Genomic DNA, 72,089 nt, shown 5'->3' with positions numbered 1-72,089 from the left:
GAGCTCGTGTCATTGGTCCAATCCTAACTTCATTGGACTTGAGCTTCACAGCTTCATCTTCATCTTGCAATGACGGAGGTAGTAGTGAGGTAGGGATGTCCTCATCAATCTCCTAATTGCATACGAATCTGGTGGTAACCACTACGCAAATCAACTTTAGAGAACATAATAGAACCACTCAATTCATCAAGCATATCATCTAGACGAGGTATAGGATGACGGTATCGAATGGTAATATTATTAATAGCTCTACAATCAGTACACATGCGTGAAGAACCATCCTTCTTAGGTACCAAGATATTAGGGACAACACATGGACTAAGAGACTCACGAATGTAACCTTTATCTTGGAGAACCTGAATTTGTCGCTGAATCTCTTTGGTCTCTTCAGGATTGGTACGATATGGTGCACGGTCGGGCAGTGAAGCTCCTGGAATCAAGTCAATTTGGTGTTCTTTCCCACGAATAGGTGGTAATCCAGGTGGAACATCTTGTGGAAACACATCAATGAATTCCTGCAAAAGGTTAGCAACCGCAGGTGGCGAGGAAGGAGGCATATCCTCAAAAGAAAACAGAACTTCTTTGCAAATGATAGCATAGCATTGAGTAGTGTTCACATCAACTTTAGCATTATCAGATTTGCTAGCAAGTAAACAAGGATTCTTCAAACGAATTTCAGTAGCATGGTTTGAATCAGATTTAGTATTAGTCTTATGTGGCACAAAATCTGCAGCAACAATCTGATTTTCACTCTCATGTTTCTCCTCATTTTTTACTCTACTAGCTCTAGCAAGATCGTCTTTTACTAGTTGTTCAGGGTCATAGGTTTGAGACCAATTTTCTTTCCATCATGCATAAGAGAATACTGATTAGTTCTACCATTATGAACAGATTCTCTATCAAATTGCCAAGACCAAGTAACAAAGAACAAGCTTGCATAGGTACAACATCACAATCAACAAAATCAGAATATGTACCAATAGTAAAATGCACACGTGTAGTTCTTGTTACCTTGAGCTTCCGAGAGCTCTCAAACCATTGAATGTAGTATGGATGTGTGCGCTTTCTTGTAGAGAGAGAAAGCTTCTCCACCATGTCAACGCTAGCCATATTATTGCAGCTCCCTCCATCAATGATGATTCTTATAGCTCGCTCTTTTACAACGCCTCTTGTTTGAAACAGGTTGTGGCGTTGATCATGCTCAGCTTTTCTCAATTGCACGCTCAAACCACGCTGTGCAACTAAGCTCCTGTACTGATTAGCAGTGTCAGCATCCATTACCTCTATCTCTCTCTCAGAATCAGAATTGGCACCATCATGTGCAGCAATAAGGGCCAATGTATCTTCATCAAATTCACTTGCAGAATCATATTCTCCATCTTCACGCACCAACATCACACGCTTTGTTCTGCATTCTCTCTCTATGTGACCAAATCCCAAGCATTTGCGACATTGAATGTCGCGCGCCTTCCCTGTGTAGGCCATGGAAGATGAACTCCGAGGAGGACCAGCAGATGGTGGTGGAGTAGCAGCAGGTAGTGCTCGTGATGCAGGCGCGGTGTACTTGGAGGTAGTAGGTGCTGGTGCAGTCCCACGAGATGGTGGCGCTGATTGTCGCGGAGACCACGACGATGTACGACCTGCAGAAACATTAGCTCTTCTCCATGGTGGTTGACGATCCTGCACTTCACGTTCAGCTTTGCAAGCAAGATGAAACAAGCGAGTAATAGTGTTGTACTCCTTATAATCTAAAATATGCTGAATCTCTTTATTCAAACCACCAAAGAAACGTGCAAGCATAGCCTCATTATCCTCTACAACACCACAACGAATCATACCAGTTTGCAATTCTTGATAATAGTCTTCTACAGAATTTTCCCTTGTTCTAAGCGAGACATTTTCTTAAGTAAATCACGCTGATAATGTGGAGGAACAAAACGAGTACGCATAGAAAGTTTTAAACCAACCCAAGTAGTAGGAATATTAGAAGGACGTGCTCTACAATGTTCAGACCACCAAATAGAAGCAAAATCTTTGAACTCACAAGTAGCAGCACTAACACACAAGTGATCAGGGTATTTTGAACATGCAAAGCGTTGTTCTACTTCCAATTCCCATGTAAGATATGCATCATGATTATATCTACCCTCAAATGGCGGAATATTCAATTTAAGTTTAGCAACATGATCATCATCACGTACCAGTCGTGGAGGTGGGCGAGCGTTGCGGTTCAGTTGTCGTGGACGACCAGGTGCAGGTTGTTCGACTTCCTCGCCGTCCAGCATGTTCTCATCTACCAGCTCATCCTCATCCCCTTCATAGTCTTCGTATCCTTCATCAGAAGGCGCGTCAGGTGCGGCTGCTACAGCCGGAGCGGTACCCGCAGGCACATCCGCACGAGGAACGCGGCGTGCGCGTCGTCGCATGTTGTCGCCAGGTGGCGGCAACCGAGTCAAGAGCTCCTGGAACTTGGCATCGAGCTTGGAGTTGAAAGCTGTCTCGAGGCCATCCAGCTTGTCCAACGCGTCAGTGAGTTTGGCGTCAACATCACTAATGCGCGCATCGACGTCGCGTCCATGCCCGCCCAAAAGGTGGGTGAAGTGAGCATGCAACTGCTCAGACGTCATCTTGGTTGGGTCAACAGCGGCCGGTGTAGGTCCTGACATGGTTAGTACAGAAAAAAGCACAAATGTATATGCCTACAAACTACAGAATATGGTGGTTCATGCGCAGTTCGTCAAGCAAAATACAAAGCTCTTACAAGTTCTTATTAAACAGGAGGAAGGTGATACGGCAACCAACAAGGATCAGTGTCTCCAAAGATTGCCAAAGCGATTACCAGGTGTCGACACGGTGCACGTGGAGACAATATGTAGAGCTGTAGGAAGGCTAATATGGTAGCAAAACAGTAATTGTCAAAACAACAATGCAATATTGAAAGTATGCTCAACAACGGTACTGTGCTGGTCCTAGGCTAGACCGTACTAGAGACGCGAGCCTACAACACTAGCGAGGTCACGGCACGACACACAAGCAACTAGCAGCGATGAGGTGGCGATGATGTGGCGATGCGAGGTGCGAAAAATCACTATGATTGCAAGTGTCTCAAACTGATCCCCGAGGTCTAAAAACAGTATAGCCTCAGAAAAAAATTGGTCAAAATTTCGGAATTGCTCGGGAAAGCGCGCAGGCGCCAAAAAAATGTCGCTATAATGGCCAGTGGCGAAAAGTGATCGCCAAGATGAAAAACCAATGTAGCCAGAAAAAAATTTCAGAAGCGTTTTGATGAGGTGGCGATTTTTTTTTGCTCTCCTTTCAAATTTCTATTGGCGGCCGAAACTTATCTCACGGAAATTTTTCTACAGCGCAGGATGAAATTAGAAATAGCAACAACTATTAAGGAAAACAGGAAAACCTTAGTCTACACGGACTCTGTCGCAGCAGAGAAACAACACAAATCTGTGTCGCGGTAGGAAACAGGGTATATGGCAGATGTATATGTCTGTGGCGGAAACGATCTGGTGGGTGTATATGGTGAGTGTATATGGAAGTGGCGGAAGTATATGGTGGGTGTATCTGGCAGTGGCGGAAGTATATGGTGGGTGTATCTGGCTGTGATCTGCGTATGGTGCGAGTGGGCGGCGGCGGCGTGACTAATATGACAAGAACTCGAAACTCTAAAGGAACTAGACGCTAAGACCAGCAACTCGACACGAAGATGCAGACACAAATTCAACTATGCAAAACTGAAAAGACAATGCAAGGCGTGGCAGGGGGTTTATGGGATGATATGATATAAACCCTAACTGTATTTTTTTGGCTTTTTCATGGTTTATGGGATGATGGCAGATGCAATCTATACTAGGAAAACAGTAAAATCTCACCGAGCAACCAGAAATCTGATACCACTTGATAGGGCAAAGCTGGCCGATCTTTCGATGAGAGGTAGATAGATCGATTTGTTGGTGGAGTTCGTGCTTGACGATCCGACTACACGTGCAAAGCTCGTGCGCCAATGCAATCGCTAGGACAATCTCCGGGAGTTCCGGATCTTGCGGATGCGCGATTAGCCTGACCAGTGAGGGTCTTAATTCCTACCTGAAATCGAGAACAAGTAAGAACTAATATTGCAATCAGAATATTGCGGATATAGATGAAAGCTTTATTGAAAAAGGTGGGATTCCGAATAGTCGGTCTTGTTCTGGCCGTTGGCCTCAAAAGAAGTACATGAGAGTTACATCAATGGCTAACTTTTAGTCTAATCAAAATTCGAGTCTAAACGTGACGGCTATGGGGGTATTTAAAGGAGGAAAAGGTGGGGCTTCGGCCAGCCATACATATGGTGGCCGAACCAAACCCTAGAAGGCCTTTCCCCCTTCAATACGGACTCTAAAAAGTGGCTGACTTAATTCCTGCGAAAATAACATGGGCCTGGCCCAAAACTAAAGGTGATGCAGCACCATATTATGCTATGGACGAAATTATGAAGTGGGAAACTCTATATTTCATCCATGTCTTCATCTCTTCTTATGGTGGCTTCAAAGTTCTGAAATCTCCACTTGCGGCGTCATCTTCAATCCTCAAATGCTTGCTTCCATCTCCTCCATGCGTGATCATGCTCCAATGCTTGTCCTCCTCATCCATGCTTGGTCCATCATTCCTAAGAGTAACAAACATATCTGATTTAGGCAGCATCATATTCTCATGTATGTGAGGAATAGTTCCAAGAAACGAAAGTACCTGATAGTTAAGTTGTTTGGCACGAGCTCGAGTGATTGGTCCTTGTATTTGTGTGGCTGTAGGTACAGCGGCTGTATCAAGAGATGGAATGTCCTCATCAATGAGCCAGCACCTTACTAAACATTTCAGAGGCGGCATGAGATCGAAAGAAAAAGGAAAGTGACCAAATATCAGGAGCAAAAAATAATCCAAGAAAGGAAACTTTTATTGTACATAGAGGTTGACATATGGGTCCCACTAATACAAGCTATTTCGCTCCAAGATCTTGCAAGTTGATTGTACATAGAGGATGACATGCGGGCCCCATGTGTCAGCAGCTTACTCAACGTGTCCAAGGCGGCAGTGGATCAAAAGAAAAAGGAAACAGCCAAAAATCAGAGGGTGAAAAATAAATCCAACAAAGGAAAGGTTTATTGTTCATGGAGGCTCACATCTGGGACCCATGAGCCAGTAGCGTCCACTACGTTTCGAAGGCGACTGGGGATCGAAAGAAAAAAGGCAAATAGCCAGAAATCAGGGGGTCAAAAATAACTCCAAGAAAGGAAATGTTTATTGTTCATAGAGGCTGACATGTGGGACCCATGAGCCAGCAAAGTCTTCAACGTTTCAAAGGCGGCAGGGGATCAAAAGAAAAATGAAGTAGCCAGAAATCAGGGGGTCAAAAAATCCTAGAAAAGATATATTTCAATTGGGCTGCATCTGGCCATCTGGGCCTTCGAACTATCGTGCTGGACGCCTTTTGACTCGTACAATTTCAGCCCACTCCAAAACATGAAAGTCCTATGTTTCGCAAAAACAAAAAAACAAGGAGATTCATCATATAAGTTTGTTTATGTAAAAATAAAGATTTAATTTATCTGTTTGCAAAGCTCAGAGCGAAATACACTGTTTATTGTCTGCAAAATAATCAAGATATCACATGTTTCTTGTACGGGGAGGCTGACATCAGGGACCCATGAGCCAACAGCGTCGTCAACGTTTTAAAGGCGGTAGGGGATGGAAAGAAAAAATAAACCAAAAATCAGTTGGTAAAACAATCCAAGAAAATAAACATTTATCGTTCTAAGAGGATAACATGCGGGACCCATGAGGCAGCAGCATCCTCAGCGTTTATTGTTCATAGAGGCTGACATGTGGGACCCGTGAGCCAGCAGCGTCCTCAACGTTTTAAAGGCGGCAGGAGATCGAAAGAAAAAATAAGCCAAAAATCATTTGGTAAACAAAATCCAAGAAAAGAAACATTTACCGTTCTGAGAGGATGACATGCGGGACCCATGAGGCAGCAGCATCCTCAACGATTCCAAGGCGGCAGGGGATCAAAAAAAAAGGAAATATCCAGAAATTAATTATGGGTTCAAAATAAATCCATCAAAGGAAACTTTTATTGTTCATAGAGGATGACATGTGGGACCGACCTGCCAACTGCGTCCTCATCGTTTCAAAGGGGGCAGGAGATCAAAAGAAAAAAGGAAAATAGCCAGAAATTAGGGGTGAAAAGTAACTCCAAGAAAGGAAACTTTTATTGTTCGTAGAGGATGACATGCGGGACCCATGAGCCCGCAGCTTACTCAACGTTTCAAAGGCGGCATGAGATCGAAAGAAAAAGGCAAATGACAAAATATCAGGAGACAAAGATAATCCAAGAAAAGAAACTTTATTGTACATAGAGGATGACATGCGGGTCCCATTTTGCAGCAGCGGTATCACCGTTTGAGAGGCGGCAGGGGATCGAAAGAAAAAGACAAGTGACCAAATATGAGGAGCCAAAAAAATCCAAGAAAAGAAGGTTTTATAGTACATAGAGGATGACATGCGGGTCCCATGAGCCTGCATGTTCCTCAACGTTTTAAAGGCGGCAGGGGATCGAAAGAAAAAATAAGCCAAAAATCGTTTGGTAAACAAAATCCAAGAAAAGAAAAATTTACCGTTCTGAGAGGATGACATGCGGGACCCATGAGGCAGCAGCATCCTCAACAATTCCAAGGCGGCAGGGGATCAAAGGAAAAAAAGGAAATATCCAGAAACTAATTAGGGGTTCAAAAGAAATCCATCAAAGGAAACTTTTATTGTTCATAGAGGATGACATGTGGGACCGACCTGCCAACAACGTCCTCATCGTTTCAAAGGGGGCAGGAGGTCAAAAGAAAACGGCAAATAGCCAGAAATTAGGGGTCAAAAATAACTCCAAGAAAGAAAACATTTATTTTTCGTAGAGGATGACATGCGGGACCCATGAGCAAGCAGCTTACTCAATTTGTTTCAAAGGCGGCATGAGATCGAAAGAAAAAGGCAAGTGACAAAATATCAGGAACCAAAGATAATCCAAGAAAAGAAACTTTATTGTACATAGAGGATGACATGCGGGTCCCATTTAGCAGCAGCGGTCTCAACGTTTCAAATGCGGCTTGAGATCAAAAGAAAAAGAAAGTTGATTGGATATAGAGGATGACATGCGGGTCCCATGAGTCAGCAGCTTACTCAACATTTCCAAGGCGGCAGGGGATCAAAAGAAAAAGGAAATAGCCAAAAATCGGAGGGTGAAAAAAATCCAAGAAAATAAACTTTTATAGCACATAGAGGATGACATGCGGGTCCCATGAGCCAGCAGGTTCCTCAACGTTTCAAACGCGGCATGAGATCGAAAGAAAAAAAGCAAGTGATCAAATATCAGGATCCAAAAATAATTCAAGAAATGACACTTGATTGTACATAGAGGATGACATGCGGGTCCCATTAGTCAGCAGCTTACTCAACGTTTCCAAGGCGGCAGGGGATCAAAAGAAAAAGGAAATAGCCAAAAATCAGAGGGTGAAAAAAATCCAAGAAAATAAACTTTTATAGCACATAGAGGATGACATGCGGGTCCCATGAGCCAGCAGGTTCCTCAACGTTTCAAACGTGGCATGAGATCGAAAGAAAAAGGCAAGTGACCAGATATCAGGATCCAAAAATAATTCAAGAAAAGAAACTTGATTATACATAGAGGATGACATGCGGGTCCCATTTAGCAGCAGCAGTATCACCGTTTGAGAGGCTGCACGGGATCGAAAGAAAAAGGAAAAAGACCAAATATCAGGAGCCAAAAATAATTCAAGAAAAGAAAGTTTTATAGTACATAGAGGATGACATGCGGGTCCCATTTAGCAGCAGCGGTCTCACCGTTTGAGAGGCGGCAGGGGATCGAAAGAAAAAGGTAAGTGACCAAATATGACGTGGCATGAGATCGAAAGAAAAAGGAAAATAGCCAGAAATTAGGGGTAAAAAATAACTCCAAGAAACAAAACTTTTATTGTTCGTAGAGGATGACATGCGGGACCCATGAGCCAGCAGCTTACTCAACGTTTCAAAGGCGGCATGAGATCGAAAGAAAAAGGCAAGTGACAAAATATCAGGAGCCAAAGGTAATCCAATAAAAGAAACTTTATTGTACATAGAGGATGACATGCGGGTCCCATTTAGCAGCAGCGGTCTCAACGTTTCAAATGCGGCTTGAGATCAAAAGAAAAAGAAAGTAGATTGTACATAGAGGATGACATGCAGGTCCCATGAGTCAGCAGCTTACTCAACGTTTCCAAGGTGGCAGGGTATCAAAAGAAAAAGGAAATAGCCAAAAATCAGAGGGTGAAAAAAATCCAAGAAAATAAACTTTTATAGCACATAGAGGATGACATGCGGGTCCCATGAGCCAGCATGTTCCTCAACGTTTCAAACGTGGCATGAGATCGAAAGAAAAAGGCAAGTGACCAAATATCAGGATCCAAAAATAATTCAAGAAAAGAAACTTGATTGTACATAGAGGATGACATGCGGGTCCAACTTAGCAGCAGCGGTATCACCGTTTGAGAGGCGGCAGGGGATCGAAAGAAAAAGGCAAGTGACCAAATATGAGGTGCCAAAAAAATCCAAGAAAAGAAAGTTTTATAGTACATAGAGGATGACATGCGGGTCCCATGAGCCTGCAGGTTCCTCAACGTTTCAAACGTGGCATGAGATCAAAAGAAAAAGGCAAGTGACCAAATATCAGGAGCCAAAATAATTCAAGAAAAGAAACTTGATTGTACATAGAGGATGACATGCGGGTCTCATTTAGCAGTAGCGGTATCACCGTTTGAGAGGCTGCACGGGATCGAAAGAAAAAAGCAAGTGACCAAATATCAGGAGCCAAAAATAATTCAAGAAAAGAAAGTTTTATAGTACATAGAGGATGACATACGGGTCCCATTTTGTAGCAGCGGTCTCACCATTTCCAAGGCGGCACATGACCAAAAGAAAAAGGCAATTGACCAAATATGAGGTGCAAAAAAAATCCTAGAAAAGAAAGTTTTATAGTACATAGAGGATGACATGCGGGTCCCATTTAGCAGCAGCGGTATCACCGTTTGAGAGGCGGCAGGGGATCGAAAGAAAAAGGCAAGTGACCAAATATGAGGTGCCAAAAAAAACTCCAAGAAAAGAAAGTTGATTGCTCATAGAGGAAGACATGTGAGTCCCATTTAGCAGTAGCGGTCTCAACGTTTCCAAGGCGGCACGGGATCAAAAGAAAAAGGAAGTAGCCAGAAATCAGGGGGTCAAAAAAATCCAAAAAATGAAAGAATTTTGGTTCATAGAGGATGACATGCGGGACCCATGATCCTGCATCGTAAACGGCTCGATCGGAGAGCGTTGAACGAGATGGCGCGATCGAGAAAAAAACAATGCTAGAGAGGCTGCCATCTGGGCCCTACATCCCTGGGCGGTGCGGATTTGCGTTGACTCGACCGGAGAACCCGAGAATTCGAGATGCACCACGTCCCGGGCCACCATACGCGACGTTTTGGCAGTTTTCGTCAGGCTAGGTGGCCTCAAAAACGAGAAAAAAAAGTTTTGACATGCACAACGGAGAGACCAAAAATCGTCGGCCATGGTGCACCAGCAACCACGGCGCGACTTCAACTTCGTCGGCCATGGCAACTTTTCTTGTAGTGGATAACAATGACTCGACCATCCACTTCTCCACCTTTAGGTAGTGGGGGAAGAGTGGAGAGAATTTGGTGGTCCTGCAAGGTACAGAACAAAGAGAAGGCAAGACAATGAGCACACAAGGGAAATCAACAACATTCGAAAAATAGGAAACACAACCCGAAAAGTGTGGTTGCCACTATATGGCTCCACGCGATAGGACGACGAAACTTCGTGGTTTTTGTTCAAGGAGGTAAACGGCGGACGGTCCTCTCCAAGTCCTTCACAGAAAGGTCCTTGGAAAAACGGTCGACATCCTTAACACCTGAGTACATCCAAAGAGGATTTTTGCGAGCCTGTAGAGGCTGCACTCGGATCCGAAGGAAGTAGGTAATTATTTGTTGACCCGAAAGTTCTTCCCCTTCCGTATTTTGAAGCTCATGGATGCGGGTCATCAGGGCGTCAGTGGCCGCTTTTTCTTCGGCAGTGCTTTCTGTGTCCCAAGACCTGCGCCTTTGGATTAATTCGGTAGGATCAAACGGTGTGAGACCATACTCTTGCGTGAGGGAGGACTCGTCCTGGATGTACAGCCACTTCTTGCGTCAACATTGTACGGAGTCGTGGAACTTCACGTCGAAATAATCGACATCGGGACGGACGCAGATACAAACGCCACCTACATTGTAGAGGACGTTCCTCGAGTTGTTGCGCCAGAGGTAGAAGATGTGTTTCCAAAGGCCACAATGAGGATGGATGCCCAGGAAACACTCACAAAGAGTGATAAAAATAGAAATGTGGAGGAGAGAAATTGACAGCACGATCCCATAGATGAATAGCAAGTCATGAAGGAACCCGTGGACAGGAACGACAAGGTGGAGAAAAAAAGGGGAAAGAGAGCATGCGCGTGAGGAGCTCGAGGAGCAGCAATGGCGGAGAGAGAGAGAGAGAGAGAGAGAGAGAGAGAGAGAGCAGATGCGCAGCGCAGCGAAGGGGATGAATGAGGAGACACAAGGTGAATTTATAGAGAGAAGATGATACGTCCAGCCGTTGGATGAAAAAGGGGAGTGTTCCGAGCCCTACGCGTGGCCAAAGGGTAAAAGAGTCTTATCACTCTGAATTTACTGAACGGAAGTTACTTCGCGCGTGCCGAAAATTAAGGAGGACGTGTGTCCCGCAATCGCGCGACGTGTCGATGGTGCAGAGTTTTGGACCCACGACCCAGTGAGGTGACATGAGTCGTGGCTTTCCAAGGTGGGCATCATGGTCATCGTCAGCAGCGACGTCATTCAAGAAAGCTTCGAGTGGTTCAACAAAAATATAGCGACATGGAAAACTTTGAGAGCCTATGATCAAATGTAAACATCTGTTCATATGCTGGGGGCTACTCTTATCAGAAGTATTGTCTATACTTATGATAAGAGGATGAGGTAAAAGAAAAAATACAGAGTTGACAAAAAATAGCAAAAGTTGAGCCTACGACCAAGTGCAAACACTTGGCTGTAGCCTCGGGGGCTACTGCCATCGGGAGCACTGGTCGCGCACACGATGAAATATGAGGAAGAAAAAACAAGAGAATGACAAGACAATAGAGAAATGCAGATGAAGAATTATCATCGTACATCTTCGAGTTACACATAACTTGTCATGTACTCCCGTCGGGAGATCAAGATATTGTCATCAGACAACTCGAAGGAATTTGCAATTCCAGCAGTCGGAAAAGGCACCCGACAATATATTCCCAGAGCGCGTCCACAGCGGTAAAAACTGTGAATGCCGTTACATTTTACGAAGGTAAGTCCCCAGGATCCGTCCGACGTGGCGTGGTATCGCACCCGAATGCGCTCTACCACTTCATCTGTATCGAAAGATGCGAAGAAAAATCCTAGCGGACACGTTAGGTACTCGATAAAACATAATTGGGATTCGATTCACGATAAGTCCTTAAGCGGCGTGTGTCGAATTGCGCCAACATCCCGAGTTCAAGTCCAGGGAATTGAGCTTGAAGTAGGTTTATGCGAGTTTCCCACAAGAGCAGTTAACTGGTACCTGATCCGTCAGATGAACCATTGATACGTCTCCGACGTATCGATAATTTCTTATGTTCCATGCCACATTATTGATGATATCTACATGTTTTATGCATACTTTATGTCATATTTATGCATTTTCCGGAACTAACCTATTGACGAGATGCCGAAGGGCCGCTTGTCGTCTGCTGTTTTTGGTTTCAGAAATCCTAGTAAGGAAATATTCTCGGAATCGTACGAAATCAACGCCCAGCATCTTAGGATTGCATGAAGCTTCCAGAACACCCGAGAGCCGCCAGAGAGGGGCCACAGGCCCACCAGATGGTAGGCCGGCGCGGCCAAGGGGGGGGGGGCGCCCCCCTAGTGTGTCACCGCCTCGTCGCCCCTCCGACTCCGCCTCTTCGCCTATTTAAAGGTCCCTGACCTAAATCTTCGATACGGAAAAGCCACGGTACGAGAAACCTTCCAGAGCCGCCGCCATCGCGAAGCCAAGATCTGGGGGACAGGAGTCTCTGTTCCGGCACGCCGCCGGGACGGGGAAGTGCCCCCGGAAGGCTTCTCCATCGACACCGCTGCCATCTCCACCGCCATCTTCATCACCGCTGCTGTCTCCCATGAGGAGGGAGTAGTTCTCCATCGAGGCTAAGGGCTGTACCGGTAGCTATGTGGTTAATCTCTCTCCTATGTACTTCAATACAATAATCTCATGAGCTGGCTTACATGATTGAGATTCATATGATGATGCTTGTAATCTAGATGTCGTTATGCTAGTCAAGTGAATTTTACTTATGTGATCTCCGGAGACTCCTTGTCCCACGTGTGTAAAGGTGACAGTGTGTGCACCGTGTGGGTCTCTTAGGCTATATTTCACAGAATACTTATTCACTGTTATGAATGGCATAGTGAAGTGCTTATTTATATCTCTTTATGATTGCAATGTGTTTTGTATCACAATTTATCTGTGTGCTACTCTAGTGATGTTATTAAAGCAGTTTATTCCTCCTGCACGGTGTAATGGTGACAGTGTGTGCATCGTGTAGTACTTGGCGTAGGCTATGATTGTGATCTCTTGTAGATTATGAAGTTAACTATTGCTATGATAGTATTGATGTGATCTATGCCTCCTTTCGTAGCGTGAAGGTGACAGTGTGCATGCTATGTTAGTACTTGGTTTAGTTGTGTTGATCTGTCGTGCACTCTAAGGTTATTTAAATATGAATATCGAATATTGTGGAGCTTGTTAACTCCGGCATTGAGGGTTCGTGTAATCCTACACAGTTAGTGGTGTTCATCATCCAACAAGAGAGTGTAGAGTCTAGCATCTATCTATTTATTCTGTTATGTGATCAATGTTGAGAGTGTCCACTAGTGAAAGTATGATCCCTAGGCCTTGTTTCCAATACTGCTATCGCTGCTTGTTTACTGTTCTACTGCATCTGTACTGTCCGCAATATTACCACCATCAACCACACGCCAGTCCTGGGCAAAGCACTTTTTTGGTGCCGTTACTACTACTCATATCTATTCATACCACCTGTACTTCACTATCTCTTCGCCGAACTAGTGCTCCTATTAGGTGTGTTGGGGACACAAGAGACTTCTTGCTTTGTGGTTGCAGGGTTGCATGAGAGGGATATCTTTGACCTCTTCCTCCCTGAGTTCGATAAACCTTGGGTGATCCACTTAAGGGAAACTTGCTGCTGTTCTACAAACCTCTGCTCTTGGAGGCCCAACACTGTCTACAGGAAAAGAAGCGTGAGTAGACATCAAGCACTTTTCTGGCGCCGTTGCCGGGGAGGAAAGGTAAAAGGTACTCACACTCCGGATCTCGGCTACTAAGCTATTTTCCGCCGTTGTAAGTACTCGAAGCTATTTCCTTTAGATCCTGCAATTGCATCTTTTTGTTTCTTGTTTACACTAGTAAGGCATAATGGAAAACAACAAAAATGTGAGAGATCTTTATGAACTTTATCTTGAATTAGGACATGATGTGTTTGTAGAGAGAATTAAAAAACCCATGGAACTTTATATGCATGCTAATGGGAATGTTATTAATGTGAATGCTTTGAACACTATTGTTGCTAATGCTATGGAAAATTCTAAGCTTGGGGAAGCTGGTTTTGATGAGCATGATCTTTTTAGTCCCCCAAGCATTGAGGAGGATATTTTCTTTGATGATACTTTGCCTCCTATTTATGATGATTATAATGATAGTGATCTTTTGGTGCCACCTGTTATGGAGGATAAATTTGATTATGATATGCCTCCTATGTTTGATGATGAGAATAATAATGATAGCTACTTTGTTGAATTTGCTCCCACTATTACTAATAAAATTGATTATGCTTATGTGGAGAGTAATAATTTTATGCATGAGACTCATGATAAGAATGCTTTATGTGATAGTTATATTATTGAGTTTGCTCATGGTACTACTGAAAGTTATTATGAGAGAGGGAAACATGGTTATATGCATCTTTACAATATTAAGTTTCCCCTCTTTATGTTGAGAATATTGAAGCTACACTTGTTCTATCTTCCTATGCTTGTTACTTTGCTCTTCATGAACTTGTTTATTTACAAGATTCCTTTTCATAGGAAGCATGTTAGACTTAAATGTGTTTTGAATTTGCCTCTTGATGCTCTCTTTTGCTTAAAATACTATTTCTTGCGAGTGCATCATTAAAACTGTTGAGCCCATCTTAATGGCTATAAAGAAAGAACTTCTTGGGAGATAACCCATGTGTTTATTTTGCTACAGTACCTTTTTTTCATATTTGTGTCTTGGAAGTTTTTACTACTGTAGCAACCTCTCCTTATCTTAGTTTTATTGCATTGTTGTGCCAAGTAAAGTCTTTGATAGTAAGGTTCATACTAGATTTGGATTACTGCGCAGAAACAGATTTTTGCTGTCACGAATCTGGGCCTAATTATCTGTAGGTAACTCAGAAAATTATGCCAATTTACGTGAGTGATCCTCATATATGTACGCAACTTTTATTCAATTTGAGCATTAACATTTGAGCAAGTCTGGTGCCTCTTTAAAATTCATCTTTACGAACTGTTCTGTTTTGACAGATTCTGCCTTTTATTTCGCATTGCCTCTTTTGCTATGTGGGATGGATTTCTTTGTTCCATTGACTTCCAGTAGCTTTGTGCAATGTCCAGAAGTGTTAAGAATGATTGTGTCACCTCTGAACATGTGAATTTTTATCATGCACTAACCCTCTAATGAGTTTGTTTCGAGTTTGGTGTGAAGGAAGTTTTCAAGGGTCAAGAGAGGAGGATGATATACTACGATCAAGAAGAGTGAAAAGTCTAAGCTTGGGGATGCCCCGGTGGTTGACCCCTGCATATTTCAAGAAGACTCAAGCGTCTAAGCTTGGGGATGCCCAAGGCATCCCCTTCTTCATCGACAAATTATCAGGTCACCTCTAGTGAAACTATATTTTTATTCGGTCACATCCTATGTACTTTACTTGGAGCGTCTGTTTGTTTTTGTTTTTGTTTTTGTTTGAATAAATGATTGTGTGGGAGAGAGACACGCTCCGCTGGTTCGTATGAACACATGTGTTCTTAGCTTTTAATGTTCATGGCGAAGGTTGAAACTGCTTCGTTAATTGTTATATGGTTGGAAACGGGAAATGCTACATGTAGTAATTGGTATGATGTCTTGAATAACTTGATACTTGGCAATTGTTGTGCTCATGATTAAGCTCTTGCATCATATACTTTGCACCTATTAGTGAAGAAATACATAGAGCTTGTTAAAATTTGGTTTGCATGAGTGGTTTCTCTAGAGTCTAGATATTTTCTAGTGAGGTGTTTGAACAACAAGGAAGACAATGTATAATCTTATAATGCTTGCAATATGTTCTTATGTGAGTCTTGATGTACTAGTTCATACTTGTGTTTGCTTCAAACAACCTTGCTAGCCTAAGCCTAGTATTGAGAGGGAATACTTCTCGTGCATCCAAATCCTTGAGCCAAACACTATGCCATTTGTGTCCACCATACCTACCTACTACATGGTATTTCTCTGCCATTCCAAAGTAAATTGCTTGAGTGCTACCTTTAAAATTTCTATTCTTCATCTTTACAATATATAGCTCATGGGACAAATAGCCTAAAAACTATTGTGGTATTGAATATGTACTTATGCACTTTATCTCTTATTAAGTTGCTTGTTGTGCGATAACCATGTTCCTGGGGACGCCATCAACTACACTTTGTTGAATATCATGTGAGTTGCTATGCATGTCCGTCTTGTCTGAAGTAAGGGAGATTTACCACTAGTTGAATGGTTAGAGCATGCATACTGTTAGAGAAGAACATTGGGCCGCTTACTAAAGCCATGATTCATGGTGGAAGTTTCAGTTTTGGACAAATATCCTCAATCTCATATGAGAATATTAATTGTTGCTAAATGCTTATGCATTAAAGAGGAGTCCATTATCTGTTGTCTATGTTGTCCCGGTATGGATGTCTAAGTTGAGAATAATCAAAAGCGAGAAATCCAATGCGAGCTTTCTCCTTAGACCTTTGTACAGGCGGCATAGAGGTACCCCTTTGTGACACTTGGTTAAAACATATGTATTGCAATGATAATCCAGGTAATCCGAGCTAATTAGGACAAGGTGCGGGCACTATTAGTATACTATGCATGAGGCTTGCAACTTGTAGGATATAATTTACATAATGCATATGCTTTATTACTACCGTTGACAAAATTGTTTCTTGTTTTCAAAATCAAAGCTCTAGCACAAATATAGCAATCGATGCTTCCCTCTTCGAAGGGCCATTCTTCTACTTTTATGTTGAGTCAGTTTACCCACTTCTCTCCATCTTAAGAAGCAAACACTTGTGTTAACTGTGCATTGATTCCTACATACTTGCTTATTGCACTTATTATATTACTTTATGTTGACAATATCCATGAGATATACATGTTACAAGTTGAAAGCAACCGCTGAAACTTCATCTTCCTTTGTGTTGCTTCAATACCTTTACTTTGATTTATTGCTTTATGAGTTAACTCTTATGCAAGACTTATTGATGCTTGTCTTGAAAGTACTATTCATGAAAAGTCTTTGCTTTATGATTCATTTGTTTACTCTTGTCATTTACCATTGCTTTGATCGCTGCATTCATTACATGTGCTTACAATAGTATGATCAAGGTTATGATGGCATGTCACTCCAGAAATTATCTTTGTTATCGTTTACCTGCTCGGGACGAGCAGAAACTAAGCTTGGGGATGCTGATACGTCTCCGACGTATCGATAATTTCTTATGTTCCATGCCACATTATTGATGATATCTACATGTTTTATGCATACTTTATGTCATATTTATGCATTTTCCAGAACTAACCTATTGACGAGATGCCGAAGGGCCAGTTGCTGTTTTCTGCTGTTTTTGGTTTCAGAAATCCTAGTAAGGAAATATTCTCGGAATTGGACGAAATCAACGCCCAGCATCTTAGGATTGCATGAAGCTTCCAGAACACCCGAGAGCCGCCAGAGAGGGGCCACAGGCCCACCAGATGGTAGGCCAGCGAGGCCAAGGGGGGGGGGGCGCGCCCCCCTAGTGTGTCACCGCCTCGTCGCCCCTCCGACTCCGCCTCTTCGCCTATTTAAAGGTCCCTGACCTAAATCTTCGATACAGAAAAGCCACGGTACGAGAAACCTTCCAGAGCCGCCGCCATCGCGAAGCCAAGATCTGGGGGATAGGAGTCTCTGTTCCGGCACGCCGCCGGGACGGGGAAGTGCCCCCGGAAGGCTTCTCCATCGACACCGCTGCCATCTCCATCGCCATCTTCATCACCGCTGCTGTCTCCCATGAGGAGGGAGTAGTTCTACATCGAGGCTAAGGGCTGTACTGGTAGCTATGTGGTTAATCTCTCTCCTATGTACTTCAATACAATAATCTCATGAGCTGCCTTACATGATTGAGATTCATATGATGATGCTTGTAATCTAGATGTCGTTATGCTAGTCAAGTGAATTTTACTTATGTGATCTCTGGAGACTCCTTGTCCCACGTGTGTAAAGGTGACAGTGTGTGCACCGTGTGGGTCTCTTAGGCTATATTTCACAGAATACTTATTCACTGCTATGAATGGCATAGTGAAGTGCTTATTTATATCTCTTTATGATTGCAATGTGTTTTGTACAAGGAAAAAATAGCGCGCTATAACAAAATAGCGTGGGTCTAAAAATACGCTATTAGCATGCTATAGCGTGCTATTAACGCGAATAGCGCGCTATAGCGCCGAAATAGCGTAGCGTCGGCTCTCCAGATATGCTATAGCGTGCTATTAGCGTTGGAATAGCGCGCTATTTTTTTCCATGGTTTTGTATCACAATTTATCTGTGTGCTACTCTAGTGATGTTATTAAAGTAGTTTGTTCCTCCTGCACGGTGTAATGGTGACAGTGTGTGCATCGTGTAGTACTTGGCGTAGGCTATGATTGTGATCTCTTGTAGATTATGAAGTTAACTATTTCTGTGATAGTATTGATGTGATCTATGCCTCCTTTCGTAGCGTGAAGGTGACAGTGTGCATGCTATGTTAGTACTTGGTTTAGTTGTGTTGATCTGTCGTGCACTCTAAGGTTATTTAAATATGAATATCGAATATTGTGGAGCTTGTTAACTTCAGCATTGAGGGTTCGTGTAATCCTACACAGTTAGTGGTATTCATCATCCAACAAGAGAGTGTAGAGTCTAGCATCTATCTATTTATTCTGTTATGTGATCAATGTTGAGAGTGTCCACTAGTGAAAGTATGATCCCTAGGTCTTGTTTCCAATACTGCTATCGCTGCTTGTTTACTGTTCTACTGCATCTGTACTGTCCGCAATATTACCACCATCAACCACACGCCAGTCCTGGGCAAAGCACTTTTCTGGTGCCCTTACTACTGCTCATATCTATTCATACCACCTGTATTTCACTATCTCTTCGCCGAACTAGTGCACCTATTAGGTGTGTTGGGGACACAAGAGACTTCTTGCTTTGTGGTTGCAGGGTTGCATGAGAGGGATATCTTTGACCTCTTCCTCCCTGAGTTCGATAAACCTTGGGTGATCCACTTAAGGGAAACTTGCTGCTGTTCTACAAACCTCTGCTCTTGGAGGCCCAACACTGTCTACAGGAAAAGAAGCGTGAGTAGACATCAACCATCCCCATCTACCAATATCTCTGCACAAAATATATGTTAAGTGAAAATATTCCGTTCAGCGATATGTAAAGATGTGACTCAATTCTACGATGGATATTTTGCTTGGTTCTACGATTCAAACAAAATCTCGGGGTCTACTGACATAGGCATCCCGAATGGGCCTGCCGAATAAAGTAACCGAGGATACCTGGAGGCCCACGACTCGAAGCTTTCAAGAACCAGAAGCCCGACGAACATCGATAAGGAATCTATAGTTATATTAGGAATCACGAATCATGTAATCATACGGGAAAGACTCGGATAGCTTGCCAGAGTTTGTAACTTATACGGCACGAAATCCCTCGGCTCTCCCTCCTATATAAGGGGGATCTGAGGGGAGAGAATCCAACGAGTCTATTGTCAACATACACCCTAGTTTTCTTAGTCGAGCACCTTTTTCGGCTGAACCTTGAGATCTACTTGCCCTCTACTTTCGACGAAACCCTAAGTCTACAATACGTAGGCATTGACAAGTTAATCCCTTGTCAATGCCATCTTGGCGATGAAGCACATGATGCGGTGAAGACCGAAAGTCGCCCGTATCAGATGTCATGATAGTCGTCAAATGAAGATGATTATCACTTATCATCGATGGCTAAGACGATTTCCTCCTAGCACGCGCTAGATCAACATTTTCAAGGAGTGGCGTTTGCAAACACTGGTTCAAGCATCACACACCTTTTATTTGGTGATGGCAATATAGTTTTCTGGAGGCGAATGAGTCGAATCTTGCCACGCTCCGCAGTTGTATTACAGATTTATGAGGCGAGTTCGGGGCAGCGGGTGAATCTCCAAAAATCCTGGATCTTTTTTGGACAAGGGTGTGATGAGAATAAGAGGAACGAGCTCAGGAATGTGATCAATATTCCATGTGAAGCTCGTTCCGAAAAATATATGAGCCTTCCAACTGTGGTCGGTCGCGCGAAGGATGGGACTTTTAAACATATTACTGACCGGTCCCGGGGTAAGGTGCATGGTTTGAAGGGCCAGGGTTTATCCATGGAAGGGAAGGAGACACTGGATAAATCAGTCCTCCGGGAGGTACCAACATATCCGATGGGCTACTATAAACTGTCTAAGAAAATGTGCAAGAACCTGAAGTCCATATGATCAAGGTTCTGGTGGGGCACAACAGATGGGAAGCAAAAAGTTCATTGGATTGGGTGGGATCAGATGTATGCCACAAAGAGGAGAGGAGAGGAGGCATGGGGTTTAGAAAATTTGAGGTTTTCAATCAATCTCTTCTCGCCAAATAGGCGTGGAGTGTTCTCACTAACCCAACATCCCCATGTTCTAGAGTGTTGAGTGCAAGATATATTACAGAGGGGAATTTGCTAACAGCAGTGTGCCCCAAGCGGCCTCCTTTACTTTACGTAGCATCTTGCACGGTAGAGATTTGCAAAATGAAGGTTTAATCTGGCGTATCATTGATGGAAGTTTAGTCAATGTTTGGAGCGGAAATTGGATTCCCAGTTCCAATTTGAAATGACCACTAGGTCATAAGCCAGACAAGGAGGTGTCATTTGTCAAGGAGCTACTGCTACTAGATGGCGGAGGCTGGGATAAAGTGAAACTAAATGAGTTGTTTTTCGAAGGAGATGTCACTGACATTCTGAATTTTCCCGTAGGTCGTGGTGCATGGAACTACACCAAAAATTGGATGTTCACTGTCAAGTCAGCTTATCATTTCAAAATGCAGCTTAGGGGGCAGAACACACATCAGGTGTGCTGCTCGTTGTCCTCTGATGAGAATCGGGGGTGTCTGGCACTTTAGTTGGCTTGCGTTCCAGTCAAGCCAAGATTCATGTGTGTCGACTCATTAAGAATGGGCTGGCGGTGGGCAAGAAATTATAGAGGCGTCAGATAAAAGAGGGGGTCCACTGCGTCGCTTGCGACCGGGAGGAGTCCCTGATACATCGCTTCTGGCGTTGCCCTCACTCGCTCGGCACCTGGGCATGTGAAAGGGAGTTGACTAGCTTGCAGTTTCGAGGTCCAAACTCGAAGATACAACACCCGAGCGATCTCCATAATTGGACCCTCGACTGATTTGGAGGCCTGGAGGAGAAGGAATTGGAGTTAGGGATTATGGTTATTTACCAAATCTGGTTGGCCAGATATGAAGCTAGGGAGGAGGCCAAGATCAAGGATCCGCATTCTATCGCGAGGCGGTATATTCATCTTGTGGAGGAATAACTAGCGATAAGACATCAAGTAGTATCTAAGGCGCATAGGTAGACTGAGCACTGGCTCCCGCCTAATGCAGGTTAGTGTTAGATATTGTATAGGGTTACATATTTTCTCTATACCATATGTGTATTGGATACATATCCATGTACTATGTCTACCCCTATATAAACAAGCAACCCGTACGAGTCCAAGCACGGTTCCCTCAAACAATTTTGTCATGGTATCAGAGCCAAGAGGTCTCAAGTTCAAGACCCTGCTCACGCAGTTTTAAAAACAAAAGAAAAAAGATTCTGCGGCCCACACCGAAACCACGCTAAGGAAAAAATAGCCTAGACGTGAGGAGGAGTGTTGAATATAAATACACTGCCTAGTCTCTTTCCACCAGTTCGGACTTTCGGTTCAATTGGCTAGTGCAGCAATCTGTCATGGTATCAGAGTCTACTCTTCTGTGACCTAGTTGCTCCTACGATCGCGCCGTCGCCGCTGGAAACAGCCGCCACCGCCACCAGAAAAACAAGTCCCGCCGCCGCCGCACGTCTCTGTGCCGCCTCCTACAAGCCCTACACCCACGATCCAAAACACAAGCCAAAAAATCGCCGCAGCCGCTCCTTAGTTGCTGTCGCCCAAAACCCTACCAAACAAAACAAATCTAAGCCTAAAACAAAATCGCCGCCGCCGCACCCCTTGTGTCGCCGCCGCCTCCAAGTTCTACAGATACAACGCCGCCGCTGTATGTGTTTGTGCCGCCGCCACCTCAAGACCCCTCAGGTTGCTGATCATGGCCTCGTCGTCATCCTTCTCTATAACTTCCCTAGCTGCTGCGCTTGGTGCCCCTCCAACCCAGCTGCTCACGCGGGAAAACGCCATGGTGTGGAAGGCGTTGGTTGTTCCCGCGCTCCGTGGTGCTTTCATGCTTGAGCTGGTCGAAGGCACTGAAAAGGCTCCCGCAAAACTGGTCGAGATTGAAGATAGCAATGGAAAAGCATCGACCATCCCAAACTCCAATTACACCACCTGGGTTGCTCGTGATCAACAAGTTCTTCGCTGGCTCGTGAACGCTCTTTCTCCGGATGTCTTGGCCCATGTTATTGGCCTCGAATCTTCTGCTGAAGTCTGGGCGGCTATCAACACGCACGTCTCCGCCTCATCCAAGTCTCGTGTGCAACACCTGTGGGCCGCGCTCATTGAGACCAAGAAAGGTGACATGTCGGCTGACAAATACTTTACCAAGATGAAGACAATTGCCCAAGAACTTGTTGCTGCTGGAAAACCACTTGATGATGATGAACTCGTGTGGCATGTCCTGAAAAATCTTGGCGACACGTACAAGTACCTGGTCACTGCAGTCCGTGCCAATCCAAACACAACCCTGTCTGATTTATTCAGTCAAGTGTAGTCCTTTGATCGCATGAACAAAACCGATGAAGATACTAGCTTCACCTCCTCTGCTCATCTTTCTCGCCGTGGTGGTGGAGCTCCCTCACGTGGCCAGGATCGGGATGATCGCTGGCGTGATGATCTTCCGTGCCGTGATGATGGGCGTGGGCGTGGTGGTGGTGGTCACCGTGGTGGCTACCAAGGTCGTGATGGTGGTGGAAACCAAGACCGCCGTGATGGTGGTGGATACCAGGACCGATGTCGTGATGATGATTGCCGTCGTGATGGAGATAGGCGTGATAATGGTGGGCGCCATCGTGATCGACAACCCACCCTCTATGTTGACACCACATGTCAAATCTGCGACATTCATGGCCACCCTGCTAAAGATTGTTGGTGGCACTATGGTGATGATCGTCGTGACAATGGAGATCGTGGACACAAGGATGCAAATTTTGCCTCTCATGGGGTTGACACAAATTGGTACTATGATATTGGCGCTACTGATCACATCACTGGTGAGCTGAACAAGCTCTCCACTCATGAGGACTACAATGGTCGTGACCAAGTCCGCACCGCTGAAGGAGCAGGTATGCATATTAGTCACACTGGTTATGCAACTTTACGCACCCCTCATGCTTCCTTTGATCTCAATGACATTCTTCATGTTCCTAGTGCCTCAAAAAGTCTTTTATCTGTTCATAAGTTCACCCTTGATAATCACGTTTTCATTGAGTTTCACCCTTTCTTTTTTGTCATCAAGGACCAGACAACACGAAGCGTCCTGTTTAGAGGTCCTTGGTATGGAAGCCTATATCCCTTGATGCCCATCTCTGTTGCGTCCTCCAAGCATGCATACATCACAATAAAGTCGTCGTCTTCTACATGGCATCGTCGCTTAGGACATCCATCTTCATTTGTGGTTCAACAAGTTCTTAGGAGAAATAAAATAGCTTACACACCATAGAGTACCCCATATGTTTGTGATTCTCGTCAATGGCAAAGAGTCATCAGTTGCCATATCCTACATCTAGTAGCAGATCTACTGTTTCTTTAGAACAAATTTTCTCTGATGTATGGGGTCCTGTGATGACGCGTGAAGCACACGTTCGTTGGGAAACCCAAGTGGAAGGTGTGATGCGTACAGCAGCAAATTTCCCTCAGTAAGAAACCAAGGTTATCGAACCAGTAGGAGATGAAGGCCACGTGAAGGTTGTGGGTGAAGGAGTGTAGTGCGGCGCAACACCAGGGATTCCGGCGCCAACGTGGAACCTGCACAACACAATCAAAATACTTTGCCCCAACTTAACAGTGAGGTTGTCAATCTCACCGGCTTGCTGTAAACAAAGGACTAAACGTATGGTGTGGAGAATGATGTTTGTTTGCAAAGAACAGTAGAGAACAATGATTGCAGTAGATTGTATTCAGATCTAAAGAATGGACCGGGGTCCACAGTTCACTAGTGGTGTCTCTCCAATATGAAATAGCATGTTGGGTGAACATATTACAGTTGGGCAATTGACAAATAGAGAGGGCATAACAATGCACATACATATCATGATGACTAATATGAGATTTACTTAGGGCATTACGACAAATAACATAGACCGTTATCCAGCATGCATCTATGCCTAAAAAGTCCACCTTTGGGTTAGCATCCGCACCCCTTCCAGTATTAAGTTGCAAACAACAGACAATTGCATTAAGTATGGTGTGTAATGTAATCAACATAAATATCCTTAGACAAAGCATTGATGTTTTATCCCTAGTGGCAACAGCACATCCACAACCTTAGAACTTTCTGTCACTATCCCAGATTCAATGGAGGCATGAACCCACTATCGAGCATAAATACTCCCTCTTGGAGTCACAAGTATCAACTTGGCCAGAGCCTCTACTAGCAACGGAGAGCATGCAAGATCATAAACAACACATATATGATAGATTGATAATCAACTTGACATAGTATTCCATATTCATCGGATCCCAACAAACTCAACATGTAGCATTACAAATAGATGATCTTGATCATGATAGGCGCTCCCAAGATCTAACATGATATCACAAGAGGAGAAGACAGCCATCTAGCTACTGCTATGGACCCATAGTCCAAGGATGAACTACTCACACATCAGTCCGGAGGAGATCATGGTGATGTAGAGTCCTCCGGGTGATGATTCCCCTCTCCGGCAGGGTGCCGGAGGCGATCTCCTGAATGCCCCGAGATGGGATTGGCGGCGGTGGCGTCTCAGTATGTTTTATCGTATCGTGGCTCTCGGTAATAGGGTTTTCACGACCGAGGGAATAAATAGGCGGAAGGGCAGATTCGGGAGAGGCACGAGGGCCCCACCCCATAGGCCGGCGCGGGCCCCTCCTTGGCCACGCCACCCTATGGTGTGGGCGCCTCGTGGCCCCACTTCGTATCTCCTTCGGTCTTCTAGAAAGCTCCGTGGAAAATAAGACCCTGGGATTTTGTTTCGTCCAATTCCGAGAATATTTCCTGTGTAGGATTTCTGAAACCAAAAACAGCAGAAAACAGGAACTGGCGCTTCGGCATCTTGTTAATAGGTTAGTGCCGGAAAATGCGTATAAATGATATAAAGTGTATATAAAACATGTGAGTATTGTCATAAAACTAGCATGGAACATAAGAAAGTATAGATACATTTGAGACGTATCAAGCATCCCCAATCTTAGTTCCTACTCACCCTCGAGTAGGTAAACGGTAACAAGGATAATTTCTGAAGTGACATGCTACTATCATAATCTTGAGCAATACTATTGTAAAGCATATGAGATGAATGAAGTGATTCAAAGCAATGGTAAAGACAATGACTAAACAACTGAATCATATAGCAAAGACTTTTCATGAATAGTACTTTCAAGACAAGCATCAATAAGTCTTGCATACTAGTTAACTCATAAAGCAATAAATTCTTAGTAGAAGGTTTTGAAGCAATTCAAAGGAAGATATAAGTTTCAGCGGTTGCTTTCAACTTCAACATGTATATCTCATGGATGATTGTCAACACAAAGTAATATGATGAATGCAAATAAGCAAGTATATTTCCTGTGTAGGATTTCTGAAACCAAAAACAGCAGAAAACGGGAACTGGCACTTCGGCATCTTGTTAATAGGTTAGTTCCGAAAAATGCATCAAAACGATATAAAGTGTGAACAAAACATGTAGGTATTGTCATAAAACTAGCATGGAACATCAGAAATTATAGATACGTTGGAGACGTATCAGCATCGCCAAGCTTAGTTCCTACTCGCCCTCGAGTAGGTAAACGATAACAAGGATAATTTCTGAAGTGACATGCTATCATAATCTTGATCATACTATTGCAAAGCATATGAGATGAATGAAGTGATTCAAAGCAATGGTAAAGACAATGAATAAACATTTGAATCATATAGCAAAGACTTTTCATGAAAAGTACTTTCAAGACAAGCATCAATAAGTCTTGCATAAGAGTTAACTCATAAAGTAATAGATACTTAGTAAAGGAATTGAAGCAAAACAAAGGAAGATTTAAGTTTCATCAATTGCTTTCAACTTTCAACATGCATATCTCATGGATAATTGTCAACACAAAGTAATATGATGAATGCAAATAAGCAAGTATGTAGGAATCAATGCACACGGTTGACACAAGTGTTTGCTTCTAAGATAGAAAGAAGTAGGTAAACTGACTCAACATAAAGTAAAAGAAAGGCCCTTCGCAGAGGGAAGCATGGATTGCTATTTTTGTGCTAGAGCTTTTTATTTTGAAAACATAGAAACAATTTTGTCAATGGTAGTAATAATTCATATGTGTTATGCATAAGACATCCTATAAGTTGCAAGCCTCATGCATAGAATACCAATAGTGCTCGCACCTTGTCCTAATTAGCTTGGATTTCCATGGATTATCATTGCATAACATATGTTTCAACCAAGTGTCACAAAGGGGTACCTCTATGCCGCCTGTACAAAGGTCCAAGGAGATAGATCGCATTTGATTTCTCGTTTTTGATAGATCTCAACTAAGGACATCCATACCGGGACAACATAGAAAACAGATAATGGACTCCTCTTTAAAGCATAAGCATTCAACAACAGATAATATTCTATTAAGAGATTGAGGATTAATGTCCAAACTGAAACTTCCACCATGATGCATGGCTTTGGTTAGCGGCCCAATGTTCTTCTCTAACAATATGCATACTCAAACCATTTGATCATGATAAATCACCCGACAAGACGAACATGCATAGCAACTCACATGATATTCAACAAAGGTGTAATAGTTGATGGCGTCCCCAGAAACATGGTTACCGCTCAACAAGCAACTTATAAGAAATAAGATACATAAGCTACATATTCTTTACCACAATAGTTTTTAAGGCTATTTTCTCATGAGCTATGTATTGCAAAGACAAGGAATGAAATTTTAAAGGTAGCACGCAAGCAATTTACTTTGGAATGGCAGAGAAATACCACATAGTAGGTAGGTATGGTGGACACAAATGGCATAGTTTTGGCTCAAGGTTTTGGATGCACGAGAAGTATTCCCTCTCAGTACAAGGCTTTGGCTAGCAAGGTTGTTTGAAGCAAACACAAGTATGAACCGGTACAGCAAAACTTACATAAGAACATATTGCAAGCATTATAAGACTCTAGACTGTCTTCCTTGTTGTTCAAACACTTCACCAGAAAATATCTAGACTTTTAGAGAGACCAATCATGCAAACCAAATTTCAACAAGCTCTACAGTAGTTCTCCACTAATAGGTGCAATCTACATGATGCAAGAGCTTAAACATGATCTATTTGAGAGCTCAAAACAATTGCCAAGTATCAAGACAATATACCAATTACCACATGAAGCATTTTCTGTTTCCAACCAAATAACAATGAACGAAGCAGTTTTCAACCTTCGCCATGAACATTAAAAGTAAAGCTAAGAACACCAGTGTTCATATGAAACAATGGAGCGTGTCTCTCTCCCACACAAGGAATGCTAGGATCCGAATTTATTCAAACAAAAACAAAAATAAAAACATACAGACGCTCCAAGTAAAGCACATAACATGTGACGGAATAAAAATATAGTTTCAGTAGAGGTGACCTGATAAGTTGTTGATGAAGAAGGGGATGCCTTGGGCATCCCCAAGCTTAGATGCTTGAGTCTTCTTGAAATATGCAGGGATGAACCACGGGGGCATCCCCAAGCTTAGACTTTTCACTCTTCTTGATCATATTGTATCATCCTCCTCACTTGACGCTTGAAAACTTCCTCCACACCAAACTCAAAACAAACTCATTAGAGGGTTAGTGCATAATTAAAAATTCGCATGTTCAGAGGTAACACAATCATTCTTAACACTTCTGGACATTGCCCAAAGCTACTGAAAGTTAATGGAACAAAGAAATCCATTCAACATATCAAAAGAGGCAATGTGAAATAAAAGGAAGAATCTGTCAAAACAGAACAGTTCGTAAAGACGAATTTTTTAGAGGCACTTAACATGCTCAGATGAAGAAGCTCAAATTGAATGAAAGTTGCGTACATATCTGAGGATTACTCATGATGTTTCGCTGATTTTTCTGAGTTACCTACAGAGAAATCTACTCAAATTCGTGACAGCAAGAAATCTATTTCTGCGCAGAAATCCAAATCTAGTATCAACCTTACTATCAAAGACTTTACTTGGCACAACAATGCAATAAAATAAATATAAGGAGAGGTTGCTGCAGTAGTAACAACTTCCAAGACACAAATATAAAACAAAAATTGCTGTAGTAAAATAATGGGTTGTCTCCCATAAGCGCTTTTCTTTAACGCCTTTCAGCTAGGCGCAGAAAGTGTAAATCAAGTATTATCAAGAGATGAAGCATCAACATCATAATTTGTTCTAATAATAGAATCAAAAGGTAACTTCATTCTCTTTCTAGGGAAGTGTTCCATACCTTTCTTATGAGGAAATTGATACTTAATATTCCCTTCCTTCATATCAATAATAGCACCAACAGTTCGAAGAAAAGGTCTTCCCAAAATAATAGAACAAGATGCATTGCATTCAATATCCAAGACAACAAAATCAACGGGGACAAGGTTATTGTTAATCGTAATGCGAACATTATCAATCCTCCCCAAAGGTTTCTTTATAGAATTATCAGCAAGATTAACATCCAAATAACAATTTTTCAATGGTGGCAAGTCAAGCATATCATAGAGTTTCTTAGGCATAACAGAAATACTTGCACCAAGATCACATAAAGCATTACAATCAAAATCATTGACCTTCATCTTAATGATGGGCTCCCAACCATCTTCTAACTTCCTAGGAATAGAAGTTTCAAGTTTTAATTTCTCTTCTCTAGCTTTAATGAGAGCATTTGTAATATGTTTTGTAAAGGCCAAATTTATAGCACTGGCATTAGGACTTCTAGCAAGTTTTTGTAAGAACTTAATAACTTCAGAGATATGACAATCATTAAAATCTAAACCATTATGATCTAAAGCAATGGGATCATTGTCCCTAATATTCTGAAAAATTTCAGCAGTTTTATCACAAACAGTTTCAGCAGTTTTAGCAGTTTCAGGCAGTTTTGCACGCTTTGCATTAGGAGTAGAAACATTGCTAACACCAATTATTTTACCATTGATAGTAGGTGGTTTAGCAACATGTGAAGCATCAACATTACTAGTGGTGGTAATAGTCCAAACTTTAGCTACATTATTATCGTTAACAAGTTTTTCTTCTCTTTCCCACCTAGCATGCAATTCAGCCATCAATCTAATATTTTCATTAATTCGAACTTGGATTGCGTTTGCTGTAGCAAATGACTTAATATTTTTAGTTTCATTAGGCATAATTTTCAATTTTAAAAGATCAACATCAGCAGCAAGACTATCAACCTTAGAAGCAAGAACATCAATTTTACCAAGCTTTTCTTCAACAGATTTGTTAAAAGCAGTTTGTGTACTAATAAATTTTTTAAGCATGACTTCAAGACCAGAGGGTACACTCCTATTATTGTTGTAAGAATTACCATAACCGTTACTATTATTAGAAGGATATGGCCTATAGTTGTTACCAAAATTATTCCTATAAGCATTGTTGTTGAAATTATTATTTTTAATGAAGTTCACATCAACATGCTCTTCTTGAGCAACCAATGAAGCTAAAGGAACATTATTAGGATCAACATTAGATCTACCATTAACAAGCATAGACATAATAACATCAATCTTATCACTCAAGGAGGAGGTTTCTTCAACATAATTTACCTTCTTACCTTGTGGAGCCCTTTCAATATGCCATTCAGAGTAATTGATCATCATATTATCAAGAAGCTTTATTGCGGCGCCCAAAGTGATGGACATAAAAGTACCTCCAGCAGCTGAATCCAATAGGTTCCGCGAAGAAAAATTCAATCCTGCATAAAAGGTTTGGATGATCATCCAAGTAGTCAGTCCATGGGTAGGGCAGTTCTTCACCAAAGATTTCATTCTTTCCCATGCTTGGGCAACATGTTCATTATCCAATTGCTTAAAATTCGTTATGCTACTTCTCAAAGATATAATTTTAGCGGGAGGATAATATCTACCAATGAAAGCATCCTTACCTTTAGTCCATGAATCAATACTATTATTAGGCAAAGATAGCAACCAATATTTAGCTCTTCCTCTTAAGGAGAAAGGAAACAATTTCAGTTTTATAATGTCCCCATCTACATCCTTATACTTTTGCATTTCACAAAGTTCATCAAAATTATTAAGATGGGCAGCATCATCATCAGAACTACCACCAGAAAATTGCTCTCTCATAACAAGATTTAGTAAAGCAGGTTTAATTTCATAGAATTCTGCTGTAGCAGCTGGTGGAGCAATATGTGTGCATAAGAAATCATTATTATTTGTGCTAGTGAAGTCACACAACTTAGTATTCTCAGGAGTACCCATTTTAGCAGTAGTAAATAAAGCAAACTAAATAAAATAAAGTAAATGCAAGTAACTAATTTTTTTGTGTTTTTAATATAGAGAACGCAAACAAGACAGTAAATAAAGTAAAGCAAGTAACTATTTTTTTTATATTTTTGATATAGAGAAAGCAAACAAAACATAAAATAAAATAAAGTAAAGCAAGACAATAACAAAGTAAAGAGATTGGATGTGGGAGACTCCCCTTGCAACGTGTCTTGATCTCCCCGGCAACGGCGCCAGAAATTTAGCTTGATGACGCGTGAAGCACACGTTCGTTGGGAACCCCAAGTGGAAGGTGTGATGCGTATAGCAGCAAGTTTCCCTCAGTAAGAAACCAAGGTTATCGAACCAGTAGGAGATGAAGGCCACCTGAAGGTTGTTGGTGAAGGAGTGTAGTGCGGCGCAACACCAAGGATTCCGGCGCCAACGTGGAACATGCACAACACAATCAAAATACTTTGCCCCAACTTAACAGTGAGGTTGTCAATCTCACAGGCTTGCTGTAAACAAAGGATTAAACGTATGGTGTGGAGAATGATGTTTGTTTGCAAAGAACAGTAGAGAACAATGATTGCAGTAGATTGTATTCAGATGTAAAAGAATGGACCGGGGTCCACAGTTCACTAGTGGTGTCTCTCCAATATGAAATAGCATGTTGGGTGAACAAATTACAGTTGGGAAATTGACAAATAGAGATGGCATAACAATGCACATACATATCATGATGTCACATCCCGAAATATTCTAAATTTTGGAATGTGAAATAAAAATAAATTTAATGCTTGATTGTTTGAACTTGATTGAAAATTCACAAAGAATTAAAACTTTTATATTTATTTACATGTTAATCCCAAAAATAGTATTTTCAAAGACTTTTGGTTTCAAAGTATTTTCAAAATCAAACATATATGCCAAATGTATATAATTATTATTTTAATTTCACAAAGGGATATTAAAAGGGTTTTTGCAAAATATAGGGTTTTCATAAAACTTGGTTTTCAAAAGATTTTTCAACAATTCTCTATTTTGTTTCGAGGTTTAAAACTTATTTGAGAAAAAACATTAAACCCTAAAAAGACACTATAGCCACATAAACATATATGTCAAATTTTGGTTTTATAAACTTTGTATTTTTGTCCCAAATTTAATCTCATATTAAAGTATTTTTCATAACGAATCCAACGGTACCTTATTTGTATTTTTCCGATTTTATTTGAAGCCCCAAAGTGTATTTCCAATTTCAGTCAAAAAAAAAAAGAAAACAAAAAAAAAGTGAATCGGGCCTGCCAGCCGCCGCTCGGCCCAACACGCGCGAGCGGCAGCCAGCAAGCCACCGCCTCGCCCAGCTCGCCCCTGCCTTGGCCCAGCCCACGCCGCACCACCCCGCAGGCCCGCACCCAGGCCGCCCCGCGCCAGCTTCCACGCGCGCCGCCACATCTGATTCTTTTCCTTTTTGTCCCACCTCGCCTCCTTAGGAGAAATTGCTCCAACTTGTAGCCTATATAAAGAACCCAAGGGCAGATCCCAAGCACATCAGGCCGGCCCCGTGCGCAGCACACACGGCGCAACACAGCTGTTTTCGCGACCCACACACGCGACGCAATATTCGCAACGCTACTTCGCGAAACGCCGCGAATCCGTAGATCTCTTGCCCGGTAATAATTCTTTTCCCGCTCTTTTTACGTAGACTGTCGTTCACAACTTTGCAATTTTATTTCCTTAGATCTACACCTCCGTTTAGAATAGTGGGTTAAGTTTGTAATTAGATCCTCTACAACTTTCATATAGGAAGTTTTTCCATCCAAGCAACTTGTTCGGACAACTTTTCGTACACTATTAGAACTGGAACCACTTAGGTCTAGTTTTGTAAAATCCATATCTTGAGTTCTACACGTCGGTTTCCGACAAACCATATACCGTTGGAATCAGCAAATCACGTAGATCATGTTCGACATTTTGCATGTCAGTTTCGCCCACTCTATTCTCGCGGTATCCCCTTGATCCGCAACATCGTCTATGAAATAAATCCTACCAACTTTTTTTCGAGAGACTCTTCTGGCGATACGCTTGTAATGGAATTCTCTACAACTTCCGTGTAGAAAGTTCTTCCATCCGAAAAACTTCTTCTAATAACTTTCGCGAAAAGTGTAGTCCTATAACTGGTTTCGATATAGTTTCTTTAGTCAAAATGATCTTTATGATCATATCCATCTTCCAGACCAGTTATTATTCTCTATCATGTTCACAGATAATGCATAGCTTACTCCTGGTTGTCTAGTTCATGTTATTCAAATAACAATTGAGTTGTTTGAGTAAAGTGTGACATGTCCTAGCTTAGATTTTTACCTGGTTTTAGTATGGTGGAGATACTCTACCCCATATCACATGTGATGAACCTTTGTTATCCATTAGGCTCCGCGAACCAAATCCCGATATCATTCATGCCATTCAACCCTTCCACTTAGTTCGAACTATTCGAATTTCAAATGAGTTATTTGAATAGTTCACCATATCATTAGTTCATATCCAATGCTATGTGTGACCTTGTGCTACTCTGACAAGTGTTGTCACACTATGTCAATTGCATAAGCGTTGCTTTACAGTACTTCATCCTTATTCAGTAGTATTGTTGTTGCACTATTTGTCACTTATGTGATTCAATTCACATAAGCCTTTCCGAATTCTTTTTCATGCTTTTGTAAAGCATAAATATTCTTCATTTATATCTTAGATTATCCAATTCTTTCTAAACGTGTGACTTTCCGTCCAAACTCTCACCTCCATATCTTGCAAGCCATACCTCATGCCATATCTTCTTTACCCGATGACTAAAACACAATGAATATTGAATGGCGTGTTTATGTTGTGCTATATTCTATGTTATAGTTTGTACGGATAGGCACGTATTTTGATTAAGAGAAGTGAACGCGCTTCAACTACCAAAAGGCAAGTGACACTCAAATCCTACTTATTTTAATTATGCATTAGTGTTTTGAAACTAGCATGCATGGTAGGATTTTGTTTTCAAAAGTAAATTGTTATGCTATGCTTAGATCCTAGTAGTGTGTAGCCATCCTTGAACCATTGCTAGTAATTTGAGTATGCCTAGCAATAACAAAATGCTACTGCTGTTTTGAATACTCTGGATTGTGAGTGTTGGGAATTAAAATTAACAACCTTAATGAAACACCTGGGTGGATTGGTTGAATGGTGGGCGGCTACTCAGGGCCACGGTGTGGTTGTCGTCGCCTGAGGGTACGTGGCTACTCAGGGCCACTTTGTGGTTGTCGTCGCCTGAGGGTACGTGGCTACTCAGGGCCATATCGTGGTTGTCTTCGCCTGAGGGTGCGCATAAGTTGAGTGGCTACTCAGGGCCACTTTGTGGTTGTCGTCGCCTGAGAGTGCACTTGTGGATGGCCACTCAGGATTAAAGAGATTAATATGTCGTCCATGTTTAGATAGCTTCCAGTGCAGCCTTATGGTATTATGGGCTCTGCCGGGATTAAGTAAGTTGTGAGGTCAAACTTGTTGCTAGACATGATGATGTGGCTTGCAACCAAACGGGAACGGGTCTAGCTGGTTATGGTTGAAGCCTCCTTCTGAAAGATCTTGTCTCATTTCTTCTCTTGGGAAGGGTGGGTCGTAAGGTGAAAGTGCACAACCTCTCGAGAGTTAAACCTAAGATCTTAGCCGTGTCCCCGGTTATGGACAATTTGAGCTTCTAGGAAGGGAATGTACGGAGGAATCTCATCACCTTTTCTGAATGTATTTAAAATTTGATCAACCTTCGAAAACTCATGGGAGATGTAACCATGTGATTATTGTAAAACCCATGAAGGATTTAACCATGGTGTGATTTCATAATGTCATTCAAAGATTTTCCAAAATGTTTTGTTTTGAAATAAAATGTAGGATAAAATTGGCTTTATGCAAATTTGCCTAAACTCCACTTGCCAAATATCATGTAGATAGTCATGCCCAAAACTGCCACCATATAAGTGCCATTTGCCAGTACATCATTGTACTGACCTCCATTTGTGGGGCTGCATATTCAAACGTGCAGGATTTTCTGAAGAGAAGTACGTGGTAGGATCTCGAGTCTACATTCCAACATGACTGCCTGTGGCACATGAAGATGATGAAGTCTCATTGCTGATTTACTTTCCGCTGAGTTTATTCTGAGCTAGTCCATGTGACTATGCAATTTGTAAGGTTTTATTGTACCCTTTGGATCAACGATGTAGTAATTTGATACTATTGCAATGATTACTATATTTTGTAATGTGTGTGCTATCAGTGATCCCGGGAATAGCACTATACACAGGTATCTTGCCTTTATTAAAAGGTAGGGTGCTACACATGATGACTAATATGAGATTTACTTAGGGCATTACGACAAATAACATAGACCGCTATCCAGCATGCATCTATGCCTAAAAAGTCCACCTTTGGGTAAGCATCCGCACCCCTTCCAGTATTAAGTTGCAAACAACAGACAATTGCATTAAGTATGGTGTGTAATGTAATCAACATAAATATCCTTCGACAAAGCATTGATGTTTTATCCCTAGTGGCAACAGCACATCAACAACCTTAGAACTTTCATCCTTTGTCCTGCATTCAATGGAGGCATGAACCCACTATCGAGCATAAATACTCCCTCTTGGAGTCACAAGTATCAATTTGGCCAGAGCCTCTACTAGCAACAGAGAGCATGCAAGATCATAAACAACACATATATGATAGATTGATAATCAACTTGACATAGTATTCCATATTCATCGAATCCCAACAAACCAAACATGTAGCATTACAAATAGATGATCTTGATCATGATAGGCAGCTCACAAGATCTAACATGATAGCACAGGAGGAGAAGACAACCATCTAGCTACTGCTATGGACCCATAGTCCAAGGATGAACTACTCACACATTAGTCCGGAGGAGATCATGGTGATGTAGAGTCCTCCGGGTGATGATTCCCCTCTCCAGCAGGGTGCAGGAGGCGATCTCCTGAATCCCCCGAGATGGGATTGGCGGCGGCGGCATCTCAGTATGTTTTCTCGTATCGTGGCTCTCGGTAATAGGGTTTTCGCGACGGAGGGAATAAATAGGCGGAAGGGCAGAGTCGGGTGAGGCACGAGGGCCCCACCCCATAGGCCAGCGCGGGCCCCTCCTTGGCCGCGCCGCCCTATGGTGTGGGCGCCTCGTGGCCCCACTTCGTATCTCCTTCGGTCTTCTGGAAAGCTCCGTGGAAAATAAGACCCTTGGATTTTGTTTCGTCCAATTCCGAGAATATTTCCTGTGTAGGATTTCTGAAACCAAAAACAGCAGAAAACAGGAACTGGCGCTTCGGCATCTTGTTAATAGGTTAGTGCCGGAAAATGCGTATAAATGATATAAAGTGTATATAAAACATGTGAGTATTGTCATAAAACTAGCATGGAACATAAGAAATTATAGATACGTTTGAGCCATATCATCCTGCACCTCTCTCTGCTGGGAAACATTCATACTATGTAAGCTTTATTGATGATTTTAGCAAGTTCACATGGATTTATTTGCTTAAAAGCCGTGCTGATGTTTATCAAGTGTTTCTCAATTTCCAGCAATATGTTGAGCGCAAGTTTGATAGGAAAATTGTCGCTATGCAAACTGATTGGGGGGTGAATATGAAAAACTCAATGCCTTCTTCCAAAAAGTCGGTATTACTCATCATGTATCTTGCCCTCATGCCCACCAACAAAATGGTTCTGCTGAAAGGAAACATCGCCATATAGTTGACGTTGGGCTAGCCCTTCTAGCTAATGCATCTATGCCTCTTAAATATTGGGATGAAGCTTTCCTTACCGCCACATTTCTCATAAACTTATTGCCTAGCAAAGTCATCAATCTTGAAACTCCAGCTGAACGTCTCCTTCACACTACACCAAACTATGACGCTCTTCGCGTTTTTGGTTGTGCCTGTTGGCCTAACCTTCATCCTTATAACACTCGCAAGCTTGCTTTTCGCTCCACCCGATGTGTCTTTCTTGGTTATAGTCCTCCTCATAAGGGTGTTAAGTGTCTTGACATGTCCACAGGACGTGTGTATATTTCCTGTGATGTGGTGTTCGATGAAAATGTGTTTCCTTTTGCATCCCTCCATCGAACAGAAATCCTACTTTTACCATCTGCCACACCTGGTCCTCATGAGGGTGCCTCTAGTGTTGCTAACCATGTGCTTATTGTGCCTATTACTAATGTGCTACAAGTTGCAGAACATGCTACTGAAAATTTCAGGGAAAATGGTGTCGAAACTCCCGCTGAAAATGAAGTTGAACATATTTCAAAAGATGACGAAAATGGCTCGGAATCTGATGCAGATTCTGCTGACATATCTGATCCCGAGGCTGATCTACCTGGCGCAGATTCTCCTTCCCTCGGGTTGCGTGGCGCTGCTCCGACCGCGTCCGCCAAACACACGCCGTCGGCCAGTCACGGTGCGCCATCTGGCGGCTCCTCGCCGTCTCTGCATGTGGAGCATGCTCAACACACGCCCCCGCCGAGTCCTGCCGCGACACCTGGCCACTCTGCGGGATCCTCGCCCGACGCTTCCCTGCAGATGTCGGCTGCGCCTGACGCATCCGCTGGATCGTCTGTGGGCAGCGCCGGTGATGCGGGGTGGCCTTCGGTCACCTCCACACCAAGACCAACAAGCCCCCCAAGTGGACCAATGACGCGAGCCCGAGTTAAAGCTCTTCATGATGAGGTGAACTCGCTCCTCACCACCCTTGATCTTGGTACCCCTTTGGATGGATTGCTACCTCATGCCGACGTGTTATGTGTCATTAGGTACAAGGAGCATCAAGAGCACGAAGAGGAGGGCACACCATGGTCAAGAGGAGGAGAGGAGCAGCTGGACGCGAAGATGGACATGGAGCTGGACCGGAAGTCGCCCGAAGAGCGCAAGGAAGAGAAGATGGACGGCCGGTCCAGAACCCGGTCCGACCGGCCTCCTGACCGGGTCACCCGGTCCACAGCCCGGTCTGACCGGCCTCCTGACCGGGCCGCCCGGTCCAAACCGGGATTTGCGCTCGTGCCATCCGGGCACCATCCAGGGGATTCGGAGCCTCGTCCGGTTGCCGCCCGGTCCCAGGCCCGGTCTGACCGGCCTCCTGACCGGCCTGCACGACTTAAGTCGCCAAATCGGCCCGAACTTGTTTCCTTCGTACCTTTTCGGCCCGTGACGCCTTGTAAGACTATATAAGCCCCCAGGACGCCCCTAGACCTCTTTAGACTTGTTTTGAACTCAAACCTACCTTTGAGCTTAGTCTCCCTTGGGTATCATCCCTCTGTAATCAAGGCCATCCTTGTTGTTGATTTGGAAATTGTTGAGTGAGATTCTAGTACAAGCTACTCTCTCTCCCTCACCAATCTCTTTTCTCCAACACCAATCTCTCACCGGGAATTCTGCCGCGTGCCTCTTCCGGGTGATTCTATTGGCGTGGTCCATCGAGCCACGGGGGTAAGTATCGGGTGTATCGGGTTGGTGTGCGTGCGTGAGTCTCGGAGTTCCTCGTGTTCATCGTGTTCTTCGTGTTCCTCGCGTTTTCCCATCTCCCCTCTTGGTTTCGAAGTCAATCCGCGAGATCGGGCCACACACGGGGTCTTAGACCTCATCATATGGTATCAGCAGCTCTTGGTTACCGCGGATTTGACCTCCCACCCACCCGATTTCGTTCCTAGAAATTTTTTCCAAAAAATAGCCCTAAATTGCCTCTTGACCGATCTGTGATTTGGTTGCGTTTTGAGTGGTTTTGGTCCGTGGATCTGGTGTTGTTGTGCTTGATCTACTATTTCCCCAACTTTTAGCCTCCAATTCCGTCGTTTCCCTTCGATTTCGTCGATTTGGGTTTGGTTTGGGGAAGAACAGGAGAGAGAAAGCTCCAGCCCGCGAAATCCGGTTGAGCAGCCGGTCAACCGGGCTACAGACCGGCCGGGCCAGCCCAGAATCCGGTCGACCGGCCGTGCAACCGGCCAGGCCGGTCCAGGAGCCGGTCCAACCGGGCCCCAGACCGGGCGCAGCAACGCCCCCTCCTTCGACCTCGTCTTCCGGCGATCTTCACCACCACCACCACCACCACCACCATCGCAGGTATAACTTGCAGCTTTCACCTTGTAACCCCTCTTCCTTTTGCGATCTATCCCATCGAGCATTGCTTGTCTAGTGTTGCGAGACATTGCACGTGGCCCCGCATTGTGAGGTGTGTGTGTCGCGTTGAGTAAGGCACCCAAGCAAACACTCGTGTGGCAAGATAGCAAAAGCAAGGCTAACGCTAACATAGTGCGTCAAAAAGCCCCAAAAACACAAAAAGAGTGCGAGTAGCACCATACATCCATACATCCATACATCCATACGCCCATACATACAAAGTGTCCAAGTGCCACCAAAGATACAAACGAGTGCAAGTGCCACCATATACAAAAGAGAAAAAGCTTTTAAGCAAAGAGAGATAGGAGAAGAGAGGCCACATGTGAATCTTGTTGTCTCTTCTTTTGCAACCGAAGCTTTGGCTCTCCATGTGTTAGTGTGACACCGAGCACTTATACATACACTTTTCCGCTCACTTTTGGTTGCACTAACCCCGCTTATCTCGTGTGTGTGTTCCACAACTTTTTCCGTGTTTATAGTGATCTTCACATTGACATTTGGATTTTTGGTCCTTACCCACTTTTAACAACATACTCGATCTTGGATTTGTCTTTTGGCTTTCCACAACACTCGCCTAACACCATATTTGCTAGCTTTTGCGTGTGGTTTTACGTGTGTTCCCGATACACTTGATCTTGCTTTCGGTTTGGTGGATTGCCTCAATACTATCTTACCTTGGTAAGAGTGCGAGGTAGTCTCCTTCCACTAACATACACAACATAGTTCTTGTCTTTCCATCATGGATAGGAACGGAGATACCAATAGGGATGAAGAGATCCTCCGCAACACCGAGAGGTTGGCTACTCAACACAACCTATGGACGCAACGACAAGAGTTCAAGGAGCAACTCTCCCTCTTCGAGACGCGCATCGATGAGCAATACGATGAGGTGGCTCACAACTTCTCCACCGTGAACCAAGACTTGGCCCTTCTTCGTGAAGCTACGGACAACTTGAATGGCCAAATGGCGGCCAATGATGCCAACATGGAGCGGCGCATGGATAGCCTCGAGCGCGCCATCACCAACTTGGGTCGTCATCGTCGACACCGCTCTACTTCCTCTTCATCAAGCTCGTCACAAGACTATTACTCTCATGGTGGCCTTTCGTCCCCAAGCTCTTCCTCAAGGCATGAAGACCATCGTCGACATCATCGCTCACATGCTCGTCATGAAGACTCCCGCTCCAACTCTAGGCGTGGAGAAATACATCGCCATGCTCGTCCACATGAGCGTCCTCCACAAGACCAAGTCCTACAACAAGATCATCACCAAGCGGATCGCCATGCCCACCATGGGCGTGATGGCCATCCCCAAGACCAAGGTCCTCAAGATCAACCTCGGCGAGATCTCCGTCGCCACCCTCGCCATGACCAACGTGGACGAGGAGAGCCGCACTATGATCAAGATGAGAGACCCAACATTGAGCATCGCCCTCAACCGCGACAAGATCTTCAACCACATCCTCACCGAGAACCAAGTGAAGCAAGCGTTCATCTTCAACGCCAACCCAATGCTATGGTTGGCCGTAGAAGACCTCCTATTCCACCTCTAGCCGCAAGAGATGAAGGCGCCCCTCCTCCTAGAAGAACCTTGGAGGATGAAGAGAACATGTTTGGAAGACTCAAGTTCACAATGCCAAAGTTCAAGGGAGAAGAAGATGCCGAGGCCTACCTCTCATGGGCACTCAAGGTGGACAAGATCTTCCGCATCCACAACTACTCCGGTGCCAAGAAAGTGGCTATGGCATCACTCGAGTTTGAAGACTACGCCAACACTTGGTGGGAGCAAGTCCTCACTCTTCGAGAAGAGAAGGGTGAACCTCCAATTGACACTTGGGAAGATATGAAGAAGGAGATGCATGCTCGCTTTGTCCCAACGCACTACATGACCGACCTCTTCAACAAGCTCCAAAAGTTGAAGCAAGGCACCAAGACCGTTGAGGAATTCTACAAGGAGATGGAGCTCACTATGATGCGAGCCAACATCCAAGAGTCCGAGGAACAAACAATTGCTCGTTTCTTCAATGGCCTTACTTACCCCATCAAGAGGATCGTCGAGTTCCAACCCTACTCCAACATGGTTGAGTTAGTCCACCAAGCATCGAAGGCCGAGCGCCAAGTGATTGAGGACATCAAGTACTCCAAGGCCAAGTCCTATTTCTCCTCCAAGCTCGCTACATCGACTCCTCCTACTATATCAACTCCTCATGCTACAAGTGCCAAGGCCGACGCATCCTCTACACCATCCAAGAAACCGACTATCCAAAGTCGCATGAAGCAAACGGTCTCCTCCACCGCCTCCTCTAAGGCATCCACGGGACCCTCTAGTGTCACTTGCTTCAAGTGTGGCACCCAAGGTCACAAATCATTTGAGTGCAAGAACACCAAGGTTATGATCACTATGGAGAATGGTGACATCGAGACTCTTGATGAGGATGAATATGAAGCCCTTGTGCAAGCCGCCGTGGAAAGTGAAGAAGCTTATGAGCAAGAAAGTGGAGAAGATCCTCTCTTATGTGAGCATGACCCAAGTCCCTCACTTGTGGTCACAAGGGTGCTAACCACACAACCTCATGCCATGGAAGAACAACGATGCAACATCTTCCAAACCCGTGCCGGAATTGGTGGCAAGTCGATCAAGGTCATCATAGATGGTGGAAGTTGCCATAACCTTGCGAGCACCGAGTTGTGTGAGAAGCTCAACCTCACTCTCCGCAAGCATCCTCACCCCTACCATATCCAATGGTTGAGTGACAAGGGCAACGTCAAGATACAACATACCGTCACCGTCACTTTCAAGATTGGACCTTATGAGGACACCATCGAGTGTGACGTGGTACCCATGACGGTGTGCCACATGTTGCTTGGCTGCCCTTGGCAATATGACAAGAAGGCTATACATGATGGACTCTCCAACACATACACCTTCAAGGTCAACGACAAGAAGTTCGAGTTGCGCCCGATGACTCCTAGCCAAATCATCGCGGATAATGCGAAGGCTTTAGCGAGGGCACAACTCCGCACCAACCATAGTGAGATGAGAGGAGAGGGAGCGACCCACCACAAAGATAGTGAGCACCACAAGCCATATATGAGTGAGTCCAAGAGTGTCCTTCTAGCCACCAAGAGTGAGTGGAGAGAGCTCCAAGAGAACCCATCCACCATATTGCACTATGTGCTCATATGCAAGGGACCCTCGTCGGCGGCTAACGATTAACCAACATTCCTCCGTCTTTGTTGTCTCTTTTGCAGGAATTTCAAGACGTCTTCCCCGACAAGCTCCCTCATGGACTACCACCACTCCGAGGCATAGAACACCGCATCGACCTCATACCCGGCGCTCCGCTTCCAAACCGTGCCGCCTACCGCACCAACCCCGAAGAGACCAAGGAGATCAACCGCCAAATTCAAGATCTCCTCGCCAAAGGGTACGTCCGCGAAAGCCTTAGCCCTTGTGCGGTTCCCGTGATTCTTGTGCCTAAACCGGATGAGACGCAACGGATGTGTATGGATTGTCGACCCATCAATGCCATTACCGTCCGTTACCGCCATCCCATTCCGCGTTTAGATGACATGCTTGATGAACTTAGTGGTGCCACGATTTTCTCTAAAGTCGATTTGCGTAGTGGTTACCATCAAATCCGCATGGCTATTGGTGATGAATGGAAAACGGCATTCAAGACCAAACTCGGTCTCTATGAATGGCTCGTTATGCCTTTCGGTCTTTCCAATGCTCCATCAACTTTCATGTGCCTCATGAATCACATCTTGCGTCCTCTCATTGGCAAGAGCGTGGTTGTCTACTTCGATGATATTCTTATTTATAGCAAAAACCTCGAGGATCATGTGCAACATGTGAGAGAAGTCTTGTGCATCTTGCGTCATGAAAAGCTTTATGCTAACCTCCCCAAGTGCACCTTTGCTCAAAACAAATTGGTTTTTCTTAGTTTCGTGGTTTCCGCTAATGGGATTGAAGTTGATTCTTCCAAGGTGGAGGCCATCCACAATTGGCCTACCCCTACAAATGTTGGTCAAGTCCGAAGCTTCCATGGACTTGTCGGGTTTTACCGCCGCTTTGTGAAAGATTTTAGCACCATTGCTTGCCCTTTGAATGAGCTTACCAAGAAGAATGTTCCGTTTGTTTGGGGCAAGGCCCAACAAAATGCTTTTGATGAGTTGAAGAAACGCCTTACCGAAGCTCCTCTTCTTGTTCTTCCAAATTTTGCCAAAACTTTTGAGATTGAGTGTGATGCAAGTGGGCTTGGTATTGGTGGTGTTCTTATGCAAGAGGGCAAACCCGTGGCATACTATAGTGAGAAGTTAGATGGCGCACGCCTCAACTATCCTATATATGACAAGGAGCTCTACGCTTTGGTTCGTGTTCTTGAAGTGTGGCAACACTATCTTTGGCCAAAAGAGTTTATCATTCATTCCGACCATGAGTCCTTGAAATATTTGAAAAGCCAACACAATTTGAACAAACGACATGCAAAATGGGTCGAGTTCATTGAGTCCTTCCCATATGTGATCAAATACAAGAAGGGCAAGGACAATGTTGTGGCGGATGCTCTTTCCCGCAAAAACACCCTTTTGCTAACTCGTTTGGATTTTCATGTTTTGGGACTTGAAGAGATCAAAGAACTCTATCCGTCCGATTCTTTCTTTGCTCCAATTTTTGAGAAGTGCTCCGTTGAACGAGGAGTGGATGATTTCTATTTGCATGATGGCTATTTGTTCAAAGCTAACAAGATTTGCATTCCCGAGTCTTCGCTTCGAAAATTGCTTTTGCAAGAGTCACATGGAGGTGGTCTTATGGGACACTTTGGTCGAGAGAAGACATATGCCATGCTCTCAACCCACTACTATTGGCCAAGAATGTACCGCGACGTCGAACGCCTTTGCCGCCGGTGCACCACATGCTTACAAGCTAAGTCTACATCCAATCCCTATGGTCTTTATACCCCATTGCCTATTCCATATGCACCATGGACCGATATTAGCATGGATTTTGTTCTAGGATTGCCTCGCACTAAGCATGGTCATGATTCTATATTCGTGGTAGTGGATAGATTCTCTAAGATGGCTCATTTCATACCTTGCCATAAGAGCGACGATGCTTCACACATTGCTTCATTGTTTTTCAGGGAAATTGTTCGCCTACATGGAGTACCGCAAAGCATTGTGTCGGATCGAGACGTCAAGTTCATGAGTTATCTTTGGAAGACGCTCATGGCAAAGTTTGGAGTGAAGCTCTTATTTTCATCATCCTCGCACCCGCAAACGGACGGCCAAACGGAAGTGGTCAATCGAAGCCTCTCCACCCTCCTACGCATCCTCGTGAAGAAGAACTTGAAGTCATGGGAGGAATGCATTCCACACGCGGAGTTCGCCTACAACCGCGCCAAGCACTCGACTACATCAAGGACTCCCTTCATGGTAGTCTACGGGTTTGAGCCGCTCACGGCACTCAACATACTACCACTTCCCCTTCATGAGCGGACGAACATGGACTTCGCCAAGTGCGCCGCCGACGTGAAGAAACTTCATGAAGAAACAAGAGCTACCATTCAAGAACATGTGCTTCGTCAAGCTACCCGCCTCAACGCCAAGAAGAAGGAAAGGATATTTCAAGAAGGAGACCTCGTTTGGATCCACCTCCGGAAGGAAAGGTTCCCTCGTGAGCGCAACTCCAAGCTCAAGCCAAGAGGAGATGGCCCCTTCAAGGTCCTCAAACGCATCAACAACAACGCTTATGTCATCGACATCCCCACCTCCAAGTACTTGGTGAGCAACACCTTCAACGTTGCGGACTTGTCGCCATATCATGAAGATGAGGAGGAACAAGAGTCGAGGACGACTCTTTCCCAAGGGGGGGGGAGATGATGCGGGGTGGCCTTCGGTCACCTCCACACCAAGACCAACAAGCCCCCCAAGTGGACCAATGACGCGAGCCCGAGTTAAAGCTCTTCATGATGAGGTGAACTCGCTCCTCACCACCCTTGATCTTGGTACCCCTTTGGATGGATTGCTACCTCATGCCGACGTGTTATGTGTCATTAGGTACAAGGAGCATGAAGAGCACGAAGAGGAGGGCACACCATGGTCAAGAGGAGGAGAGGAGCAGCTGGACGCGAAGATGGACATGGAGCTGGACCGGAAGTCGCCCGAAGAGCGCAAGGAAGAGAAGATGGATGGCCGGTCCAGAACCCGGTCTGACCGGCCTCCTGACCGGGTCACCCGGTGTGACCCGGTCCACAGCCCGGTCTGACCGGCCTCCTGACCGGGCCGCCCGGTCCAAACCGGGATTTGCGCTCGTGCCATCCGGGCACCATCCAGGGGACTCGGAGCCTCGTCCGGTTGCCGCCCGGTCCCAGGCCCGGTCTGGACCGGCCTGCCCGGTCCCAGGCCCGGTCTGACCGGCCTCCTGACCGGCCTGCACGACTTAAGTCACCAAATCGGCCCGAACTTGTTTCCTTCGTACCTTTTCGGCCCGTGACGCCTTGTAAGACTATATAAGCCCCCAGGACGCCCCTAGACCTCTTTAGACTTGTTTTGAACTCAAACCTACCTTTGAGCTTAGTCTCCCTTGGGTATCATCCCTCTGTAATCAAGGCCATCCTTGTTCTTGATTTGGAAATTGTTGAGTGAGATTCTAGTACAAGCTACTCTCTCTCCCTCACCAATCTCTTTTCTCCAACACCAATCTCTCACCGGGAATTCTGCCGTGTGCCTCTTCCGGGTGATTCTATTGGCGTGGTCCATCGAGCCACGGGGGTAAGTATCGGGTGTATCGGGTTGGTGTGCGTGCGTGAGTCTCGGAGTTCCTCGTGTTCGTCGTGTTCTTCGTGTTCCTCGCGTTTTCCCATCTCCCCTCTTGGTTTCGAAGTCAATCCGCGAGATCGGGCCACACACGGGGTCTTAGACCTCATCAGCCGGTGGGGGAGATTCTGTGGCTTCCTCGCCGCCTCCTTCATCTGATGATACACCTCCACGATCTCCTCGCACTCGATTACAAAAAGGTATACGACAGCCTAAGCAGTACACTGATGGTACAGTACGATATGGCATGTTTTCTTCTACAGGAGAACCATCCAATCTTTCTGAGGCGCTTGATGATTCACATTGGCGCAAAGCAATGGAGTAGGAATATAATGCATTGATGGAAAATAAAACATGGCATCTTGTTCCTGCAAGCAAAAGTAATAATCTGATTGATTGCAAGTGGGTGTATAGAATTAAAATAAGAGCTGATGGATCTATTGATAGGTACAAGGCAAGATTGGTTGCTAAAGGTTTAAAACAAAGATATGGTATTTATTATGAGGATACTTTCAGTCCACTTGTTAAAATAGCTACTATCAGGATTGTTCTATCTATTGCTGTGTCTCGGGGATGGAATCACAGGCAGCTAGATGTCAAGAACGCGTTTCTTCATGGTGTTGTGGAAGAGGAAGTGTATATGAGACAACCTCCTGGTATTGAAGCTCCACATGCGCCACATTATGTCTGTAGGCTTGACAAAGCCTTGTATGGTCTGAAACAGGCTCCAAGAGCATGGTATTCCAGGTTGAGTTCTAAGTTATGTGCACTTGGTTTTACACCCTCAAAGGCTGATACATCATTATTTCTGTTCAACAAGTCAGGCATTATCATATTTGTCCTTGTCTATGTTGATGATATCATAGTAATAAGCTCTTCTAATTATGCTATTTCTGCTCTTCTACGAGACTTGAATAAGAACTTTGCTATCAAGGATCTTGGTGATCTACATTTCTTTCTTGGTATTGAGGTAAAAATGGTAAATAATAAGTTGCTTCTGACACAAGAGAAATATGCTACTGATTTGCTAAAGAAGGTTAGAATGGAAGATTGTAAATCTGCTCCTACACCTTTGTCTACGTCTGATCAGCTGTCTCTCACAAGTGGTACACCTCTTGGTCCTGATGACTGCACTCAGTTTAGAAGCATTGTTGGAGCACTTCAGTATTTGACACTAACACGTCCTGATTTGGCATTCTCTGTCAATAAAGTTTGTCAGTATCTCCATGCTCCAACTACAACACACTGGACAGCTGCAAAACGTATTCTCAGATATGTCAACGATACAGTGAAGCTTGGTATCACATTCACACCTTCATCATCTACTTTTCTGAGTGCTTTCTCTGATGTAGATTGGGCAGGAGATATTGATGATAGGCGGTCTACAGGAGGTTTTGCTGTGTTTGTTGGACCAAATTTGGTTTCATGGACTACCAGAAAACAGGCTACAGTATCTCGTTCTAGTACTGAAGCTGAATATAAAGCATTAGCTAATGCTACTGCTGAGATAATCTGGGTGGAAGCCCTTCTTACCGAACTTGGAGTTAAGTTGAAGCAAAAACCTAGCATATGGTGTGATAATCTGGGTGCTAACTATCTTTCTGTTAATCATGTGTTTCATGCTAGGACAAAGCATATTGAGATTGATTTAACTTTGTTAGAGAAAGAGTTGCAAGGAATCAGCTAGCAATTCGTTTTGTTACATGTAATGATCAAGTTGCAGATGGATTTACAAAGCCACTTCCCGTCAAGAAACTTTCTGAGTTTAAGCGTAATCTCAACATGTCAACAAGTTTAGATTAAGGGAGGCTGTTAGATATTGTATAGGGTTACATATTTTCTCTATACCGTATACTGTACCTATGTGTATCGGATACATCTCCATGTACTATGTCTACCCCTATATAAACATGCAACCCGTACGAGTCCAAGCACCGTTCCCTCAAACAGTTTTGTCAGTTGGCATAAGGCAAATGTGGGTGGGGCTTTCTCAAAGGATTCAACGAGTGGAGGGGTGCGGAGTGGTTCTTTGGAATCGCCATGGTGAGTTCTTGGTAGGAGCAAGCCGTTTTTTGACATCAACCTCGGATCCAGAGAAGGCAAGAAGTAGCCAAGCAGAAGGGTATTACCAATGTTTGCTTGGAGACTGATTGTCAAGGTTCAGTTTCGAAGCAGCGACAAGGACCAGTCTATGCACGAGCCTCTAATCAAAGAGATCAAGGATCCGTTGAAGAGGTTTGACGACTTCTCTGTAAGACATGCACATCGATCGTGTAATGGTGTAGCACATGTTTTAGCTAAGGAGAGCTGCATAAATAAGAGTTGTAACACCTAGTTGGTGGATCCACCGGAAATGATTGTAAACCTTGTGGCATCGGAGGGTGTTGGTTTGGCTAATCTTTAAAGTGACATCAGTGCTGACGATAGCCACGACCGATGTATCGGCAAAACGTGAGTCCTATACTGTCACTAACTTGTGGGTCCAAAAACCTGCGGTCTGTTACACGTTACGCAAGTGGGGGACACATGCCCTTCGCTTTTCCTGGCACGCGTGCTGTAGCGCCTGTCAGGTTCCATCGTAGTAAAAATACGCTTTTATCCCTTGAGCCACATGTAAAACATCAAGCCTATTACTGCTGTATCCAACGGTGCGTCGATTCACAGATTTGCTATAAAGAACCTTCTTCTTCCTCCGTTCACCCCTTCGCTGCGCCGCACCTTTGCTCTGTCTCTCTCCAAAATCCCCCATTGCCACAAAACGCTCCTGCGCCTGTGCCTGCTTCCTCCTTGCAATCAGTCCCATTGAATGCCGTCGCGGTCAAGGCTCACCAAGCACACCTCCCCCATGGCGACAGAAGACCTGCAGTTCTCCGAGTGGGAGAGATCCAAGATCTCCAACCAGGACGTGAACCTGCTCAAGAAGCTCGGGTTCATGAAGCAGGAGAAGACGCTGATCTTCCCCGGCGAGGAGAGCTACCCCACGCCGCGCATTGGATACCGGGTAACCTTTGTTGACCACCTCATCCGCGGTTTAGCTACTCCGATCCACGAATTTCTTCGTGGATTACTATTTGTTTACGGGCTGCAGCTGCACCAGCTCACCCCCAATTCCATCCTCCACATCTCTATCTTCATCACCCTCTGCGAATGCTTTCTCGGGACCCATCCCAATTGGGGCCTGTGGAAACGCATATTCCTTGTCCATCGCAACAGCTCCCACAACACCGCCTATAATGTAGGTGGTGTTGTTATCTGTGTTCGCCCAGATGTCGAATATTTCGATCTCAAATTCCCTGACTCCATTCAAGGGTGGCGCAAAAGATGGATTTATATCCATGAAGAGCATGTTGACTCGGAAGAGTACAATGTTGCTCCTTTTGATGGTAGCGAGAAGATCTTCCGGCATCGGTCGTGGGATGCTTAAGCTACCGATGAAGAGAAAACGGCGACAGAGGCCCTGATGAAACGCATCCACGAACTCCAGAATACCCACGGCAAAGAGCTATCAGGTATTCATATTACTGCGTATTTCCTTAGGACCAGGGTGCAGCCTCTACAGGCTCGCAAGAACCCTCTCTGGATGTATGCTGGCGACAAATACGTGGACCGCTTCTCCAAGGATCTGTCGGTAAAAGACCTGGAGAAGCTTGTTCGGAAGATTTCGTCGCTGAGCAAGAAGGACACCATTCCATCTTCGTGTCGCGTGGAGCCGTATAGCGGCACCAACGCCCTCCCCAAGGTAAACTATTTTTGTTCTCGACAAATTGTAGCTTTGTCACCTACTATTTTTGCTGAATTCACTGATGTAACCCGTCATCTCTGTCTTTTCTTCTTGTAGAAACATCAAGTTCAATCCTCTCCGCCTCCCCTTCCTGAAGGCGGAGAGGTCGAGGAACGAACCATCATCGCCAATGAAACCCAGGGTACTTCTCGCCCTGAGAGTGAAGTTGCGGGTTCTCACTAATCCGAGGCTTCCTCTGAAGGAGATGCTAAATCTGAGGCTCCCGAGTCAGTGCATTCTCTCCCTTCCGATGTATCTCCAAAGAACAAAAGGAAGAGGGGTGAAGTTGCAGACTCTGGCACCTCCAAAGCCGGCCAAACGCCTGCCGAAGAAACTTCCCCCGAAGAGGAGGAAACCTTCAACCCTTACAATGACTACCTTATTAGCTCGTAAGTTTCTGTCGCCTTTTCGCACCCGATATTTTGCCTGTTAAGCGTTTCTTATACTTTTTTTGATGCACAGTGGCGACGAGGAGGAAGAGCCCCCTGTTAACGTGGCTGCTCTTACGAGCACGTCTCGGACTCTAGTTCTTTCCGAAACTCGCCCTACTACGGACGAAACCTCACCTCCTCAGCAGGACATAGGACACCTGACTCCTGTCGGGAGCCCTGTGCCCCTTCACCGAAGAGAGCGAGGATTGAGCTGGGCAAGGAGCCGAGCCTCTTGACCAGGAGTTCGGCGACTCCTTCTATGGACGATGTAAGGGCTTTGACCATTCTTTTATTTGCTATCGAAATTTTTTCCCCATGTTGATCTTCTTATCCATGTTATTGTTTCAGCCTCTGATGAAAGAATTTATTCGTCTTGGTACCCAATTTATCGGGTACCGTGACTATGCTGATAAGTTGAAAGGTATTCCTCTCCTGCTTCTTCTCGTCGAGTAGATTTTCCTCTGCTATTTTTTCGTGACATTGTCATCCTTTATTTTGCTAGAGGCTCTTGCCGAAGCTAATAAGCGCGCCGGTGACCTTGCCCTCAAGCTGGTGCAAAGCGAAAAAACTCGCGAAAAGGCTGAGTTAGACATTGCCGCTGTCGAGAGTCTTCGAAAAAAGACTCCATGACGCTGAAACTGCCTTAAGTGAGAACATAACCCAGGAAACTACTTGCGAGGAAGAGATCATCGCCCGCTTGGAGTCGCAAAATCGGCGCTTTGTTAGTAAGTGCCCCAACCACTTTGATTGTTCGTGAGCCTTCGCATTGTCGTGCACTTGTTAACAACCCGAAATTTGTTTCAGCAGGGAGGATGCACCAGGAATTTGAACTCGAAAAGCCCGAAGATGATCGTCTTCTTGACGCTCTTTCTCTCCTTGAGATTCATGGGGATGAAGTGCGCCAGAGTATCTTTGATGCTAAGTCGGCATTTTCACGCCTTTTCCCTACTTCTTCCCGAAGAAAGAGCAGCCCGGCACCTTTGCTGCCCTGACCAAGCACTTCATTCCCGAAGAAGATCTTGGGCTGGCTCTCCGGCAAGAGAATTTGAAGATTGGCGTTGAAGGCACCATCGCTTTGGTTGCCGAAGGCCAACAAAACGTCGACTGGGCGAAGGTTGTAGAAACGAAGAAAATGAAGACGGGGAGGTGGCAATCCTTGATTAGGGCCGCCAAACCTCATTCGAAGAAAATCCTTTCCTTCCTCGGATATAAACCAGCTCCTTCTCCCAGTTCTTCAAAGCCGGAGGTCAAGTAGACCATGTTGTCCCTGTTTTTATTGTTTCTTCTTTCTTTTGACGCTGTCGCCTTGGTAGACATTTGCGACAGCCTTCTATTGGTTCACTAGGAACCACCTTGTAATGGTTATGTAAATATCCGAATGAATTAATGAAGTTCTATTTTCCCAAATGATTGATGTCGAGATTTTCTTTCTAGTTAGTTTTTGACAACTATACCGCGGATCCTCATTCTTTGGATGTTGTACCCGCTTCATCCTACTCAAGGAACACTTCCATTGACAAGTTTATTGAAGATTCTTCGAACGCTGATTCAGTAGAATATTTGAACGAACTTCGACAACAGCTCCAGTCGATGAAAAAATAGGCTCTCGTGATAATGGAGCAATCTCGAAGATCTTCCGAAGGAGAAAATTGCTCTTCAACAAGCCCAGGAAGCTTTAGCTTTAAAGGAAGCTGCGATTACTGAAGCTGCACAAGCTACTTCGCGAGAAGATTACATGCTTCGGTTGATGACTGACGCAAGCTTGGATATGGCAGGTGCGCCTCGTGATTTTGAATTTGTCTACCTTATTCTCTTTTTCATTTTTCTGAGATTTTTGCTGAGTAGGTTCTTTTCTGGATGCTGCTGCTGAGGATGAACGAGTTGAAGCCAGGTCCAATGTACTCATCAAACTTGCTCTTCAACATGGATCGACTTTTTGGGCTATGCCTGATCGTACCCGACAAATCGTTAGATTCCAAGATCGCGCCAGTCAGGTCCGTGATTTTCTTGATTTCTGCGTGAAGACGATGGCCCTGGTTTACAATACCATGTTTCCTCGCAACTCCCCGCCGAAGACTCTTCCTGATCTGATGAACAAATTTCGGGATGCTCCTCGGATCCATGAGTTTGTGAAGGCCCAACTGGCTGCTGGTGCAAGGTTTGCCATGATCATGTTGCAAGTCTGCTACCCAAAGTTAGACATGACAAAAATTGTTGGAAGGTGTCAAGCCAAACTAACAAAGAGGAGGAATATCGACAAAATCAACGATGATGTAACTCCTATGGCCGAGGAGATGATGGATGAATTACTTTGACTGGATGCTGAATTCTTCATGAGGGGTAGTTATGCTGATCATAGGGTAAACATAGACAACCTGATAGGAGATAACTGAGTTTCCTTTTTTCCTGCCGATTTTCTTGGTAGTAAAAATCCATATATTGTAAGCACTATGTATATTGTAAAACAACTTATACGTTTTTTCTTCCGTCAAGCCCCCGAGCTTTTGTGTTGGCCGATGTTGGTATCTGTATTGATTTGCGAGGTGTTTTGCACTAGGTCAAATAACTTTGTAGACTGTATTTTGCAGCGGTTTATATCTATATTGTTATTGCGGGTTACGAGCCCCCGAGCATGTCGACGAAAAAGATGTATATCATCAATATCTTTATTATATTGCAGCACCGTGAGTCTGCCTCATTAAAAACCTTTCAGCCCCACTCGGTGCCCTGAAAGGAAAAGAGTGCGTCTGGAAACTCGCGGGCATTTTAGTACATTGTATGTTTACAAGGAGGACTATATTTCGATTTTAGGCGTAAAAACGCCTAAGTTGCGCCACGTTCCAGGGATTTGGCCCGGCTATCCCTGTCTTCTTGTCCTTTATCCTGTATGCTCCTCCTTCAATTAATGATGTGACGATGTACGGGCCAATCCATGGCGACTCGAGTTTTTCATGGCTATTTTGCGTAAGCCGAAGAACTAAGTCGCCTACTTGGAAAGATCTTGGTTGCAAACATCGACTGATGAGGTCTAAGACCCCGTGTGTGGCCCGATCTTGCGGTTGACCCGAAATCCAAAGGAGGGAGAGAGGGAGAGCGCGAAGAACTCGATGAACACGAAGAACACGATGAACTCACGCACACACACCAACCCGATACAATCGATTACTTACCCCGTGGCTCGATGGACCACGCCAATAGAATCAACCCGGAAGAGACACGCGGTAGAATTCCGAGCGGAGAGATTGGTGAGGGAGATGAATCTAGGAGTGGGAGAGAGAGTGGGTAACACTAGAATCTCACACACCAAATCCAATCATCCAACATGGGTAGCCTGATACAAAGGGGATGAAACCCTAGGGAGACAAAGCTCAACTTCATGTCTAAGCCTAAATCTTGTCTAAAGAGGTAAGGGGGCGACCTGGGGGCTTATATAGGCATACAAGGCGACCTGGGTCGAAGAGGTACGAATTGGTGGGTCAAACCCGTGAAATCCGGTCACAGGGCCGGTTGGACCGGGCCTGGGACCGGCCCATCCGGTTCAAAACCGGATCCTGGACCGGATGGTGACCGGGCGGGGCTTCGGGGGCCCCGGGATTGCTTCCGGATGGCACCGGTCGACGTTCCGGTCGAAAACCGGCCAGGCCGGTCAGGAGCCAGTCGGGCCGGGCTGTGACCGGGTGGTCCGGTCAGGAGCCCGGTCAGACCGGCCCTGGGACCGGCCGGCCCTCCTCCTCTCGCCTCTTCTTCCTCTTCCCTCCTTCTTCCTTCATTCTTCTTCTTCTCTCTTCCTTGCACCATGGGAGTTCCTTCTCTCCGGTTCCTCGATGACTCTTGTACCTAATGACATGTAACACACCGACATGAGGTAGCATTCCATCCAAGGTATTGACGAGGTCGAGTGTCGAGAGGAAAGAGTTCACCTTGACGTATATGGCGGGGGTTTGTGTTGTTGGTCCACTTGGGGGACTCCTTGGCCATGGTGTAGCGTCGATGATAGGCGGGGTTGCGCTTGTTGGTCCACTTGGGGGACTCCTTGGCCATGGTGTGGCGTCGACGATAGGCGGGGCTACATCATCTCCCCCCCCCTTGGGGAAGAGTCGTCCTCGATTCTTGTTCCTCCTCACCGACGGTGTAGTCCATGACGCTTGTCCCATGTTGTGGTAGAGGGATAAAGTCGCGGTCGAAGAAGAGCTTGGGGAAAAACAACTTGCAAATGGAAAGCTTGTGCATGCCAAATTGGTGACCGGCGAACAAGAGGCTCTCAATCAAATACGAAGCATCAAGTCGTTTCTCCAAGAGGCATGTGGTAAAAATGGGAACCAAAAGAGTGTCGATGTATCCAAAATTTGGTGGGGCAAAAGTTTGTGCAAGTAACGGTTTGCTTTGTAAAGTGTCAAAAATGTGATGTGTAGCATTGTCCCACACAAATGGAACAATCAAAAGGCAAGTAACGGCGGCAAAATTGTGGGCAAAATTGTTATGTGCAATGGCAAAGAGATGGAAACTTCGAGCTTGGAAAAGTATGGTTGGCGTGAGCCGAGTGTGAGTATCCTCAAGTGTCAAAGGATCCATTTCAAATGCCATAGATAAAACGAGAAATCCAAAGAAGAGCAACTTTTTGTGTGACATGTGGCACAAGATGCATAAGGTGTCTCTCACATGTATGACATGGTCCTTGAGATTGTCGGAGTGTATGATGAAAGCATCAAGACATACAACAACCATTGTGCCAACAAGATGTGTCAAGCTATGTTGCATAAGAGGCAAAATAGGAGACGAGGCATTGGTCCAAACCGGAAGCTCGACAAGACAAGCCGGAAACACACGATGGCGAAGGCGTTTGGGAACATACCATTTGGCGTGAATCCCATGGGTTGGATCATGTATCTTGTCCGTGTTGGGGTAGCTCTCAATTGCGCGTTTCGTGAGCTCATGCTCCGTAGCGGTGGAAGTTGTCATTCGGGTACCTATACACACAATAGAGAGAACAAAAAGCGTGTGTGCATGGTAGAGGAACACATCATCCATCATGATGTTCCATGTCTTGTGCACATCACCATTAGTGTCAATCAAGATAGTATGAAATGCATGGCGATGGTGCATATGGCAAGAAGGTGCATTCATGGCATGTGGTAACTCATGATCATCAAAAATGGAGAAGGCTATTTGGGCCATCTCATGGACAATGAAATAAGCATTCTTGCATACCAAGCATAAGAAAGAGCAATTGTTCAGAATCTTGGATGCAAGGATCATGGAATGGTGTAAACATTTGGGGCAAAGCATGTGGAACATGTTATCATTGTTGTCGACGACCCTATGTAAAGAGCAAGTGTTCATCAAGGGTGTCACAACACAAGCATGATCATAATCATTATCATTGCAAGCAAGCGGGGAAAATGTGAAGCTCTCATAGCATGGCATGGTCATGGTATCACAAGTAATCAATTTCACATGATCAACAATGTTATCAAGCAAAGCATCACATGGGAAAGTGAAAGTAGCATGTGAAGTAGCAAATGGATCATCGAGATCATGCATGCACTCATAAGTCATCATGTCCACTAGTGGGATCATGGCATCATCAACACCTATGTTGTTACCTTTGGAGGCCGACTCATGTGAAGTAGGTGTTGTGGAAGTAGGAGGATACATGTGGTCGACATGTCCATCTTGGAGCAAGCATGGTGAGATATTATCATCTTCATGCACCATGTACATCGTCTCCATGATCGGGAACTCATCCTCCGTGGAACCTAGTGCAACATAAGAAGACACCATAGAGGGAGAGGTTAATGTGTTAGCAAATGCGATGTCCTCCATGGACCTATCATCTACCTCTCTCAACTCACTTAGTGTATCACTCATGTCCTCCAAATGGAAGCACTCAAACTCGCATATGCGGTGGAAGTCACTCAACTCACTATCACTCTCACTCAAGTGGGCTAAGTGGCTCTCATCCTCACATGGGATTGGTACCAACTCATCAATGAAGCATAGGGGAGTAGGCTCGACTTTCTCATCTCCATGCGCCTCCTTGGTTGAAGGGAAATTCCCATGCTCAACCATCTCAACTCCATGCGCCTCCGTAGGTGTAGGGAGAATCCCATGGTCACCATGCTCAACTCCATCGCCTCCCAAGTCATCCTCAAGCGGTGGCGCCGTAGTGATGAGGAGAGCTAGGCTCGGATCCACATCACCCTTGCGATGGCCTTGGAGTTCTTCATCTTGAAGTGTGGGCGCTATAGGCATCTTGGGGACTTGTGCTTGTAGCTTGTCGAAGTAGAGCGTCTTGGCACTTGGCGTTGTGCATTGCCATGCCACGTGACCCTTGGCCTTGCACACTTCACATAGGAGATTGGGACATTCCCGTGGAGGGTGGCCTTGTTGCTTGCACTTGTAGCATCGGAGTCCATAGGCACGTGACGAGGTAGAGGCCATTGTGGTGGTGGCACAAGAGGTGGAAGTCGCCTTATGAGGAAGGTATGCTCGATGTGCACTTGCTATCCTTGGAGTGGTAGGCACCCTATCAAGGTGTTTGTCGCCTTCATGTCGAGGCTCTCGTCTTCGTGCATCATCACCATGGCTTGAGTGGTGTCGTCGAAGACTCGTGGAAGGTGTTGGTCGATGGCGATCATGAAGTGGCTTGTGGCGGCGAAGCTCATGTGGTGACATATGTCGATGACGGTCCTTGCCATGCCTAGATGATGGCTCATGCGACTTGGCATGTTGCTTGCGGCGCCTTGTGGAGCTTGGAGAAGAGTGTCGACGACGATCATGTTGGGGACGCTCTTGATGCTCCATATGATGTACTTGATGTCGATGATCTTGTGCATAAGCACTCTCATGATGGCGCCTTGGGGAGCTCGGAGACCAATGTCGAAGACGATCATGTTGGGGACGCTCTTGATGATCCATGAGATGGTGCCATCGTGGAGGTCCTCGATCTTCATATGTAGCTCCATTGGCCAAGTATGGGTATGTGGGCGCCTCGGCGTTGTTCAAGGTGGAGTCGAGGTGAGGCTCCGCCATGGTGTCGATGTCATAGTCGTGGCGTTGCTCCACCATGACGTCCATGCTTGATGAGCCATTGTCGATGTAGAGCTCATCGATGTCGTCCTCAAGGTGGTGCTCCACCATGTCGTCCATGTTGGCGATGCTCGCGGAGCCATAGTCGGTGTAGAGCTCCTCGATGTTGGTCATGTTGGCAATGCTCGCGGAGCCATAGTCGGTGTAGAGCTCCACATGTTCCTCCACATCCGCGGTGCTTGAAGAGGTATCCTCCTCGAAGTGCTCCGTGTACTCCTCTGTATCTTCATCTTCGCTATCCATGTTAGCACGATGGTATCTATATGGTGTATGTTAGTGGAAGAACACTACCTCGCAATCTTACCGTGGTATGACAAGATTGGGGTGATCCAACAAACCCGAGAGTTAGAACAATTGTATCGGGGACTCACACAAAAGCACACGCAAAAGCTAGCAAATATGGTGTTAGGTGAGTATGGTGGAAAGCCAAAAGACGAAATCCAAGATCAAGTATGTTGTCAAGAGTGGGTGAAATCCAAAAATTCAAATGTCAAAGCGATGATCACTATAAACACGGAAAATATGTGGAACGCACACACGAGATGAACGGGGTTAGTGCGACCAAGGAATGAGCGGAAAAGTGTAAGAAGCCCTTAAGCAAGGGTGCTCGGTGTCACACTAACACAAGAAGAGATCAAAGCTTTGGTTGCAAACGAAGAGACAACAAGATTCACACGCGGCCTCTCTTCTCTTCTCTCTCTTTTGCTTAAAAGCTTTTTCTCTTTTGTATTTGGTGGCACTTGCACTCTTTTGTATCTATGGGGGCACTTTGTACACTTTTGTATGTATGATGGCACTTGCACTCTTTTTGTGCTTTTCTATCTTTTTCACGCTCTATGTTAGCGTTAGCTCGCTCTTGCTATCTTGCCACACGAGTTTTGCTTAGAAGCTTGACTCCACACTACACACACACACCTCACAATCGGGGCCACGTTCAATGTCTCGCAACACTCGATAAGCAATGCTCGATAGGATAGATCGCAAAAGAAGAGGGGTTACAAGGGGAATGCAAGTTATACCTAAGATGTTAGGCGGTGATGAACACACAACTTGCGATGAAGGTGGTGATGTCAAGAGTACGGTTGCAAGTCCGGGGTGCCGAGGATGTCGTCGCTTGCTTCGGAGCTGCCGGTTAGTTTCACACACAAGGCACTCAAACCGGAACAAGCAAACACAAGTTAGCGGAAGAAGTCGGGTCAATATAGCTTGGCGGTGGTGGCGGTGGTATGCCGGTGGTGGTGGTGTCGATGCTCTTGCGGATGTGGCGGTGTTTGTTGGGGCCGCGGTGGTGTTTGCTGGTGGTTGGGGATGATGGCGGTGCTTGCCGGCGGAGGAGAGGAGTGGCGGTGGTCGGCGGTGGCGGTGGAGGGGTGGCGCCCGGTCCAGGGGCCGGTTGGGCCGGACCTGGGGCTGGCCTGGCCGGTCACACGGCCGGTCGACCGGGTTCTGGGCTGGCCCGGCCGGTCTGCAGCCCGGTTGACCGGATTTCTCAACCGGGACGCAGTTTCTCTCTCCTGTTCTTCACGAAAATCGACCAAATTGACCAAAACGGAGGGGAAACGATGGAATTGGGGGCTAAAAGTTGGGGAGATAGTAGATCAAGCACTCCAACACCAAATCCATGGACCAAAACCACTCAAAACGCAACCAAATCGCAGATCGGTCAAGAGGCAAATTAGGGCTATTTTTGGGGATTTTTGGGGAAAAAATTTAGAGACGAAATTGGATGGGTGGGGGGTCAAATCCGCGGAAACCAAAGGCTGCTGATACCATATGATGAGGTCTAAGACCCCGTGTGTGGCCCGATCTTGCGGTTGACCCGAAATCCAAAGGAGGGAGAGAGGGAGAGCGCGAAGAACTCGATGAACACGAAGAACACGATGAACTCACGCACACACACCAACCCGATACAATCGATTACTTACCCCGTGGCTCGATGGACCACGCCAATAGAATCAACCCGGAAGAGACACGCGGTAGAATTCCGAGCGGAGAGATTGGTGAGGGAGATGAATCTAGGAGTGGGAGAGAGAGTGGGTAACACTAGAATCTCACACACCAAATCCAATCATCCAACATGGGTAGCCTTGATACAAAGGGGATGAAACCCTAGGGAGACAAAGCTCAACTTCATGTCTAAGCCTAAATCTTGTCTAAAGAGGTAAGGGGGCGACCTGGGGGCTTATATAGGCATACAAGGCGACCTGGGTCGAAGAGGTACGAATTGGTGAGTCAAACCCGTGAAATCCGGTCACAGGGCCGGCTGGACCGGGCCTGGGACCGGCCCATCCGGTTCAAAACCGGATCCTGGACCGGATGGTGACCGGGCGGGGCTTCGGGGGCCCCGGGATTGCTTCCGGATGGCACCGGTCGACGTTCCGGTCGAAAACCGGCCAGGCCGGTCAGGTGCCCGGTCAGACCGGGCCTGTGACCGGGTGGTCCGGTCAGGAGCCCGGTCAGACCGGCCCTGGGACCGGCCGGCCCTCCTCCTCTCGCCTCTTCTTCCTCTTCCCTCCTTCTTCCTTCATTCTTCTTCTTCTCTCTTCCTTGCACCATGGGAGTTCCTTCTCTCCGGTTCCTCGATGACTCTTGTACCTAATGACATGTAACACACCGACATGAGGTAGCATTCCATCCAAGGTATTGACGAGGTCGAGTGTCGAGAGGAAAGAGTTCACCTTGACGTACAAAGTGTCCAAGTGCCACCAAAGATACAAACGAGTGCAAGTGCCACCATATACAAAAGAGAAAAAGCTTTTAAGCAAAGAGAGATAGGAGAAGAGAGGCCACATGTGAATCTTGTTGTCTCTTCCTTTGCAACCGAAGCTTTGGCTCTCCATGTGTTAGTGTGACACCGAGCACGAGAGGAAAGAGTTCACCTTGACGTATATGGCGGTGGTTTGTGTTGTTGGTCCACTTGGGGGACTCCTTGGCCATGGTGTAGCGTCGATGATAGGCGGGGTTGCGCTTGTTGGTCCACTTGGGGGACTCCTTGGCCATGGTGTGGCGTCGATGATAGGCGGGGCTACATCATCGACTGTGGTAGTTTTTCATATCTTGCTGGTATTTGGTGACTCTTGACAATGCCTCATCTCGAGCTTCATCGAGTGCGTCAACGTCGTCTTCCAGCGCCTTTCTCGAAGTTTCTTCATTGAATTCTGCCACTCTCGGGGAATTGTGTTCTACCTCTATTGGCAGCACTGCCTCAGCTCCATGACTAGAAAGAACAGAGTTTCCTGTGTCGCTGTATTTGGTGTCGTTCGAATACTCCATAAAACGCTAGGCAACTCCTCTGTCCATGTGTGTCGAGCTTTTTCCAATGGTGTTAACATGCGTTTCTTGATGCCGTTGCAGATGATGCCGTTTGCTTTTTCGACCTGACCATTGGTTTGCGGGTGCGCAACTAAGACAAATTGTAATTTGATGTCTACCTCTGCGCAATATGCCTTGAATTCCTTGGATGTGAAGTTGTTGTCGTTGTCTGTGACGATGCTATGAGGAACTCCAAATCGAAAAATGATACTCTTTACGAACTTGATTGCGGATGTTTCATCTGGTGAGTTTATCGGCTTCGCTTCGATCTACTTCGTGAACTTATCAACAGCTACTTGCATATACTCGTATCCTCTTGGCCAAGCTTTGTGTAGTTTTCCCACCATATCAAGACCCCATTGAGCAAAGGGCCAAGACAGCGGTATTGGCATTATTTCTGCTGCCGGAGAATGAGGTTACGCGGCAAATCTTTAGCACGCATCACAAGTACGCACTATGTCCTTTGCATCCTCAATTGTTGTTAGCCAATAGAATCCTGCTCTGAAAACCTTTGCTGCTATAGCTCGACTGCTTGCGTGATATCCGCTCACCCCTTCGTGTACATCTTTCAGAATAAGCCTTCCTTCTTCGGGTGTGACACATCTCTGTAGTACTCCTGAAATGCTTCGTTTGTATAGCTCTTCTTTGATCACAGTAAAGGCTTTGGAGCGTCTGATAACTCGCCTTGTTTCAACTGGATCGTCGGGTAGTTCTTTCCTTACGATATATGCTACGTAAGCCTGCATCCAAGGAATTTGTACCATCATTACCATGTGTGGTTCCTCTGCATCTTCCGTTGTAGTAGCCTCCAGTGCTGCCGGAGCCCCCGAGGCTTTCTCATTCTTCCCCTTCTTCTGTTGTTTCTTCACCTTGGTTGATCTTTCAGCTATCTCTTCCCAGAACACGCCAGGTGGTATAGCTAGACACTGCGACCAGATGTTTGCAAGGACATCGGCTTCGTCGTCGTTGAGCCTGCTGATATGATTTACTTCGCACCCGTCGAATAGCCTCTCTAGCTCGTTATATACTTCCTTGTATGCTATCATTGATACGGGCTAAGCCCTAGGGTGTGCCCGATCTTCACGGATTGACCCAGGTGAGTGTGATTGCGGAGGGGGATTCGCGGGGAAGTGGATGAACGCGAAGAACTTGATACAAACAAACGCACACAACACAATCGGTTTGTTCTCGTTGGCCCGAACCACCAACTCGATAGAAGTTGCAAGGAAAAGACCTTTCGTAGAAGTCCCGCAAAAAGATCGACGAATCAAAATCCTATGAATCTAGAAGGGTGAAAAGACCAAAATCGATAGAAGTGCAAACAAAAGACCCAAAGGTAGAAGTGCAAGCAAAAGACCAAGATTGGTAGAAGTCACCAAAGAGATACAATAGGATTCGATAAGGAGCCCGGGTGGTACAATAGAAATTAGTCTAAGGTGGGGGTTTCCCAAATCCACAAAGGGATAATAGAGGCATAAGACAATTCATCTAAACATCATCTCTCCCTCATGAAGGTGGGGGTAGGTACCTATTTATAGGTAAGGGGATGAAGGGGTAAGTTACAAGCCAAAGTGGGCTGAGATCTGGCTGAGGTTCGATGGGGAGGAAGTTCCGGCCATCCTGGGCGGAAGTTCCGGCCATCAAGGGCGGAAGTTCCGGCCGCAGCTCTTCAGTGCGAGCATCTTCGGTCTTGACAGTGTCTGGGCGGAAGTTTCGGCTGTGTCGGGCGGAAGTTCCGGCCTGGAGCGTCCAGCGCTTCTTCCTCCTTCTCTTCCATGCTTCTGTGACATCGGCCTTGCGTCCTCGGGTCTCCATGGCATACTCCCTTCCCTCCGTACTTGTCGTCGAGTTCCTATCATCAAGGTATGACGGAGTATGAAGTAGTATATCATTCCACATTGGCGATTCGAGGCACGGGTAAAGGAGAAGATTCACCTTAGCGTGCCGTCTTGGCGATGAAGCACATGATGCGGTGAAGACCGAAGGTCGCCCCGTATCATCTTCCCCCACTTGAAAAAGAGTCGTACTCGACGATAGCTCTTCATGAACTTGTATAGGAGGTAGATGACAACCACGCTTGAATGTCGCTTCGCTTGTCAAGAGCCCTATGAATAGCACAAGAAAAGCAAAACAACACTGAAAGCATAGCCAATGTTCCACGGGTTTAGCAAGAGAGCGTAAGTAGAAGGAGGTCACCTTAGCATAATGTCAGTGTGCTCTCATTGAGAGATCTTGTGTAGTAGATGTATGGGGTTGAACCCATTCGTTGACGCTCATCCATACGTTATGTGTACCTTCACACAACAAAGACCAAGTGTGGGGGCCCCAGACTAGCTGTCCAAAATCCCTGTTATGTATATAGTTCACGATCCCATGATCAGTGCGCCGTGAACACATAACCGAACTGATATCAAATTACACCATCCATTACAAAGCGGAATAAGAAAATTACAATGAGGTCACATGACCAATACTTACATATTAGCCTCGAAGGGCCTAACTAAACATCAGAGTAGCATTATCACTTCAACAGCGCGGAGCCCAAATCATCTGCCATAACCCTACAAGCAACTGACTGGGAAGACGTTCCTAGCTCGCATAGACGTCGCCAACTCCTTCATCATCCATCGTGTTCCTCTAAGTCTGGCCAAGTAAATAGCCAGGGACAAAGCCGTGAGTACATTTGGAATTGTACTCGCAAACCATCACGAAGGTACTCTGCAAGGGTGCAAGATAACAAGTGCTAATCCAAGATGACAAGAGGGAAGAGCTAATTTCTCTTGTGGAAATAGCATGAGAAAGAGAAGTAGTTTCTCTTGTGGATATAGCATGTGAAAGAGAATCAGTTTCTCTTGTGGATATAGCATGTGAAAGAGAACCAGTTTGTCTTGTGGATATAGCATGTGAAAGAGAATCAGTTTCTATTGTGGATATAGCATGTGAAAGAGAATCAGTTTCTCTTGTGGATATAGCATCCCAACTTCGCAGTTGAAGGGGACACTAAGAGGGTTCTATGACATCTCTACATCTTTGTTGAAGAAGATACTTCAAAAGATAACCTATGACTTCTCTTTATCTTTGTTGAATAAGATACTTCAAAAGAGTTCCACAACATAAAACACTAGGATGGGGTAACCCAATTTTATTTGTCCTTCCTGACCATCTCCTTATGGTCGACACATCCTTTCCCGTACCATTCCGGTACTCCAAAACAAAGTTCCTTTCTTTCTTTGCTCAAAACACTTTCGTAAAACCAAAACCCTTTAGGCTAAGCAACGGCCATTCCAACCGTCCATGACTGCGGACGCGGCTATTCGAATAGATTTAACTCTGCAGAGTGTGCGCACTTTCCCCACAACTATCCGGATACCTATCGTGTGGGCATCATCCCCGCATAACGACATATGCCACGACGGATACCCGAACATAACCTTTCGCCCATTCGACTTAACATGAGGTCCTACCCTATGGAGTATGTACTTCCCCGGCACCGTGGCAGCTCACCTCTTCTTGAGCGTGGCTCCACCGCCAAGCCAGGAGACCCATAGTGTCTTCCGGACGGGTCAGCCCCGAAGGCCTCCCGTTATACTATTGTCCCAACCATGACAACCCGGACTCGGGGGTAACCGTACCCTTGTATAGTTGTGCGGTGCCTCATGCTAAGAAGAACAAACGTCAAGTTAAGCCCCGTGCCCATGTTGGAGTAGCTATGGTTGCGCGGGTTAATTCTCACGGGTGAATACTTAGACCCAAAGTTTTCAAAAACAATTTTCCTCCTTCCATGTACTTTTACCAAAGATCCTTTATTTCAATCATACGCTTGGGTAAAGCCAACTTACCCATGGTTTTTGTAAAACCTTTCCAATAAGATATTTTTCCAAGGGTGTTCCCAACCTATAGTTTCATGTAAGAACTAAGAGACAACAATGTCATGATGCTAGCCATCATACCACTAAGGAGGTGATAAATGAGGTGTCAAGGGGATCATACATACTTAGGATAAGTATGCCTAGGGACAACATAAGTAGGATGATTAAACAAGGTTCATGATGTTAATCATAATACCACTAAGAAGATGATAATATAGATGGTCAAGGGGGCATACATGCTTAGGGTAAGCATTCATAACATCGACAAGGGGTTCAACATACTTGGGAGCAAGAATGCATAGTGTAGAGGACCAATCATAACACAAGATACAAGGAACCCAGTTTATAATGGAACAATGAACACAACAAGAAGGATAAACAGCAAGGGGTCAAAAGATGGCTTGCCTTAGTTGGCTTGTCCCTGGTCCTCTTCAAAACCTTCTCTAAAATCCTCCCCTTCAACTTCTCCCTCGTTCGTGTCTAGCGTCGCAAAAGTAAATAAAGCAAACAATGAACACATAGCTCAGAACCAAGTGATGTAGCTCCGCCTATCGTCTACGCTACACCATGGCCAAGGAGTTCCCCAAGTGGACCGACAACCCGAACCCGTGCGATACATGACAAGGTGAACCCAATCCTCTTTACCCTCGACCTCGGTACACCCTTGGACAGAGTACTACCTCATGTCGATATTCATTGTGTTACTAGGTACGAGCTTCGTCAAGGATCCGGAGAGGAGGAACCACTCACTTGGTGCAAGAAAGAAGAAAGAAGAAAGAAGAAGGAGAAGAAGAGAAGAGAGGAAGAGAGAGGGAGGCCGGAGCCTCCACCCAAGGGGAGGCCAGAGCCTCTACCCAAGGGGGCGCCGGAGCCTCCAGGCCAAAAGGAGGCCGGAGCCTCTACGAAGGGTGGCCGGAGGCCAGCGCCAGGCTTGGCCGCGCGGGAGGAGGAGAGACCGGTAGTACCGGCCCCTCCTAGCCGGTACTACCGGCCAGTGCCCAGCGGCACCACTTTGGCTGCGCGGTAGAAGGCCAGGCCGGTACCTCTGCCTGGAGGCTCCGGCCGAGGTACCGCCCAGCATCCCAGCGCCTCAGTAATGTATGCTGCCTCTCACCGGTACCGCGAGCGGTACCTCCGGCCGTGGTACCGCTCATAGGTCCAGGCATACTGGACACACTCGACTCAAATCTTGGGTTTTTCGGTACCATGGCCGGTACCCGCCCGAGGTACCGCTCGGCCGAAACTTCCTCAAATCTGAGCCGTTCAGCTGCATCTGGACGTCCCTCTCTTATGCACTTGTAATACCTAAAGTACCCCTGCCTAAATCTGAGCTATATGTATCCCCGTACTCCCCATTTGTTAGGGTTAGACAAGATTTGGCTTAGAATAGATTTTGAGCTATGTCTCCCTAGGGTTTCATCCCCTTTGTACCCAAGGCAACCCTTGTTGAGATTTGGATATTTGTGAGTGAGATTCTAGTGTGCTCCACTCTCTCTCCCTCACTGGTCTCCGTCTCCAACACCGATCTCTCACTCCGGGATTCTACTTCGCGTCTCTCCCGGGTTGATTCTATTGGCGTGGTCCATCGAGCCACGGGGGTAAGTATCGATTGTATTGGGTTGGCGTGCGTGCGTGAGTTCATCGTGTTCTTCGTGTTCATCGTGTTCTTCGCGTTCTTCCTCTCTTTCCCCTTTGGATTTCGGGTCAACCGCAAGATCGGGCCACAAACGGGGTCTTAGACCTCATCACCAAGGGTCAAGTAAAATAAACATGAAAATATGCAGGGGAGTTGTTTTACAGTAACAAATCATGGTTTGGATATTTTGAAAACAAAGTGATGGCAAGGATTTGAACAAGTCAGAGAGATTTTAATTCTATCATTGCATGTGACACACATACACTCATGAACAGAGATAAATTTTCATGATAAGAGACAAATGATATTTTTCCTAGATGGGAAATAACAAAACAAGATTAACACGATTGGATTCATCCAAAAATGTGAAATCTACAATTTTAGGAATTAGAAATACTAACCAGAATATAGTGATCATGTTTAATGCACTACAAATCGTACAAAAATCCTAAAAATATGGGACCAGTGGCATTTGAAAGGTATTGAAATTTATGAACTAATGCACTTTGTTGCACTCGATTAGGGTTTGTAAATATTGAGTTATTAACTTTTTAGTGCCACTGGTTTTAACACAATATAACAGCAAATTGAAAAGTTCAAAACAATAAAACGGCGGGAAAAGCCTGGGCCGTGCGGTGGTGACGTTTTGGGCCGGCCCAGGAGGTTAACCAGGTGGATGGGGGAAGAAAATAAAGAAAACAAAGAGGAAAGGGAGAGGGGGCCCGGGTGGGCCAGGTTGCATGGCCAACGTGGCCAGCGGCCCATGCATGCCACGCTCGGGAGGACGTCCTGGCGTCCGTCGTTCTCCTCCTCTCGAGCACGCGAACGCGGGGCGGACGGAAAACAGCGACGGGCGGGGACTCACCGGCGGGCGGCGAGGCTCCGGCGAGCGGCGGCGCGCCGGCGCTGTCCAGGGGCGGGCTCAGCAGCGTCCTCTGCGACTGCAGCTGCTCCTCCCGGCGTGCTCTCCTCGCAGCAGCTCTCGGTCCGGCGGCGTCGGCGTTCGTCTCCGGTGAACCTGGGCGGCGCAGGGGCGGTATTAGTACGAGAAGAAGGGGTGCACGTCGAGCAAGGGAGAGGGAGGGGGAAACGGGGCCGGGGCGAGTGCGTTCTTCTCCGCCACCTCGCGGTGACCATGGCGGTGCTGCTTCCTCCGGCGAGCAGCGAGGGAAGGGAAACGCCTTGGGGCTTTCTGTGGGTGTTCTAGGGAGTAGAGGGAGTGGTGGTGTGAGGAGAGGAGGGCTGGGACGGATGGGGTTTTTAAAGCCGAGATCGGGCGCATGGTGGACATGGTGCAGGTGGTGATCACGTCGAATCCGAGCCTGGCCGAGACGGTGTGGGGCTTGGGCAGCCTCGGGAGCGTGCGCATCGGGGACAGGGGCGCCAGGAAGACCTCATGGCGCAGCATCGGAGGCTGAAGCGCTCAGGTCGCTGCTGCCCAAGAATGTGGTGACCACCAGCTTGTCATGACCGGGCAGAGGTGCTGGAGGTATTGGGGCACGAGGGGAAGGCATCAAGAAGCACCAGGAATCCAGGGAGAGAGGCTAGACAAGGTCAGAGGTGCAGGGGTGCAGGTCTAGGTTGGTTTGTCAAAGGCCTATGCCATTCAATGGCATTGGGAAGGAGAAGGGGAAGGGAGAAGCTAGGACTAGCTAGGTAGGTGTCTTGGGGTGGTATGAGGACTAGCTGGTCGTGGTTAATGAGTGGAGGGAGGAGGGGTAGGCTGCAAGTAAAAATCTGCCCAAGATCTTGCCATAAGTATGCACATGGGCATCTAGCTTCTTTCCTTCCTCTCCAAGCCGAATCAGAAGAGGGAGCTAGGGTGCATGGTTGACCCGAGGGTGGAGAGGAGGGTGGAGGGATCATACTTCTAAAAGAGAGAGAGAAGGGAGGGTGCATGGTACAAGACCATGATCAACATGGCCGGCCACATTTTGTGTCAAGCCAAGATGGTCATGCATATTTTCCCAAATGAACTATGGAGATATTCTAGGTGATGTTACTAATGATGGCAAGGGTAGTGATAAGTGTGATCAAGATAGAAGAAAAATGGAGAGTTGAATTATGTGATACTCAAATATGGGTAAAGAGAGAGAAGAGGAGGTGTGAGCATGATCAGATGCAATAATGCATAAGCATTATTAAATGTCAATATAGAGGTGTAGTTGGTGCACAGAGGTTACTATATAAATATGGCTCAAGAAATAAGATTGGGATTTTCTTTATGGCTATGGAAAATTTTGAAATTAAAAGTAATTTGAAAATGTAGAGAGATCTATGTGGAAAATAGGAGGCAAGGTAGATTTTCTCATGTTTAAAAGCAAGCAAGAAAAACAAGAAATGGTATAAGTACAAAAAAAACATGTATTTTGTTAGAAAACAAAACAAGTGGAATAATTATAAAGAAAATATTCTTGGGAGGAGATAAGGTGATATGAGATACCACACACATTTCCTATTTTGATTGAGAAAATAAGAGTGAAAAGCTTTGATAAAAAGAGGATTAGCTTTGTAGTGACAAAAAAGAGAAGAAGCTTAAATGGGATTTTGTGTGAATAAAATATTTTTAGAAGAAGTGATCTCAAGGGTAGAGGGTGGCTACATAATGTAGCTACCATATTCACTCTTGGTTTTGTGGAGATTAAACTTGAAATAAAGATAAACAAAAGATAAAAGTTGAGAATGGGATCTAGTGGTGCAACATTGGATAGGGTGTAAGATCAAGTTGAAAATATAGGTTGCAAGGGTATTATGGGACATGCAATACGTGGAAGTTGTAGAGGGTGTCGCATAGATGAGATCCATGCATTGAGGTCACTAATAACAGTTGTGGGTGCTTAGATATCAACTGCCAAAGTTTGAACTTTTAAAGTCTGCCAAAAATAGATTTTTGACTTGGCCTCAAAACAGACAAGGATAAATGAGTATAAGAGGGATTTGGTTCAAGACAAGGACATGGTTGGGAAGTGCTTATGATAAGGTAGGTTTAGGACTAGATTCATTACCTTGGATGGCAAGGGGTAGCTTAATCCAGGGGCTCCAAAATGGGACGTGATAACAGTTTTAGGACTTAGCCAAATTTGTCATGCCTTAGGGGTTTTGACTAGGGTATAAGAGAGGGATGTATTAAGGGGTAGATGATCGTTTTGAATTCAAGGATGATTTTACCACTAGAGGTGTTGTTCCTTGAGGTAGCTCAATACAAAACTCAACAATTAAATCAAGATAATTTATCTACCACCATATCAAAGCAAATCATCTTAACAGACAGATAAAGGCAATTCATCTAATTATTCTTTAGAATTTTTTTTTGTTCCCCCTAATTTTTGCACCAAGGACAACAAATCAAGGTTGCAAAAGTTGGGGTGTGACACCAAGCAAAGTAGATGTGTGCGTGATAGAGGAGCATATCATCAAAGACATGTCCATTCATGTTCACAAGACCGTTAGCACAACACAAATTTATCAACAATAATGCATGTGCGAGGTCAATGTGTAAGAACTCCGTATGAACATCTTCCAAATGCGGAAACACAAAAACTCCAAATTGTGAGACGACCATGGTGTCCATCTCATGTGGAAACTCATTTTCATTGTTGCACTCGAGGCATCGGAAATAGAAATTGTTCAACATCCTTGAAGAAACAAGTGGAGAATTTGGCAAAAACACATACGGAAGAGTATCCAAAATATCATCAACATGTGTGCACACGAACCATTGGAAAGAGAAATTGGTCCTCATATTTGGTGCAACACACAACATATCTTCCAAAATGTTCACCAAAACAACATTTACACAACCGTGTGTGTGCCAACAAACCAAATGAAATAGGAATTGGTCAACTTGGTTGAGGCAACACCAACGGTAAGAATCACATCATCATGCTTGCAAAAGAACCAAGAGAAAGAGAAATTGTTCGGCATGTTCAATGCAAAGCATGGGAAAGGTATTAGAGTCGGGTTCGATCTTGAACTTACTTGTATTATGCTCTCAAGAGCTCTTTTTGTCAACTCGTGCTCAATCGAGGTTGACATTGGCATTCTTGTACCTACACACACAATAGGCAAAGCAAAGAACGTGTGTGCATGGTATATGAACACATCATCCATCATGACGGTCCATTTCTTTTGCACATCACCATTAGCGTTAAGCAAAGAATCATAATAGATATGGTGACTATGCGGGGTAAACACATGAACATGCTCATCATGGATATAGGCAAAGTCTCCAAAATTTGAGAGAGCTATTGGGGCAATCTCATTTACAAGCATATTAACATCATTGCAAACCAAGCATTGGAAAGGGCAATTGTTCAACATTTTGGTTGCATTAATGGGAGAGTATTGCAAGCATCTAGCACAAAACATGTTCAACATTTGATCATTGTTGTCGACAAACCTAGGGAAAGAGCAATTGTTCATCAATGTTGTCACAACACAAGTATTAGCATCCTCATTCTCGTCATTGCAAGCAACACATGGAAAAGAGAAATTGTTCGAAAAGTTGCATGCAATGGGAGATATATTGAAACATTCATCGCATGGCATGATCATATTGTCACAAGCAAGTAATTCCACATGATCAACAATGTTATCAAGCAAAGCATCACATGGAGGAATGAACGAAGCATATGACATAGCAATTGTATCATCATCATCATGCATGAACTCACAAATCATCATGTCCACTAGTGGGATCATGGCATCATCAACACCCATATAGGTACCTTTGTAGTCCGACTCATTTGAAGTGGGTGTTGTGGAAGAGGTAGGCTCCATGTGGCCTCCATGTTCATCTTCAATCAAGCATGGTGTGATAGCATCATCTTCATGCACCATGTACATCTTCTCCATGATCGGGAACTCGTCCTCCATGGAACCTATTGCAACATGAGAAAACACACTAGAGGTAGAGGTTAAGTTGTTAGAATGTGAAATGGCCTCACATGAGAAAACACACTAGAGGTAGAGGTTAAGTTGTTAGAATGTGAAATGGCCTATCAACTACCTCTCTCATCTCATGTGGTGTATCACTCATGCTCTCGAAGTGTATGCACTCAAACTCACATATAGTGGAGTCGCTCATCTCACATATAGTGGAGTCGCTCATCTCACATATAGTGGAGTCCCTCATCTCCATGGCAATGACGTCGTCGATGTCCGAGCAACCTAGCAAAGAGGAAGACAACACAAGAGGAGTAGAGGTTAATGTGTTAGAAATCAAAGCGTCCTCACTCAACTCATGTGGTGCGTCACTCTTGCTCTCAAGGTGTTTGAAGTAGGATTTGCACTCAGCTTTATCTTGGAGGGTCATGTTGGCTTCACGAGCATCTAGCTCGGCAAAGTAGGCTCTCATCTCGGCTTGTTCTTGTGGTGTCATTTTGGGTGGCTCTCACTAGGAAGGGTGTATGTATGGTGGAAAGAGAACTACCAAAAGGTCAAAACTAGCAACAAAATCGAGAAAATGGTTCAAGTTAGAGAATAACCGATATGTACTCACACACACACTCAAAGCACACGCAAAAGGCTAAGAACTCTATATGGTGGTAGGTGAGGAAGTGGATACCAAACGAAAAGAACCAAAGAAAATGTCTATTGTCAAATGTGGGTAAGATCCAAAGTCAAATGTCAAAAGTGGTGATCTATGTCAAGGAAACACGAAAACACACACAAGGAAGAACAATGTGGTTAGCACGACCAAGGAAGTGAGCAAGTAACAAGGATGGTCCTAACGAAGACTATTAGCTCGGTGTCGCGCCAACACAAGAGAGACTGTAGCTTGGTTGCATATGAGAGAAGCAACTAGATTTGCACAAATGCCACTCTTCTCTTTTCTCTCTTAGTGCACTCTTTTGTATCGGTGGACACACACTCTTTTTCTATTTCTTTTTCTTTTTCTCTTTTTTTCACTTTTTTTCTATGCTTAGAAGCTTTATTTTTCTCTATGTCACACTTTTTCTTCTTTTGTGTATCTTTCTCACCGAGCTTGCTTTGGAGCTTTGCTCAACACAACACACACACACACCCTCTCACGGTCGTGACACTTGTGCAATGCTTCGCAACACTCGAAAAGCCACTCTCAATGGGATAGGTACACAAAGAAAGAAACGGGGCTACAAGGGGTGGGGCAAGTTATACCTATTGATGTTAGGCGGTGTCAAGCACGCGAACTTGCGATGATCGAGGTGGTGTCGATGACGATGTCTAAGTTGCGCTGGAATCCAGGGTGCCAAAGGTGTCGTCGCGGTGTTGATGTAGGCGCGGAAGCGGACTAGACAACCAATGCACTCCACAAGGAAATCCGAACACAAAAGTCAATGCCCGAAAAGTTGGGTCAAATCGAGCGATCGAAGTGGTCAAAATTTTGGAGTCAAATGGGCTCGGGAAAATTGTCAAAATTTGGAGTCAAGATGGTGGTATTATGGTCAAAATTTGAAGTCAAACGGGCTCCGGAAATTTGTCAAAAGTTGGGTCAAAGTTGGGGGTCA

At 45.2% G+C, this 72,089-nt stretch overlaps 1 protein-coding gene across 1 annotated transcript; it reads left to right on the top strand.

The window, feature by feature from the left end:
* Positions 1 to 46,459: 46,459 nt before the first annotated feature.
* Positions 46,460 to 47,170, top strand: LOC139839257 (secreted RxLR effector protein 161-like). Its single transcript, XM_071829307.1, has one exon. It carries the CDS (start codon positions 46,460 to 46,462, stop codon positions 47,168 to 47,170), a length of 711 nt encoding a protein of 236 aa, XP_071685408.1.
* Positions 47,171 to 72,089: the final 24,919 nt, after the last annotated feature.

This window comes from Lolium perenne, chromosome 4 (genome assembly GCF_019359855.2).
Source record: "Lolium perenne isolate Kyuss_39 chromosome 4, Kyuss_2.0, whole genome shotgun sequence".
NCBI lineage: Eukaryota > Viridiplantae > Streptophyta > Magnoliopsida > Poales > Poaceae > Lolium > Lolium perenne.
Note: the sequence above shows the minus strand (reverse complement) of the source record. Positions and strands in the feature narration are given on the sequence as shown.

What these genes read in the sequence shown, in the direction of transcription:
- LOC139839257 (XM_071829307.1), top strand. Translation starts at nt 46,460, where the DNA reads ATGGTAAATAATAAGTTGCTTCTGACACAAGAGAAATATGCTACTGAT.